This window comes from Chlorocebus sabaeus, chromosome 20 (assembly GCF_047675955.1).
Source record: "Chlorocebus sabaeus isolate Y175 chromosome 20, mChlSab1.0.hap1, whole genome shotgun sequence".
In the NCBI taxonomy this organism is placed as follows: domain Eukaryota; kingdom Metazoa; phylum Chordata; class Mammalia; order Primates; family Cercopithecidae; genus Chlorocebus; species Chlorocebus sabaeus.
The window spans coordinates 133926917-133996982 of NC_132923.1; the positions used below are offsets into that span (position 1 = coordinate 133926917).

General features: G+C 60.0%; 1 long non-coding RNA gene across 6 annotated transcripts; it reads right to left on the bottom strand.

Moving 5' to 3' along the window:
- Window positions 1-22732: 22732 nt before the first annotated feature.
- LOC103225746 (uncharacterized) lies at window positions 22733-34977 on the bottom strand. Of its 6 annotated transcripts, none has more exons than XR_012089820.1 (6): window positions 34017-34977; window positions 33456-33604; window positions 27255-27395; window positions 25358-26705; window positions 23608-24849; window positions 22733-23156 (listed from the first exon to the last, which is right to left on the bottom strand). It is a non-coding gene; the product is annotated as an uncharacterized lncRNA (long non-coding RNA). The 6 variants fall into 6 exon arrangements; XR_005235761.2 differs by having other exon boundaries at window positions 25358-25714; window positions 26251-27395; XR_012089823.1 differs by having other exon boundaries at window positions 23608-23713; window positions 24637-24849; window positions 25358-27395.
- Window positions 34978-70066: the final 35089 nt, after the last annotated feature.

A 70066-nucleotide genomic window follows, 5' to 3' on the forward strand; every position in this document is an offset into this window, starting at 1 on the left:
CCTGAGCCTCTGGGCCCATCCCTGGGTGGGCAGCCTGGCCTGTTCTCTGCATCTGGTCCCAAGTCCTGGCCCCTGGGTGCCTGCTCACAAAGTCACATGAGGCCAGGTGGCAGGAGGCTTGGGGGAGGGGCCGCCATCGTGCCGACACCCCTCGTTCATTCCTGCGCGGTGGCTTCCATCCGCCTCATCCTCCCGTGCGGCACGGCCAACCCCAGCCCTGGATCTGCAGTCATGAGGGTGGAGTGACCTCGAAACAAGACTTCGTCCTGGAGTCTTTGTCAGTGGCCACCAAATCTGCCCTCAGACCACTGGAGTCAGAGGCGGTGCCTGCAGCTTGGTGCGGTCACTGAAGGTCCTGGGGGCCTCGGGCAAGGCAGGAGATGGATGATGAGACAGCTGGCCCACGCCTGCTCCTTCTGCAGCTCCCTGGCCCCAAGAGGTGCCGTCCCATGGCACAGAGACGTGGGGACCCAGCATTGACTTACCTGAGACTGTTAGCAGAGCCCAGGTGTGATTTGGTCCCGGGAGAGTAGAGTCAACCCTGCCCCAAAGCCCCATGAGCATTCTGGAGTCTTGAACTCATCTGGAAAGCTGCTCACACTCCAGGTAAACTCCTTCAGGTCCGGGCCTTGGAACTCCGGAGAAAAGTGCCCCTTGAAGATTCCCCGGCTCTGCAGCCTCTGTGCAAACCTGGGAAAGAAAACTCAGAGCCGTGGCGAGGCAGCGGCGGGAACCCCACTGAGAGGCACCCCAGGTCCCTGGGCTTCCTGGGGAAGGGTGAAAGGAGTGGAGGGGCCCAGGGTAGGGGCAGGGGGTCAAAGCAGGGGCGGGTGAGAATCACAGCAACCCATGAAAGGCCAGGCGCATGCATTCACGGCCACACAAGTTCACAATTGCCAAAAGGTGAAGGCGCCACAGATGCCCCTGGGTGGACAAATGGCTCCGTAGATGCGGTGAACGCGTGCAGGGGGTCACGGTCATCCCGGAGGAGGACAGCGGCACCCACACACGTGCATGCCATAGATGTGGTGAACGCATGGAGGGGGCTCAGCCCGGAGAAGGACAGCAGCACCCACACACGTGCATGGGCGGGCTGACCAAGAGTGCAAGGAGGAGGGAGAGAAGTTGGGCACAGGGTGCCCTGTGCACGGTGACATGTATCTGAAATGTGTGGACCAAGGGGTCCCTAGAGACAGAGCATGGGCCAGAGGTGACTAGGGCCCGCCAGGGCTGGGGGAGGCTCACAGGGTCCCTAGAGACAGACTGTGGGCTAGAGTTGACCAGGGCCTAGCAGGGCTGGGGGAGGCTCACGCCCATAGTTTAAGGGTATGGGGTTCCTTTTGGAGATGATGAAAATGTTCTCATACTGTTTGCGGTCATGGTTGTGCACTCACGTGAATTTGCTAAAAACCATTGGATCGTGCGCTTCAAATTGGTGAATTGTACGGCATGTGGATTACAGGTCGATAACGGTGTTTTTGATGACGATAGTGTCTGAGCCCTGAGGGGTGTGGCTGAGTCCAGGCCTCTCCAGGGCTGCAGCTTCGGTGATGGAATCCACCCTGGGCTCTGGCTCCTTAGTTTCCCGTGCGGTTCCAGACTCTTTATTTTCCATACACATTCACTGCTAGCGGTGCCAGAAAAAATACCACGTTCCCAGTTATCTCTGAATTTCACATCAACAGCGATTAAACTGTTAGTGAAAATATGTCCTCAATGTTTCATGGGCTGTACCTAGACCCAAACTTCATTGATCTGACCCCTCTGACCCATCGTTGATCTGACCAAAACATCGTTGATTCAGATTGTTGATCTGAATTCAAATTTAATTGTGCTTCCTTAATTTTTAGATGCTCAACTTGGCCACCCTGCATGGACCCCCATGGGGGGGGCCACATACTCAGATCCCCAGTCCCAGTCTCAGTGTTTGTAGGACCCCAGGGAAGGCGGACCCCAGAGGGACAGGTGGGGACGAAGCTGGGCTGGCAGCCCTGGCCAGGACAGAGAGGGCGGCCGCGGGGGCAGCCACTCACCACCAGGGGCTTGGCACCATGGCTTCCTGGGCGTCCAGCTCGCCCCCAGAGCCCAGACAGACGGACAGGGGTGGCTACCCTTCCACAAAGATGGACAGATGGATGGACAGAGGCAATCGCCCTCCTGCAGAGCTGGATGGACAGACAAGGGTGCCCGACTTGGCCCCAGAGCCCAGATGGATGGACAAAGGCAGCCGCTCTCCTGCAGAGCTGGATGGACAGATGGACAAAGGCAGCCACCCCCTGCAGAGCTGGCTCTGCCCATGCTTCTCCCCGAGACACTGCAGCTGGGAGCTCCACATCCGCAAGGAGCCAGGGACACAGGTCACTCAGCTGTGAGGGGAGAGGGGATGCGGGTCACTCAACTGTAGGGGAGAGGGGATGCGGGTCCTGGCCTCCGCAGGGATGGCAGGGGTCAGGGAGTGCAGCTCAGGGTGCAGGTGGGGAGCAGGCAAGGGTCTGTCAGAGGTGGGGGGCGTGAGGGGCTGCCATGGGTGAGATGATTTCCCTCGTGTGGAGCTGAGTGAGGGCTGAGCAGTGGGGCAGCAATGGGGGCTGGATCGCAGGTTTCCATTGCCGGAGCCTCCAGAGCAGCCAGATGCAGCCACCAAAGTTCTAAGCCCCAGGCCGAGACCACCAGCCACAATCAGGGGTGGGTGCATGTCTTGGGTCTGCCCCAGGAGCCTCAGGGGATGTCAGAGAGGACAGCAGGGCCCAGTGGAGTGACAGCTGGGGGTCATTTGCCAATAATAGGGACCTCGGGGACCTTAGGGCTCTGGAGCCGGCAGCCCAGGTTCAAATCCCCACTGCCTCATTCACTGGCTGTGTGAGCTGGGCAAGCGGTTTGATGTCTCTGTGCCTGCCTCCCATGCAGGCCTGCGAGTTCAGATGTGTGACGCACTGGGAGCGGGCCTGGCGGGGACGCAGGATGCCAGGGCAAAGGCTTCCTTGTCCCTCACGGTCCTGGCTCATGTGAGGATCCCAGGCTCTGGGCAGGAGCCTGTGAGTGAACCAACAGGGCCTGGGGGATGAGCCCTGCCACCCGGGTCCCCCACGATATTAGGGCTTGGTGGAGATGGCTGGGCTGGGGGAGCTGGCTGGGCTGGGGGACCTGGCGTTCGAAGCCCCATGAGCAGAGGCCTGACAGGACCTCAGCCAGTGGGCTCCAGGAGCTCAGGGTCCTCCTCCCCAGATCCTGAGCACGGTTCCCCGCAGGTGGGCTTGGGGCTGGGCACAGCCTCGTCACTGAACACAGCCTCTCGGAAGAGCCCAGGCTGGGTGGGCAGGGGTCCCGTGCCCCCCAGTGGCTCTCCCTGCCCCCATCTGCAGTGAGTGGAGGGGAGCGGTGCTGCTCCCTGCTGCCCCCACCCACGGCGAAGCCCCCACTGCAGCCGCTGGGCTGAGCCCGGCCATCACACAGCCTTCGCTGTGGGTTTTCCCCGCCCGACTTTTGAGATTTTGAAGCCCACTTTTCTATTTTAATGCATGTTTTTATGGAAATATTTATGGTGCACATGTAGCACGTAAAACACCATTGTAAAGCCGTTTCTCCCCAGTGCTGCTGAAATAAATGATGTTACTGTTCTGATTTCACAGGGCTCGCAGGGGTCCAGCTGGCCGTAATGAGAATGGTCTGGGCCTGCTGCGGCCGCCGTCCCGAGGGCTTTGGCCTCCTCCTGCGCGCGGGACCTCGCAGTGCTGTAGAGACACTCCACGGCAGCCTGTCTGCCTGGGGGAGGGTCAGGCCTGTGGTCAAGGGTGCTGGGGAGGGACCTCCAGGGACAGGACGGGCCTCTGCAAAGACCCCCCTCCCGGACACCCAGGAGACTTTTTAAAGAAAGCCACTTCGAGGAGAGAACTCTGTCTGGGCTTGACTCAGTTTCCCCAGCTATGAACTGACAACTTCTTAGTCTGCCTGCTCCCGCCTGGCCTCTGGGGGATCAGGCACACGTGTGATCATCCCGGCAGGACACTCCCTGCCCTGGCCGCCCGGCCTGGATGGATCCCCACTCTGACTGACCCAGGAGCCTGACTCCTGCTGTCCAAGGACGCTCCTGAACCATCTTCAGTCACAAAGACTCAAAAACCAAACTCATTTTGTCATCACCAACCTGGTGGCTTAAAAGGGGCAGAACTCAGGGCTGGCCACCAAAGTGGCAGAGTTTAAAAATTAATACACCAGCATCAGAAAGCCCTCTCCCGACCGGTCCACTGCCTCTCATCCCAAGGCCATGAGGCGGTGAATAATTGAGCAGTCCCTGTGTGAAAGCTCTGAGGGGGTGAGCTCAGGAACCCGTGTTCAAAGCAGCCCCGGATTTCCATGGTTCCCGGCAATGAAGCAGAGGAGACGGCTCAGGGAAGCAGGCACCGGGTGACCCCGGAGACAGCAAGGGCTGTCCCTGGCCACGGGCCTGCCCAGCTGCAGGGGAGCCGGCTCTCCCGCTGGTTCTGCCTCTCTGAGGCTTCCCCACCTGCCTGATGGGGGGACCACTGGGGTCTCATGCAGGCGCTGTGGGAATCAAGCAAGATGAAGAAGACGGCATTTGCGCAGAAATAGCCTGTTGGGTGGTGGAGACGATGATCCCCTCAGCAGCACAGAGGCCTACAGAGGTTCCCTCCGGCAGGGGAATAACACCGCCAGGGGCTCTCAGTTCCTGTTTCTGGCTGGGCCAGGGAAGCCCCCTCCTCATCCCTCTTTTCCACTTATCACTAGCAACACAGACCAAAAACCATGGCTTCAGGCTGCTACAAGCCTGAAACAAAACAAAAAAACAAAACAACAACAACAAAATAAGGCAGGTTGGACAACTTGGGGCCTTGGAAAAGACCACATCCTTCTTAAGCCTTTCTAGAAAGTTCTAGAAAACCCCTGCAGAGGACCTGGCAAAGGCCCCATTAATTCCAGAAAATGGCTTCTGTTTGCCAAGGACTTGTGCATGGGTGTACTCGCTGCCCGTGACTGCGCGGAGGCGGGCGGGGTGGGCGCCGCGTGACACCCACTTTCAGATGAGAAAAGGCGATCAGAGGCTCGTGACTCCCCAAGGCCACCAGTGGGGAAGGCACGAGAGCACAGCGCAGGCCTCACCATCGTCTGGCTCAGCTCACACTCCTCCTTCTCGCCCCCCGCCGGTCCTCAAGTGTCACAGAGGACAAAGTCTTCAGAACAGAAACGTATTCCATCCGCCTGCCTTGGATAGCAAAGAGATCACCAGATGCCAGGAACAGGGAGAGCCAAACGCAAGGAAACCGTATCTCTACACTTCACAAAAATAACAGAGGCACCAAAATACATGGCGAGGTTCTAAAAATTGTTTCCCCAAATCTCACAAAATCTCATGACTTCTTTCCCTGGACTCTGAAATTCAGGGTTCCAAGTGTGGAAAGAGATAAAAAAGATGCGTTAACTCAAGACCCCTCCCACCACCCGCTACCATGAGTCCGGGTGCTGGAGGAAGGGGGTCCCAGGTTCAGGCCACTCTCCTGCCTGCCGGCTCGGCGCTCCGGGAAGCCCCTCAGGCCAACTGAATATCCCTGGGTAGTCACTTGGTCCTGCTTGGCCTTAGGCTCCCCATCCTTCAGAGGACCCCAGTTGGCTTCTGGTTTATTGTCGTAGGTTGAATTGTACCCCCAAAAAGAAACATTGAGGTCCTAACTCTGAGGACCTGTGAACGGACGGGCCCTTATTCAGAAATAGGGTCTTTGCAGATGCTGTCACGTTAACCTGAGGTCGTGACACTCAGGGAGAAGTTAGCCGTGTGACAGGACGCAGAGCGTGGGGCTCTGCAGCCGGGAGTCAAGGAAAGCCAGAGCCTGCAGAAGCTGGAAGGCCAAGGAGGACCCTCCCAGAGCACCTGTGGCCCCTGGATTTCAAACCCCATCCTCCAGACCTGGGGAGAAGGAATTCCCGTGGCTCTCAGCCGCCTGGTTCATGGACCTTTGTTCCGGCACCCGTGTACGAATGCCTTGCGCTGAAGACACACCGCAGCACTAAATAAATGACGGGCGTCCAGGTGCTCCTGAAATAAGCAGTGATGGAAGAGAGAGGCAGGATAGGAGCATGGTTGGGGCTTTTAAAATCTGCAAACAGTAAATAAGCAGCCAACAGGAAGGCAGAGGGCGCCTGGGCTGCCCTGCCGGGACCCTGCACCCCTCCCCGCCTCGCCACAAGGCTTCGGGGTGGTTGGCCCACAAGTCCGTTCACCCACAGCCTCTTAGAGCCGCCACGTTAAATATGCATGGCCTCTGCCTTCCCTGCCTCCACGTCCTGTCTCCGGCCGTGCACCTTCGCCTTATTTATTTATTTCAGGGGTTAAATATGTGTGTTCCTTTTGTTCCCAGCAAATGCATCTCCCACATGTTTGCATGTTTTAAATATTCACGCATGTAAAAGAGCCACAACACACGTCGTCAATTTATTATTTAGGGCACTTTTTCTCCGATAAAACAGAAGCACCTCCATTTGAAGAGGAATTTTACGTTTTATTTCCATTAAAGCCTCTTGTTAAAGTTTAAAACCTGCTTTGTCCCTGTACCTAAGGATTGATATTTCCGTCTGTCAGGAAACCCGTGGTGCTTGTCGACGTGCCGGGGCGGGGGAAACGCCAGGCGGGAGGGAAATGCCAGCCTGTCAGCCGGTGTGATGGGGCTGAGGGAACGCAAGGCTGGCCTACCGGGGTCAGGACCCGCCTGGGGACGAGGCCTCAGAGCTCGGGTTCTGGGGCAGCCGGATCCGAGCCCAGAGGAGGAGAAGCCCCAAAATCCCCACGGTGACTCAGAAGAGCTCTGACAGCGGTGGTGGGGCAGACACAGGCCCAGGAGCCCCTGCGAGCTGCCCTGCCTTGGCCCCACGTTCCAGCACCTGAGCAAAAGTGCAGACAAGGACATATGTGAGCATGTGCAGACGTGGCTGTGTGGGGACACAGCCGTGTGTACATGCAGAAGCAGGCACACAGGCAGGCTGGGGTGGCTCCTGGTCACAGGCCACGCTCACGTGTGTGCACACAGCTACAATTTCCCACACCCATGCACAGACTGTGGCTGGCACAGCTGGGAGTGCCCTTTGCTGGCAGAGCCCCGGATGCCGGCCATTGAGAATCCCGGTCCCATGACACAGAATGTGTCTGAAGCTGGAGGGGGCCTTGGGCGGGCCCTGGGTCCTGGGTGAGGCCATTGGGAGAGTGTGTACACGTATGTCATGTGTGGGTGCACGTGTAGGTGGATGTGTGGGTGCACATCTGCATGGGTGTGTCCATGTGCATATGTGTCCATGTGTATTTTCATGCGCAAACACGTGCATGTGTACATGTGGATATTGCACACATGGGCATGGCTGTACATGTGCACACGTGGGCAAACATTTGGGTGTGCACATGATTGTGTGAATACATGTGCTTGTGTGCAGATGTGCATGTACGTTTGTGTGTGCATGAGTGTACGTGTGCATGTGTGTATATGTGTACGTGTGTGCAGTGCAAGTGTGTGTGCATTGTGTACATATGTTCATTGTGTTGTATGTATGCACGTGTGTACATGTGTGCCTGTGTGTGCTGTGTGTATTGTGTTTGTATGTATATGTGTGTGCTGTGCAAGTATGTATGTGTGAATTTGTGTGTGTGTGTATGTGTGGGCATGTGTGCATTGTGTGTTGTGTGTGTGTGTGCACGTGTGTACAATGCAAGCATGGGTGTGTGCATGTGTGCACATGTGTGTATGTCTGTGCTGTGTGAGTGCATTCATGTGTGCGTGTATGTGCTGTGTGGGTGTATATGTGTGCGTGTGTGTGCTGTGCAAGTGTGTATGTGCATGTGTGGACACATGTGTGTGTGCCGTGGGAGTGTGTATGTGTTCCTGTGTGTGCATGTATGTGCTGCATGGATGTGTACATGCATGTGTGTGTTGTGCAAATATGTATATGTCAACGTTTGTACATGTGTGCATGTGTGTGCTCTACAAGTGTGTATGTGTGCATGTGTGTATGTGTGTGCATGTGTGCTATGCGAGTGTGTATGTGTGCACATGTGGACACGTGTGTGCTGTAGGAGTGTGTATGTGTGCACATGTGAACATATGTGTGTGCTGTGGGAGTGTGTATGTGTGCATGTGTGGACACGTGTGTGCTGTAGGAGTGTGTATGTGTGCACATGTGGACGTGTGTGTGCTGTGGGAGTGTGTATGTGTGCATGTGTGGACACGTGTGTGCTGTAGGAGTGTGTATGTGTGCATGTGTGGACACGTGTGTGTGCTGTGGGAGTGTGTATGTGTGCACATGTGGACATGTGTGTGTGCTGTGGGAGTGTGTATGTGTGCATGTGTGGACACGTGTGTGCTGTAGGAGTGTGTATGTGTGCACATGTGGACGTGTGTGTGCTGTGGGAGTGTGTATGTGTGCATGTGTGGACACGTGTGTGTGCTGTAGGAGTGTGTATGTGTGCATGTGTGGACACGTGTGTGCTGTAGGAGTGTGTATGTGTGCACATGTGGACGTGTGTGTGCTGTGGGAGTGTGTATGTGTGCATGTGTGGACACGTGTGTGTGCTGTAGGAGTGTGTATGTGTGCACATGTGGACGTGTGTGTGCTGTGGGAGTGTGTATGTGTGCATGTGTGGACACGTGTGTGTGCTGTAGGAGTGTGTATGTGTGCATGTGTGGACACGTGTGTGTGCTGTAGGAGTGTGTATGTGTGCACATGTGGACGTGTGTGTGCTGTGGGAGTGTGTATGTGTGCATGTGTGGACACGTGTGTGTGCTGTAGGAGTGTGTATGTGTGCATGTGTGCACACACTGGCCCAGCCTTCTGCAGCTTTTGTCCCTCAGGAATTGTCAGCATGATGGGAAGAGGTGGCCCCACACCGGAAGGTTTCCAGAGTCATGGAGAGCTTCAGGCAGTGGCAGCCCAAACTCAGGTTGGCCCGCAAGTCCCTCAGGCCAGAGGGATTGGGGCCAAGTAAATTTCATGTACCCAGTGTGGGAGGTGATCACCTTCCAGCACCCTGGCACAATTCCTGAACTGTCAAGCCAGGAACTCAAAAGGGCTCTGTCCTCCCCGACTGCCCCTCCTTGGACTCTTAAGGCAGACTCAGCAGAAATGCATAGGGTGGGGTTTATGTCCCTCCCTCAGGGTTCAAGTTGGCAATTCAGGTGTTTAGGCAACAAAGCCAGCCTAAATGGGGACAAATTTATCTCATGTTTGCACCACAGCCTCAGCCCTATGGACAGCACTTCCCATCCCTCTGTGGATCTACCATGGGGCAGGTTCCCACACCCTCACCCACCCCTGCAGGACTCAGTGGCTGGCCATTCTCTCCCGCCTGGAGCTAAGCCAGCCATGGGTCCTTCCTGGTGGAGATAAGGGTCTAGGGCCCACGCTTGGATCTTTCTCAGGAGGCCTTTCTGGAGAAACAGCTTTCTGCCTCCCTCTAGAGCTCTCTGGAAGCTCCTGCAAGCCAGGCCACTGTGTACACAGGGTTGAGGCAGGCAGATGCATGTACAGGATCCAACGCCCCTGGGTCCGTGTGGCTTCTGCCAACAACATCGGGAGTCGCTGGTCCAGTCTCCCTCGTCCTGCTCTGAGCCTGGCCCAGCCTCCCTCGTCCTGCTCTGAGCCTGGCCCAGCCTCCCTCACCCTGCTCTGAGCCTGGCCCAGCCTCCCTCGTCCTGCTCTGAGCCTGGCCCAGCCTCCCTCGTCCTGCTCTGAGCCTGGCCCAGCCTCCCTCGTCCTGCTCTGAGCCTGGCCCAGCCTCCCTCGTCCTGCTCTGAGCCTGGCCCAGCCTCCCTCGTCCTGCTCTGAGCCTGGCCCAGCCTCCCTCGTCCTGCTCTGAGCCTGGCCCAGCCTCCCTCGTCCTGCTCTGAGCCTGGCCCAGCCTCCCTCGTCCTGCTCTGAGCCTGGCCCAGCCTCCCTCACCCTGCTCTGAGCCTGGCCTCGCATCACCATCACCATCATCGTCACTGTCGTTTGCACAAACCCACACAGAAAGGAGTCCGAATTCCCTGCTGCCCAGCCAGCTGGGCCCTGCAGGAAAAGATCCTTTGATACAGGAATCAACACAGGAAGTTTCTCAGGTAGGCCCAACAGGTGGAGGTCCTGGGACAAGGAGCAGGACAGGGGGCTCAGCAGGCCCTGAAGGAAAAGGTCCCCCACGCTCCCGGAGCAGACAGGGAGCCCGGCCCTCTGTGAAAGATGCTCCCCAGGGAGAGCACACGCAGGGCTCCAGGCTGGCCTGCACCTCTCCCACCAGCTTGCCCAGGGAAGCCCTGCCAGGGCAGATGGAGAGCGCCTTGGGCACAGAAAGGCTAAATCACAGTCTGTTATCAGAGATCGGGGCATGGGCACTGGGAGCCCACCTGGTCAGAGGTCCCTTTCTGCCCCATCTGGTGCACAGGGGCCAGTGGCACCTGTGTCCTCTGGCCTCATCCAGTGGGAGCCTGTGTAGGTGGCGGTGAGGAGGGAAACACACCCATTCCCTGGTGGGGGTGGCCAAGCTCCACTGGAAGTCTCAGCTCTGCTGATGGCTACCCAGACCCCTTCGCCTTCTGTCTCATCCTAACCCCCCAGGCCGGGGGCTACCAAGTCCTCTCTGCCTTCAGGTTTGCCAGCAGCCCTGCATTAAATGCCCCCTAGAATCACTGACTCCAGGGATCCCCTCTGGGCCCCCTGGGACCCTGCAGCCCCAGCACCCATGTTCCTGAGGGTGGAGTCTGCTAAGCACCTTTCTGAGCAGGGCAGGATCCCAGGAAGCTGGGAGGTTGGTCCCTGAGAGCTGGTCCTAAAACCAGGGGCTGGGGGCTGGCAGACATCACTAATCAAAGGCAGCACTGCTTTCTTTGGGCAATATGGTGCCTGCCCCAGGGCAATTGGTCAGGTCCTATGAAGGGTAGGCAAGACCTCAAGGGCTGAGCTGGGCACACAACCACATGTGCCGCTGAGTGCCCTGGGCAAGGCACTGTCTCCTCTGGGGTGAGAGTTCATGCCTCCAGGGGTGGTGGGAGGGAGGCAGTGGTGCCCCTGTGATGCAGGTGCTGATGTCGCTGGACCAAGACATGGTAGGGACACACAAGATGCCAGCCCAGGTCTGGGGTTTGATGGGGCAGTGCACCTGCCCAGTAGGGACCCCAGCCTGGTGGGGCACGTGCTGCAGAGAGGAGCACAAGTCCTTTCAAGGCACGGAGCTGTCCTTCAAAGAAATTAGTGCCACCTTTGACTAGTGATGTCTGCCTGGATTTGGGCAGGGTGGCAACAGTACAAGCACCACCCTGAATGGGACAACATTGCGGAGGATCACTTTTTCTGTGTTGTGTCCCCACTGGGCTGTGACCACACTCAGGCCGCCCCCTGTGGAGGCCCCAGCACAGGCAGCACTAGGAAGAAGCCTGCAGAACAGACAAACAAGGCAGCCTGGGAACCACATGCAGTGGGGCAGCCGCATCCTCCTCTTCCCAGGTGGTTTCTACCACGCAGAGATCAGCAGGGAGGCAGAGTGATGGGGGAACAGGGACGGTGATCCCCGGTCTGAGCCCCTGAATGAATGGGATGAAGCTGGCACCGGGAGGGCAGGGCCACCGCAGCTTCACCAGGGCAGACAGAAGGCTGAAGAAGTCATGACAGGCCGGGGTGGATTCTGAGGCCTGGGCTGGAGCCACTGGGATGCGGCGACCCGAGCAGGGATGCTGATGCTGATGCTGAGGCAACGGACGCTTCCTCCCATACCCAGCAGCCATGTCAGATGCCGGCACCAGCATCTTCCCGACTGAGCTCGCTGACAGCCAGAACCTTCTAGAAGCATGGCCTCTAATGACTGTCTCTCGCACAATCTTTTTTACAGAGAGACTTGGTAATGGTGACAAGGATCCGAAGGGGAAGTTGGTCAGCCCCCCTTGCTAGGTCCTCTGTGACTCAGGCCTGGCTCACTGTCCTGGGGACCCCTTCCCTCCCCTCCCCCGCCTGGAGGGGAAGCACGGTATTCAGACTCAGACACCTGGGAAGATCAACCTGCGGGGAGGCTCTGGCTGCTGGGGGTGGGGGTTACAGCCCGCTGATGAACCAGTCCTGAGCCAAGCTGGGCTGGGGTGCAGCTTCTGGGATGGCCCCCTAGGGAGGGCTGCGAGTGATTGCATGGGTCCCCGACCACCCTGGGAAAAAGCAGCTGGTGGGGCCACATCAGTCACATTAGAAAAGAGCTCTGGGTGGATGGACGGACGGATGGACGGATGGATGGATGGACGGGTGGATGGATGGGTGGATGGATGGACGGATGGATGGATGGACAGGTGGATGGATGGGTGGATGGATGGGTGGATGGATGGACAGATGGATGGATGGACAGGTGGATGGGAGTGGATGGACGGGTGGATGGATGGGTAGGTGGATGGATGGATGGATGGGTGGATGGACGGGTGGATGGATGGGTGGATGGATGGAGGATGGATGGGTTGGTGGATGGATGGATGGATGGACGGGTGGATGGACGGGTGGATGGATGGACAGGTGGATGGATGGACGGATGGATGGATGGGTGGATGGATGGAGGATGGATGGGTTGGTGGATGGATGGATGGATGGACGGGTGGATGGACGGGTGGATGGATGGACAGGTGGATGGATGGACGGATGGATGGACGGGTGGATGGATGGATGGACTGATGGATGGATGGATGGACGGGTGGATGGACAGGTGGATGGGGGTGGATGGACGGGTGGATGGACAGGTGGATGGGGGTGGATGGACGGGTGGATGGATGGAGGATGGATGGGTGGGTGGATGGATGGATGGATGGACAGGTGGATGGATGGACGGATGGATGGACGGGTGGATGGATGGAGGATGGATGGGTTGGTGGATGGATGGATGGATGGACGGGTGGATGGACGGGTGGATGGATGGACAGGTGGATGGATGGACGGACGGATGGATGGACAGATGGATGGATGGACTGATGGATGGATGGATGGATGGATGGACGGGTGGATGGACAGGTGGATGGATGGACAGGTGGATGGATGGACGGATGGATGGACGGGTGGATGGATGGATGGACTGATGGATGGATGAATGGATGGACGGGTGGATGGGTGGATGTCTGGATGGATGGGTGCAGTGACTCACACCTGCCATCCCAGCATTTTGGGAGGCCAGGGAGGGAGAATTGCCTGAGTCCAGGCGTTTGAGGCTGCAATGGGCCATGATTGCACCATTGCACTCCAGCCTGGGTGGCAGAGAGAAACCCTTTCTCTAAAATTAATTAATTAATTAAAATAAAAGAGCTTCCTCCACATGGGGTGTACCAGCTGCCTCTGGGAAGAGCTGCCCGGAGCAGCTGGACTCCCCAAGATCACCATCCTGGAACCTGAGGTCTGCTCTGGGTTCTGCCTGCCTTGCCCAGGAGCCACCTGACCTCTCTCCCAATGAGGTGGGAGAGAGCTCCACCTCCCATGCCCCTGGGTCGTGGATCCCCTGACACTTTTCCGCTTTTCTGGGAGCAGGCCGGGTAAGCGCTGCTCTCCACATCCTGCAGAGAAAAATGGAAAAGAGGTGATTTCCTCCAGCTGGGAGAGGAGGCCTGAGAGGCATGCAAAGCCTGTGCCCCGACATGGGTTCTCAGTCCCCATACGTGTGCACCCACAAGGTCACTCACACTCACACATACATGCACACACCCACATGCTTACACATACACACATTCACAGGCACCCTACATACACCCACACACTCCAAAATGCACATGCATCCTGCACACACACACACGCCTGTGCTCATGTGCCCACCACCCCCACCCTCCCCCATCCTCCCCTCGGACCCTGAGATCCCCCACAGCCCCCATGCCTAGAAACAGGCAAGTCCAGGCCCAGCATTGATCGCAGCAGCCGCTGTGCCTCTGGGCTCCGAGACAGCCTCTAAATGCCGCAGGCCCTCGGAGTCCCCCGGGGCGGCCTCCTGACAGTGGGTGAGAAACGCTGGCGCGGGATTTATTGAACGGCGCTGGCGGATGGGATGGTGGCGGCTGCTTCTCCCATGCTGAATTATCTCTGGCAGAAATAAAAATCAGCTGAGCGCTGGGTTTCGATAGGCCACAATCTGTTAGCAGAAAATTGGACTGTCACCAGTATGCCATGTTCATTTTGGCTGATTAAAGAGATATTAATCTACTGTCACGGTTACGGCTCTGTCAGCGCAGTTAACAGGCCAGCAGAGACAGGGCTGCCGCTCAGGGACAGCAGCGCTGCGGCGGCTGCAGCACAGGGACTCAGCATGGGATCTGGGGCCATGCGCACGCCTGGGCAGGGGCCGCCATCCACTCTGGGCCATGTCGGGTCCCACTGGGACAGTGGAGGGCCCATCTGTGTTGGCCTTGAAGATGGGAGACGAATCGCATGGGTCCCACACCTCCAGCGTCCTGGAGCCTGGGCTCTGTGAAAGCATCTCCAAGGGGCAACGCCCAGACCTCTGGATGCCACCTTGGCCCAGGAGCTCACCCACCTCTCCTCTGTACACAGAGAAAGACTCAGGAACCTCGCGGGCAACACGCTCTGCGCCTCCCATCTACACTGGCCACAGGGAGCAAGGGGCACCCAGCACGCAGCAGGGTGGCTCAGCAAGACTGGCTTGGTGGGCCTGGCCCTGGGGGCTCAGAACTGCCACGGGGACCCCGGCCCACCACCCCCCAACCCCTCAGGCCTCCGGACGAGATGCCTGGAGACCCACGTCAGAGGCTCTGGGTAGGCACGGCCCCTGCAGCTGCCACACACTGCCACTGCCTAGAACACTGGCCCCCAGGTGGGTGGGAACCAGAGTACCCCAGGTCCAGAACTCTCTGGAGGAGACAGCGACGTGGCCTACTGAATACCTCACCAACTCAACTCACCGAGAGTGCCCCTGGGGCGAGGGTCCATACGACGCAGGGAGGACACTCCCAACCCGAGGGTTTTCTGAGACTCCTTGAAGGATTAACCGGGCCCAACACAGGGCTTGGGTGGCCTGGGGGCTGTCTCTCCCTGACCTGGGCTGATGCTCCTGCACCCCCATGTCCCAGTGAGGGGCACAGCCTTGCTCGCCGGACAACAGTGACCCCTGCTGAGCCGCGGCTCACAAACCCGCACAGATCAATGGGCGGCATCTCGTGGCTTCTCCGTCCTGCGGAAGCCACCTGAGGCCAAGCTGGGCAGGTGCATCAGGCCAAGCTATACTCTGCTCCCCAGAGGCCCCCCTCCCTGTGACCTCATCCTCCTATTTAGCCAGCTGGTGGGGGGCAGGTCGTGAGGCCACTCAGCTGGAGGGGCAGGGCCTGACGCACGCAGGAGAGGCAGGGCTCAGGGCCAGAGCTGTGCCCTGGACATTGCCAGCCCTTAGGGCAGAGCTGTTGGAGCCAGGAAGGTGTCATGGGCTGTTTCTTGGCCTCTGCTTTGCGCCACTGGCTGAGGTCCCAACACAGGGAGGCCGGCTGACGGACGTCACAAACCCCCATTGTGCCCCATCCTACTGTAGCCCTGGGGAGGTCCCTGCACTCACGGGCCCCCCGCACTCACGGGCCCCCCGCACTCACGGGCCCTGTCCTCCAAAGCCTTTCCAAGGGTTTTGCCCGCAGACAGAACCATTGACCTCGACCCCATGCTAGGACCATACCGGACTCTTCCGGTTACAACTGTAGAGCACAGCTCAGAGCAGCTCACACAGAAAAGTCGCCACACGGCCAGATGGGACACCCAGGGATGCAGCTGGCTTCAGGCTCCCCAGGAACCAGGGCCCTGAGCATAGGAGGGCACGGTCTCCGCCTGTGCCCAGCTCCGTCTTTCCCTCTGCTTGACTCCAGCCTCAGGAAGCGCCTGGGAGCCAGGATGGAGCCGCCGCACTGCAGGCTCGCCACATTTTGAGTGCGCATGTCTGGGCGGCAAAGCACCCAGGACTCAGTAACATGAAAGAGCAGCAGCATCACTTCTCACAAGGAAGGTGGAGAACACCCCAGGGGGACTCTGATGGGCCAAATTCAAGCTGTGTGACCACTTTCCACCCTCGCTGAGGTCTGGGGAGGCTGGACTGGGCCTGAGTGAGTGCCCACCCTTGGAGGTGGGGTTCTGGTCAAGCCCCACTTGGCCCGTTGGGCAAAGGATGGGGGTGATTTGCTGCCAGAGACATTGATGATAAGAAACTGACCCCTGGTGCCATCCACAGGTGTAGATCCTGGGCAGGGTTGCCCAGCCCACGAGCGCCTGGATTCCACACGCCCTTGATACTGCGATATCCCCATGCACCAGCCTGCCCTCGTGGGACCCCCAGCTTAATGGAGATGCAGGCCATAAATAAGTGAATGTGTGAACAAACAAATAAGAACCAAGTTGCAGGGGTCCCCGTATCCCAGCCAGCGCCACACCTGGCTCTATGGCACTCAAAGGGCGTGGTCAGGAAACTCCCCTCTGAGCCTCCCCTTGGAAGCCAGAGCTGGGTGGGTGAGTGGAGCCCCACCTGCCTCAGGTCCTCTGACCTAGAAAATTCCCGAGCTCAACCTAACTCCACGACCTGAGCCTTGACTTCCAGGTGCCAGACCACGTGGCACGCCAAGGTCCCCTGACAGTGGCAGGACCCTCTTCTGAACAAAGCCAGGATCTGGCAGGGCCCAGGCTCAGAGGACCCAGTTGGCACCAGGACTTGCCAAGGGGGATTTTCAGGCCAGAACCGCGTGCTGGATCTGTGGGCCGGGCCCCAGGCAGGCGCACATGGGCCCCGGTGGTGCAGCTGGACTCTGCTCCTCCTGGTTGATGCCCACTCCTAGGCCAGGGTCCAGGCAGGAGACCCTCAGGGCAACGGAGACAGCAGAAGAAACCTCAGGGCCACGTGGCAACCTCACTGCGACAAGCATGGAGCCACACGTGGCATAGACACATACAGAGGAGTGGACTGAGGTCAGAGGTGTCCCCAAGCCACAAGGCTTATGGGGGAAGGGGGCGCTGTCCGACCCAGACCTGCTGGAGACAGCGCTGGTTTTCTGAGCTGTGCCACTTGCTCTGCCACCGTGTGCTCACACATGGCCCTTCTCTAGGTCAGACGGTTCAGGAACAGCGCAGGGCAAGTGACAGGATCCTGGACGCAGGCTGTGCCGGCCAGCGTCTCTCCCAAACGCCCGGAGACAACATGCTGGGTGCAGCGGGCGATCGTGGCAGTGAGGTCCCCTCTGCTTGGCTTGGCCCAGGACTTCCGCTGGGTCTCCCAGGCACTGCTTCCTGTGGCTTCTCAGAGCACACCGCAGGGACTCTCGGGCCTGGCCCGCTGCTGACCCCAGAGTGGGACACAGCAGGGCGGGGAGGAAGCTAGTGGCAGGAATTTGCTCTTAGGGTCCTGCAGACTGAAGCCCAAGGTCACGGTGACAGCAGAGCTGGTTCTTCCCCAGGCCTCTCTCATGGGCTTGTGGACACCGTCTCCTCCCTGTGTCCCACAGGGCCATCGCTCTGTGCGTCTGGGTCTGAATCTCCTCTCCTTAGAAGGGCACCAGTGACACCGGATGAGGACCCACCCTAACCTTGCTCACCGGAGGGCCCACCCTAACCTCGCACACCGGAGGGCCCACCCTAACCTCACACACCGGAGAGCCCACTCTAACATCACACACCGGAGGGCCCACCCTAACCTCGCTCACTGTTTTAAAGGCCCTATCTCCAAACAGAGTCACAATCTGAGGTCCGGAGGACTTTAACATAGGAATTTGCAGCCAACACTTTATTCTCCTGAAACCTCCATCTCCCCTCTGAGCTTCTGGCATTTAATCAGGGGTGAGGCGTCCTGTGTGGTCCCAGGTGAGTGGAGAGCTGAGACAGTGAGGGCCCAGCCTGTAACATGGACTCTGAGCCGAGCCCATGACCGTGCTCATAGGAGGTGGGGGGTTTGACTCTAATTCCTCTGCCACTTCATCAACATCTATGCAGAACGTCGCAGTGCGCGGGCAGCATGAAATATTCAAAAGAGTTCTATTATTGAATTAACTATTTATCGATTTATAATTTAAAAGATGTATGCCCAGCTGTTAACAAAGATTCCAAACCGACTTTCGCTTCCCGGAAACGCCAAGCGCCACCGGCCCCCAGGGACATCTCTCTGCCGGCTCTCACCCTGGTGCAGAGTGCAGAGGCACTCGGGGTGACCTGGGGGACACAGGCGCACTACAGCCCCTGCTGCTCACTGATGCCAGCCCGCAGGGGTCCGCAGTGCCCCCAGCCCCATCCCACCGGCTTCCAGCTCTCCTAGGCTGGCTCCGCCGGGAGCAAGGACATCTCCGTCACTCTCCCTCAGTTCAGAGCAGGTGCAGAGCCGAGGTCTGAGCCAAGCTGACCACAGGGGCGGCATCTTGAGCCGCGCTGTGACTATGAGCTGGGTACAGCTTCTCCTTCAGGGCGCACTGTCCCCGATGAGGTGGGCTTTTTTTTCCCACTAGACTTTATTACTTAGAGCAGTTTTAGGCTCATTGCAAAATTGTGTGGAAGGCACAGAGTCCCCATGTGAGCACAGCCACCCCCATCAGCCACACACTGCCAGCACGCTGCACTTGCCACCGTGGCTGAGCCGGCATTTACACAGCCTCACCCCGTGCCCAGAGGTACCGCCGGGCTCGCCCTCTACCCTGTGCGTCCCGTGGGTGTGGACAGGCGTGTGATGGCGTGGATCCACCACTGTGGGGTCCTGCGGAGGGGCCCACGCCCTGGAGACCTCCCGTGCTCCACCTGTGCCTCCCTCCCTCCCTCCCTCCCCTGAGTCCCTGGCACCCTCTCATCTTTCGGCTGCCTCCGTAGTTCCGCCTTCTCCAGAATGCCCTTGAGCTGGAATCTCACGGCGTGCGGCGTTTTCAGACTGGCTCCTTTCACTGAGGAATATGCATTTTAGTTTCGAGGTAGGTCTTTTTACTGTGCCCGTTTTACAGACTGAGGCAAGAAAAGCAGCTCAGCGGAGGTCACACACCAGGCCCCTGGTGCGACAGGAATGGAAACCCTGCTCCTGATGCCCCTGCTGTCCAGAGGCCCCTGAGAGACGCTGGCGGGAACTGCACACAGGCGGCCCTGGGGACTGGGGACAAGGCCTGGCTGGACACAGCTCCGTCCCCGAGCAGCTGGGACTGGAGGCTGCAGCTCTCACAGCTGAGGTCTGACCCCTGATTCCATCTTGGCCGCACATCAAAGCACAAGTAGTAGTTAGCAAAGCTGCCGTGAAGAGGCCGCCTGAGCGCCCGAGAGCCCCACCCTCGCTCCCGGAAGCAGCGGAACGCGGTCAGGATTGCTCTGAGCTGAAGGCACGCACGATAAATAATCACTGTTTTAAGACTCCCATGTCGAGTCCCTAATGGCATTATGAGGGCACGGGGATTAAGCCCAGGAAGATAATTACCAGAATATCAGACTCCAAACCATAATCACATCTATTAAAAATGACACGCAAGGAAAATCTCCAGAATTACAGTGTGAGGGGGCTGTCGCCCAGGAGAGCCCGTCTGCAGAGATAAACGTACACACACAGCCGGGCCCCTCCCTCCCCGCAGCCAGGTAAGCCTCTCAGGGAGGGGGAGTTTGCCCCAGGAGCAGACGGCAGACAGCATCTGAGTCAGGCACTCCCATCCCTGCTGTGGGTTCAGGGCCACGGCTTTTCAGAGGCAGGAGTGTCCTCATCCTCCAGCACCGTGGCTCCCAGGAAGGTGGGGGTGCCCAGCGCCAGGCAGGTGGCACTGCCCTGCCCTGCCCCATTGAAAGTCCTCTGTGGGCACTGGGGGCAGCCTCCTCCACACCTTGTCAGGGAGCTGCCATCAGGAGGAAAGAGCACTGGCCCTGGCAGGTCAGCTGGGCCCTGGATACATCTGCAAACCCCCCATGAGGGGCCACAGCCCTGGAGGGGAAGCAGCACCTTGTGCGGAGGCGCAGGAGGGGCGGAGGAGCTGGTGGGGAACAAGGTTCTCGAAGCCCCAGCCACAGCATTCCTTACGATGTCCTGACCACTGGGCCTGGAGGGCTGGAGCACAGAGGGTCCCCAGTGGCCACAAGGGAGGGCCACCCTCCGTGGGGAGCTGGGCCTTCCTGGGAGGCGTCAGCCCAGCCCTCCTGCTTCTGAGTGGGAAAGGAGGTGAGGGGTAAACCCAACCCTCCAACACTGCTGATCTGTGAGGGCGAAACTGCAGAGAGAAGCCCCGAGGTCAGCGGCCCAGGGATGCGGGGCCAGGTGCAGCTGGAGTCCCGAGGGTCTGAGGCACCGAGGAGCAGGCCTGGCACTCACTAGCTTCCACAGCCCTGCTGCCCACCTGCCCGCCCACCGCCCTTGGTGTGGAGCTTACGGGTGCCTGGCCAGTGGGTGAGGAGCAGGGTGGGCTGCAGCCCTGGCTTGCATCAAATCCCAAGTGGACACTCCCGGCTGGCCAGGCGGGGCTGCCCTGTTTCCCACCGTCGTGGGCTGAATATTCATGCCCAGCCAGGGCCGTGGCTGACTTGTCAGAAAGCCAGAGCCTCCTGGGAGCACTCAGGGCCCTTGCCTGTCAAGGGGTCCTCGACATCGGCCACCAGAGGGGAAGATGGGCATTGCCCAGCGCCACCCACCTCCCATTGTACAGGTGAGAAAGCCAGGCCCCGGGCCACCTCCTGACCTGACAAAGGGAGAAAGGAAGGAGCAAGGAAGGAAGAATGGGAGGGAGGGAAGGAGGACGGGAGGGGTGGAGGATGCTGGGAGTTCTGTTAACAGAGCCCCGACATGGATCCCCCTTCTTGGTCCCCAAGGCTCTGATCAGGGATAATGGCTTGGAAATGAGCTGGTCCAGCATGGAGACTGCTGCCTTATGTGTCCCCAGCCAGCCACAGGGAGATACCAAGTCCTTTTAGGTCCAAAGCACAGCTCACTGCCGGGAGGTCAGAGGAGGCCGAGGGGTCTCTTGCTTGTCGCAGGCACGGCCATCCTGGGGAAAGACCACCACCAGCCTGACTTCCCAAGGAGGGATCTGTGGCGTTTCCACCCGTGAACAAACAGAAGAGCTTCCGCCATGCACGTGCGGGTGTAACTGACCTCATCCTCACAGCACCTGGAAGTCCCGAGTGTGCATCTCTGCTCTGGGAGCTCAGCCCTCCCTCCCCAGGGCATCCCCTTCACTGCTTATCAGGAGCATGAGGCACTGCAGGCACCAAGGCTAGGTGGCCAGGGTGTGGGGTGGGCAGGGCCTCGGCATCTGTGCCCACCCCTCTCTCTCTGGACAATGTGGACAGGAGGCGGGGGCGAGGCCATCTCCTCTGCCTCCCTGGGTGTCCGCACTATCCTCACGGTGCCCCCGCCTCTGTCTGCATCTCCACCCTGCAGCCCCTCCCTGAGCCTCTGGACCTGGGCAACCTCACCTCCACCACCCTCCCAGCCCTGAGTGGAGGCTGCTTCTTGCATTCACCCTCCAAGACCCAGGCAGCCGTTCTGGGGTTGGACTCCCTCTGTGAAAGCACCCAGGGTGGTTCTAGTCCCTGGCTGGATGTTGGCTGATACTCATCCTGGGAACAGTCCCCAGAACCAGCCATCGCAGCGGGAATTCCGGGACGGTGGACGCTGCTGTTACCCTGAAAACAGCGCTGTGCTTTCTACCAAGGAAAACCGGACACTGGCTGTCGGAGCCGTGCAGGGACATCACAGTCAACAGGACTGTCACTGTGTGGATCGTGATTGAGTTTCCTTTGAAGTAAGTTCCTTGGGGACCCCGTGGGGGCTGCACTTGACCGGGACTGTATTTTGCAATGGCAGCTGCAGAGAACAGGGCCGGCCGACTTCCGCTGCCCCGAGAACTCGCAGGGAGGCGTGACTCGCTCCAGCTACAGTCAAAGCAGAGACCTACGGTGGTGGCCCTGAAATAATCTCATTTCTTTTAGCCTCAGGGATGACTTCACCGAAAACGAACCCTGCATGTAATTGAGCCGACGACGAAGCGCAAAGCGGAGGCCCCTCACGTGTCAAGGCTCTTCGCGGGACGTCGGGCGTCCTTCCGGAAGGGCCAGGGCCTTGGACCTTGGGGCGGGGACACAGGAATGAAAGTCTTCACCTCCTGTGCCTCTCCGCGGCTCGCTTGCCAGGGGAGAGTCCACTGCCCGGGTCTGGGAACCCAGGCTTCGCTCCGGGACACCCCGAAGCAGCCTGGTCCGGGCGCTTGCTCTGCCGCCTGGAGGGCCTCCTGCCCTTCTTGAGATCCAGACGCACCACCTGCTTCCTCGGCGCCCATGAGGAGTCAGCGTGTGCTCTAGAGTCAGAGGTGTCTAGCCCAGGAGAAGGTAACTTGGAGGCCAAAAGCCATGTTAGGCTTTGCTGCAAACATCTTGGGCAAATCATTTGAGGGGTGATGTTTGGGGTCTCGTACCAGGGATCAGATGCGAGGCTGATCTGGGCTAAGTCCCTGCTAAGGGTTCACCTTCCAGAGACAGTGGACTTGCTGTGTCAGCTGAAGGAGCCGGGGTGCTCGCCAGGTCTGGCTGGTCAGTGACAGACTCCGACTCACAGTGACTATCAGTCACGTTTATTGTGACGCCAGAACGTCCCTGACCCAACAGAGAAGAGGCCACCGGAGGTTCAGGGAGGAGCCAATGGGCTCATTTACCGTGGGCTTCTCACTCCGCACTGCCCCCAGGAGAGGGCCCGACTCCGCACTGCTCCCAGGAGAGGGCCCGACCCCCCGCTGCCCCCAGGACAGGGCCCGACCCCCCGCTGCCCCCAGGAGAGGGCCCAGACACGCTTTTCCCTGGGCTCAGAGGGTGAATCTGTCCGTGACAGAGGCCTGGCCTCTCACAAGCTCCACTGAGGCTGTCTGTGCTCCAGAGGCTGAGACGAGGCAGGGAGAGGCCTCGCTCGGATTCGTTTCCTGGGGATGCCAAGACAAATCACCACAGACCAGGGGGCATAAAACAACACATGTTTACTCTCTCACACTCACGAAAGCATGAAGTCCCAAGTTAGCCTCACTGGGTGGAAATGAGGGCGCTCCCTCTGGAGGCTCCAGTACGGAATCCTTCCCAGCCTCTCCCGGCTTCCAGGGGCCACCGACGTTCCTGGGTTTGTAGCTGCCTCGCTCCGGTCTCCAAGACTGGCATCTTCCAATCCCCACCCCGTCCCACATGGCCGTCTCCGCAGGGTGTGGTCACGTCTCCTCTGCGACTCTCTGATGAGGACACTTGTGATGGAATTTAGGGCCCTCCAGGGTCGTCCGGATATCCCCCCATCTCAGGATCCTGCACCTTATATCACCCCTGCATGGACCTCGCGGTACCAGGCAACTCGCAGGGCTCCAGGGCTTAGGAGGGGTATCTCGGCGAGGGGCGAGGTGGAGGCATTTGCAGCTGACCGCACTCCCTGGGGTGGGCCCCTGGGTCTAGTGAGAATGACAGGTTGGGGAGTGGCAGTGGCCGGGTGGGGTTTCACTGCTGCTGGCCAGTCCAGGACACGAGCTGTCAGCTGTCTTGGGCGGTGAGGACAGAATGATCATTGGGAGGTTTAGCTCGGCATGTGCTTTCATCATGGCTGATTGATCAGGATCTCTGGGATCAATCAGATGGAAGGCCTAGTGAAGTGGAGCTCGACCTGCAGGGCAGGTGTCCTCCGTGTCTACCCACCAGAAGCTTCACTGTGGCGTCCCCATGAGGAGTCCCAGCCGCTTGCTCAGCTTCGGCACCAGCCAGGCCGCTCTCCCCAGGGTCCTGGAGCCTTCAGGAAGGTCCCCTACACACTCACAAGGAGGAACTTGGACGCTTCCCCTGCACTGGCCCCAACCAGGTCTGCAGCAGGCTGTGCTCCACAGCAGGGACCCAGCCGGGCTGTCTGGGAGCAGGCTCTGTGCCGATCTGCTTCCTGGGGACCCTGAGCCCCGTGCAGCCTGCAGTCCAGAGGAAAGTGACACCTGTGGTCACGTCCACTTCCATGTGAGCTCCATGGCCTGAGTCACGTCCACAGTCCCGGAATGCATGATTGGACTGGACACAGTTGGCCATTGGGAGAATCCCCACGTTGGCCCCAAACCCACAGAATGACGCCTGTTGGGGTGGGGAGAGACAGCAGACACCCCTGGGGCTTCTCTCTACCCAGGAGAGGAAAGCCAGCACCCTGTGGTGAGGCTGAGGCTGGGCCTGGAGCGGCAGGTGCAGGGATTCCTGGCACCATGGCCTGTGCGGGAGGCAGATGGATCTCAGAAAGTAACCCTGGATGAGGGTTGCACAATCTCAACACTTAAGACTTTGGGGACAGGTGACCCTTTGTAGTGGGGCTGACTTGGTCTTCACAAGGTGTTGGCAGCTTCCCTGGCCCTCCCCTACTGGAAGCCTGTGACATCCCCCGAATGTAACAACCACAAATGTCTCTGGGCACTGCCCAATGTCCACCCACCCCCACCCCAACTGAGAACCACTGCTGGGGGTTAATCATGACTTCACCCAGGGGACCCAGCTGCTGACACTTTTCCAACCATGGAATCTCCACTGAGGGAGCGGGTGCCCCGGGAGAAGACACAGGACTGGCCACTGGAAACGTGGCTTCCTGCGATCCCGGAGCATGAGCTTCCACCTGGCACAGGTGACGGTTCATCTTCACAGCCCTGCCCAGGGCCCACTTCACCCTCCTGATCACCCCTCTACAGGGATCTTGCTCACCGGGAGGTCCTGGGGCCACCGCTCTGGTCTCCCTGCTGATGACATCACATCAGTTGTTCCTGATGGTCAGACAGCAGCAAGCATCTTGCTTGACTTCGTAGAATACACACGCGTCGGAGACCAGGCAATAAGTCCTTGAAATGTAGGACCCAGCATGTGGCTGAGGGTCCTGCCGCCCTGGCCTGACGTTACCGTGCTATCTGCTGCCTGAGCCTGGAAAGAGAAACAGCATCTGGGGGCCTCCTCGGATCTCAGACCCTGAGATGCTTTGCTGGCCTCTGCAATGTCAGAGGTCTTCATGGCAGATAGGGCTACTGTGTGGAACCTCAGAAAAGCTACAGAGGGAAGAATGAGGTATAGACGCCCAGGGCCAAGAACAGAGCTCTCCCCCGAGGCCCCGTGCTGTCTTTCTGAGAAAAGCCCAGACCCAATGGCTGACCATAAGACATCCAACCTTGAGGGCTCCTCGTCGGCCAGGCACTGTCTGAGCCAGGAGGCCGCAAGGATGAGCCTAGTGCCAGCAACCCATGGTCCCGAGGGACGGCCCATGAGGGCTGAGGGAGGCAGAAGCAAGAGGAGTGGCGAGGCGGCTGGCACTGCCCCACACCCCCCTTCATGCACACCTCCTCATCATCCCACACAGTGGCGAGGCGGCTGGCACTGCCCCACACCCCCCTCACGTACGCCTCCTCCTCATCCCACACAATACAGCTTCGCCCACCTTGGACCGAAGACGAAAACTCGGGCTTGGTTCACAGCTGGTCCTGACTGTTTTCTGTTGACGGAAGTTGGCTGTGGCAGAATCGCGGCTCTAACCCAGAATCCTGAGAAGGCAGCGGGAGGGAAGCGATGGAGGAGGCGAAGCTCCCGGCCACGGTCTGTTGTCTACCTTGTCCCGATGGAGAAACAGGCAGAGGTGGAGATATCCTGAGAAGGCAGCGGGAGGAAAGCGATGGAGGAGGCGAAGCTCCCGGCCACGGTCTGTTGTCCACGTTGTCCCGATGGAGAAACAGGCAGAGGTGGAGATACACATCTCCCAGCTCAGGAGACCTGTTGATGGCCCCGGCACGAGTGGGGCCTGGAAAGAGGGGGATTGGAGGACGGTAGACAGGGAGGCTGAGGGCAGGGTGTGCGGATGGCCCTTTGGGAGGGCACGGGGTGGCAGACATGAGGGCACCGAGGCCGTCCGCTGCAGGGAATGCTGTCGGAATCCAGGCAGAGCCACACTCTGGGGAGGTCCCTTGTCCTCTCTCTGGGGCCTGCTACTCCATGCTTGCTCAGAGGTCCCACCCAAAGTGGCCAGGATGGCAGGGATGGGGTTTGTCATGGGTTGAGTTGTGACCCCAGAAAGATATGTTCATGCCCCAACTCCCAGTACCTGTGAACGGGACCTTATTTGGAAATAGGGTCTTTTTTTTTTTTTTTTGCAGTGGGGAATGGACTCTTGCTCTGTTGGCCAGGCTGGAGTGCAATGGTGCAATCTCAGCTCACTGCAATCTCTGCCTCCTGGGTTCAAGGGATTCTCCTGCCTCAGCCTCCTGAGTAGCTGGGATTACAGGCACCCACCACCACACCCCATTAATTTTTGTATTTTTAGTAGCGATGAGGTTTCACCTTGTTGGTCAGGCTGGTCTCAAACTCTTGACCTCCAATGATCCACACACTTCAGCCTCCCACAATGTTGGGATTACAGGTGTGAGCCATGGCACCCAGCCTGGAAATACAGTCTTTGCAGATCTAATCAAGTTAAGCTGAGGCCCTTGGGGTGGTTTCTAAGCCAGTGTGACTGGGAAAATGCTGCGTGGAGACAGACACGTGGGCAGAGTGTCCCGTGATGACAGAGGCTGAGGTCGGGTGAGGCAGCCACAGGCCAAGGAAGCCGATAAGGAGCCACCGGGGACAGGGAGGGTCTTTAGAGGGAGAAGGCCCTGCCCATACCTTGATTTTGCACTTCTGGCTTCCAGACCAGAGACATTCCTGCAGTCAGTTCTAAGCCACCTGGTTTGTGGTGCTTTGTGGTGGCAGCCCATACTCTAGAGACCACAAACAGCTCAGCAACATGGTCTGTCCTGGACAAGGTGAGCCGGGCGACCAGCACAGTCGTGGGACCCGCATACCGCACGTGCCCAAGCAGAAACCACCACTGGGGCCCCTGGTGGCAGCTTTTCCTGGGACTTTGTGCCACTCACAGGTACCTGGTGGATGACCTTGGGCCCCTGAAGTCATGGGGGCACCGTGCAGGGGGCTTCAGGGAGTCCTCTCTGGGCTAGACTTGCCTCCCTGCTCCAATGGCTCCACCCCGCACACCTGCCTCTTGCCTCTCTTGCCATCGAGGCACTCAGCTCTGTACTGTTTCCGGCCATGGAAGTCAACTCACAGAGCTTCTCAGCAATGGCCGGCAGGTGCCCTTGCAAATCTTTGGTCCATGGCATTCCCCACCCCCCTGCTGGCCTAGTGAAGACCTAGTTGTGGTGCCCATTGGACAAGCACTCCCTGAAAGGCTGAGCTTCTATCTTCAGGTGCAATTTATGTTTTAAACAAGCCATGGGGCCATTCTGCAGCCAACATACCCAGGTCCCAACATACCCATGTCCCAACATACCCAGGTCCCAACATACCCAGGTTCCAACATTGGTTGGATGCAGAAGGAGCTCCTTTCGCTCACACCTGCAGACCCACTCCTGGAACACTGATTTCCTGTCCCTGGGACGTTGGACTCTGCTGGTTTAGATGTCTTGGTCCTTGGCAGAATGCTTCCCCTGGTGACACAACAGCAGGTCCGCAGAGGTGGAAGTCAGTGTGGGCACTGAGCTGCTGGACTCTGTGTGCTCCAAATCCACAGGTAAGCCACAAGCTCCTGTGCCAGCCAAGGTGACAAAGCCCCTGCTGAGGGGGACCCTGGGATGCTGCCGTAGAGAACGAGCAGCAACCCAGGGCATCTCCGGGCGCCTCTGGGTACTGCCATATGGAATTGTGAGAATTAGTAGGCTGCAGCCACCAAAACAGAGAAGTAAAGGAACGAGCAGGGCCACTGAGGACTCAGCCCCTTTGGTGACAGTAACTCAGTTTCCCTCACCAGGGAGCACACCTTGACCAGATGAGAGGCTGAGAGAGGGCAAACGAAACAGAGAATGTGGGTAAAAGAAATATGGTCCCATAAATATGCACTGCAGCACATGACCAGCTGCAGAAACCGAGACCACATAGAAACATGCATGTGCGTACTTACACAGGTGTGTGTACGTGTGCGCACACGTGTAATGTGTGTACCTGTGTGCATGAGTGCATGTGTGTGCATGTGTCTGCATGTGTGCATGTGTAATGTGTACATGTGTGCATGTATGTGTGTGCATTGTAATGTGTGCATGTGTAATGTGAGTGCATGTGCACATGTGTGTGCATGTGTAATGTGTGTAGGTGTGTGCATGTTTGTACATCTGTGTGCATGTGTATTGTGTACATGTGTGTTCGTGTAGCATATGTGCATATGTGTGTACATGTGCACATAAGTGCATGTGTGTTTGCATGTGGTGTGTGTACATGTGTGTGCATGTGTAATGTGTGTATGTGCATGCATGTACGTGTGTGCGTGTGTGCATGTGTGTGCATGTGTAATGTGTGTGAGTGCATGTGTGCATGTGTAATGTGTGTAGGTGTGTGCATGATTGTATGTCTGTGTGCATGTGTATTGTGTACATGTGTGTTCATGTAGGTGCATGTGTGCATATGTGTGTACATGTGCACATGAGTGTGTGTTTGCATGTGGTGTGTGTGTAATGTGTATGCATGTGTAATCTGTGTGTGCATGCATGTACGTGTGTGCATGTGTGTGTGTGTGTGCATGTGTAATGTGTGTACGTGTGTGCATGTATGTGTGTATGTGTGTGCATGTATGTGTGTGTGCCAATTCCCTTCTTCCTCCCCTTCTCTCTCCCATTATTGTTTCATAAATGGACGGTTAGCAGTGGTCAGCTTAACAATGTATTGTATGTGCTACAGAACAGCCAGATGATCTCACACTGACCTGAAAGAGCAGCTTACCCTACCCGAGACGTATTCCACACCTGTGACCAGGCAGTGGCTCTCATGGCTGTGGGGCCTCTCCTCCTTTTACAGGAGGGTGGCGTGTGTTTCTTTTCACAACAGGCCAACCAGGCTTGTCCAGCAGCAGCATCCCCAGGCCGCCGCTGTCACTGTCTGGAAACTGCCACGCGTGTAACCAGCATGCACTGATGCAGGCTCCCTGAAGGGTGACTGTGCCCAGCATTTTGCTGGGGCCCCTCAGCTCCCAGCCTGCCTGGCCACACTTCGAGATGTGGGCAAGGACCCAACAGACTCTTTCTCCCTTGCCCACTGGCTTCCTGTCAGGTTCTGCCCATGGGCCCCTGACCAGCTGGGAAGCGAGCGCTGAGGAGGACTTGGCCTGGCCACCCCTGCCAGCTCTTCACCAAGCGGTGGTGCTCAGTCCTGGTGGTGGCAGCTGGTTCTGGCCTCCAGCCTCTCTGGGGACCCCATTGAGCTGGTCCCACTGTGCCCTCTCTAGCAGCACCCCAGCTCTGAAGGGGGACCCCTGTGCTGTGGGGCTCTCCTCTGAGTGTCTGGAACCTATGGCCCCAGCCTGCTCCCAGCTTCCCTCACTCACCAGCCCTGGGCTACCCTCAGGTGTTCTTGTGCCCTGCAGACGGCCACAGCTCCTGAACCCGACGCCTTCATCAGGTCCCTCTGTGGAAACACTCAGTGTGACCAGGGCTCCTGCTGGACCCTGGCCAGGTCAGAGTTCTGGGGACTCGACAGGCTGCACAGACAGCAGCTCTGTGGGGCACCGACAGGCCACGGCAAGTGCCTCCCAGAAGCAGCCAGATTTTCCCAGACATTGCCGTCAGGAGCCAAAATGATGCCTGCCGAGGCAGAACTGTCCATCACTAAGCAGGATGCAGCCGTGACCCCGTGCCAGCCACAGCCCCAGCCCCTCGCCCCCGACACGTCAGCTCCCTCAGCCTATGGAGGACTCATGTGGGCTGAACGGTGTCCCACAAAATTCATAAGGTTGCAGTTCTCAGCCCAGGACCTCGGAGGGTGACCTGACTTGGGAATAAACATTCATTTGACAGAACAATGGAGGTGAGGGGCCCACTGGAGTGAGGGGACCCTCGTCCACCATGAGGGGTGTCCTCACACAAAGGGAGGGTGTGGACACAGACACACAGGCAGAGAGGCGCCCCGTGAAGCTGGAGCCAGAGCCTGGGCAGCGCTCCCGGGAGCGCAGGAGCAGCGAGGAGTGTGCCACACAGCCGCGGGTGGCACAGGCCTGGGTGGATTTGCCCTCTGAGCCTCTGGAAGGAACCAGCCCTGCTCTTGCCTTGATCTCAGACCTCCAGCCTCCAGAGCCGTGAGGGAATAAACATCCGTGGTTCAAGCCCCCGCGCCCGTGGTACTCGGTGGCGGTGGCCCCAGGACGTCCTCACTGCAGCCGTGCCAGGCTGAGCACAGCCCAGGAAGGCCAGCAGCACCACCACACTCTGTGGTTTTCAGTCTGTCTGCAAGTCACCAGCTGTGGCTCCAACATTCATCGCTATATGTACCCTCACAGCTGGTGCACAGGCGCCCCAGGAAGGAAGTCAGGGTGCGGAGGCAGCTGCTGGAGGACAGAGAAGGAAGATTCGCCACCCCGGCTGACCAAGATTAGATCCTGGGAGCCAGCATCTCAAGGCAGCCGGCACACGTGTAAAGGAAGCAGCCCTGTGAGGACAGCGCCCACGTCACTCACCCAGCACTCACTCGGACGAGACGCCCTCCGGAGGGTGGCACACTCAAGTTGGGGCCCTCCCTAGCAGGCAAAGCAGCAGAGACACCTCCAGCCAAGCCAGGACCTTTGACCTGGGGAGGCCTGGGCCCCCTCTAGAAAGAAGGTCCCTTCCACAGAGGCCGCATCTCCTGAAAACAACCCTGGCTGGGGCCCCGGGGTCCTGAGATGTAGCGATCTGTCCTGTTGCTACCTGGGTCCTCTGAGCAAGTTTTGAACCTCCTGACACCTGAAAGGGACAGACAGTGGCAAACCCATGGGTTGTACTACTGATAAGGGTGTCTTTGAGAAGAGAGAAGTTGTCCCTGTGTGGCACTGGGTATGAGCCAAGGCCCAGGCAAGCTCAGGGTGGAGCAGCTGCTGGGGCTGGATTCACAGGCCCTGCCAGGGCCAGGCTAGCCTGGGACCAAGAGGCCACCACCCCATGGCTGGGAACCACCCCTTCCCATGGCCAGCACAGGGCCGAGACCCAGGGCATGGCGGGGCTGGAGTCTCCTGCTGGGCCGCAAACCACCGAGAGCTAGGGGAGCAGCACGAAGGGGTCCTCGCTGCCCAGGGTGGGAAAGCCAGAGTTGGGCAGGTCCCGGCCACCCAGCCCAGGCCTTGCCACAGTGACTTTATCATGGAGCCTCCTTGCAACAGGGCCGGCCTGGGTCAGGGGAGGGGTCTTTGGGTGGTGGACAGTGTGGAGAGAGAGCCATCAAGGTCAGGCTGGCACCCAGGCCACGCCAGACCAGAAGAGTGAACGACCGCTGAGCCCATGAGGTCCCCAGGCGCGTGGAGGTGCACGTGTGTACATGCAGGTGCATCATGTGTAAACGTGTGCACATGTGCATGCAGGTGTGTGCATGTGTGTGCACATGTGTGTCATGTATATTGTGTGGGCATGCATGTGTGGGTTTGTGCTTGTGTGTCCATGGGTCATGTCCGTGCATCTGTGTGTGGGTGTACCTGTGCACGTGTGTGGATGTGGCACGTGTATGTATGTGTGCACGCCTGCTGGGGTGTGTGGTATGTATGTTTTGTATGTATCTGTGCATGTGTGTATATCTGCATGTGTACACTGCCAAGTGCCGTGTGTGTCACATGTCACGTGCATGCCTATGTAGGTACTTGTCTGTGTGTCTGTGAGCTGCAACTCTCAGATGAGAAAGGAGAGGTTCTCCTGCTCTCTCCTGCATGAAACTGGCCCCTCAACCACTGCCCCATAGAAGATTGCTCTCCCAAGGACAGGCCTGGGGTTTCCTGACAGGGTGGGGACCCTAACCCTCCAGTCCTGAGGCAAACCACACTATCTCCAGGAGTCCAGGCCCTGGAGCAGGGTGGAGTGGAGTGGAGTGCGTGGGGTGGGGTGGAGTGTGCAGGGTGGGATGGAGTGGGTGGCGTGGGGTGGGGTTGGCTGTGTCCTCTCCCCTCTCCTCTGCCCCTCGGCCCGGGGAGATGTTCAAGACCGCTGGCTGGAGCCCCCTGTGCCCCCAACACTTCCCCCAGAGACCTGCTGATGGCCAGGGCCTACACACCCAGGCGGAGCAGATGACACCCCACAGATGAGAACTGATAAGGGCCAGGCAGCAAAGCTGCTGGACAGGGAGGCTATCGCTCTGCACAGGCACTTCCTGAGTGACCACGGGCAAGGCCAGCCCCTCCCTCTGTGCCTCAGTTTCCCCTCTTTAACAGAAGCATGGGCTGGACTGTTCCCGCCCTTCCAGAGTGAAGATCCATGTCTCATGTGTGTCCCTGTGGCCAAAATTCATCAGAGACCGTTAGGGCAGAGGGGCAGTTCCCCAGCGAGGGGACTCTGCGGGCGGGACCCCTGCAGCCCTTGTGTGGGCAGATGCGGATGTGGACATGTCCACCTCCGGCCAAGCCCCCATTCCTTGAGCCTGGGGTCTGCATGGGACAGGGCCCTGCTGCCCGCCTGCCCCGAGGGGTCCCCTCCCCACCCGCTCCTGGAGCGGTGCCGTCTCTCCACTTTCTTGGGCTGCAGCTCTCGGCCTAATTATCCATAACCTTCTGTTCGAAGACCGCTGTCCTTGCCTGATAAAAACCAGTAACTTTGAAAGCAAACTGGGTCTTAATTTTCCTTGACAGCCCTGCTTGAAGCATGCGGGCCGAGCTGGGGTTTAATTAAATGCACATTCGTATTCCAAACAAATTAAGTACAATTAAGGACTCTGAGTTATGGGTATCTATCACTCCGTGATGTTTTTGTAAAAATTACCCCATCAAGATCAAAGTCGGAGGATCCCTGCCTTAATTGCTTCATTAGGGCGCCGTGCACCAGGCTTCGCGAGCACCGGCCCTGGTGTCTCTCTGGGAATTACTCAAACGACGGCCCTCACAATAATTGCTTCCATATTTCTCTCCCGGAGACGTTCTGGGCTCCATGGATCAAATGCAATGGCTTCAGGAACCCACCTCGGCTCAGGTCCCCGCGGCAACGGCCGAGGCGTTTTTACGGCGCCTGCTCTGAGGCCCCATGAGCCAGCTGGTGGGTGGGCTGTGCCCTGCCCCGCCCAGGCTTGGCCTCTGAGCCAGGGCAGCTGGTGGCCCAGGGAGGGGGGCCCGGGCCAGCTCACAGGTCCACCAGACAAGTGACCCCCGCCAGGCCTGCCCTCTGCTGGCTTGACAGCCATCCCGGGGCCCTCTGCACTGCCCAGCCTTTCCCTCCTCACTTCTTGCTTTAAGCCGTGCGGTGAGGAGAGGCATCCCCACCCAAAGTCCTAGGTCTATAGGAAAAGCCACTTGCAAATGGCTGCCAGGGCTGAGACCATGCAGGGGCAGGGACCCTGGCTGGCTTTGGTTCTGAGCCCCTGAGGCCACTGGGCCAGGTGCAGAACCTCCCAGCCCCCGGGGCCTGGCCCCACACCACCAGACCCTTCCCTGAAACCCACTTCCCAGCTCTGGAGCAGAAAGGAAATGCAGCTGCTGCCCCTGACCCTCCCTGACCCTCCCGGGAAGGGGTGCAGAGCCGTAGACACCAGGTGCCCTCATCCTGGGCCCCAGCTTCTCTCACCCCTGAGTGGACGAACAGCGGCCAGAACGGAGTCACCAGGGATCCAAGCAGCATTGCCGATGAAACAGAGGGTGCAGGCACCAGAGAACCTGGAGCCACAGGAACCACTTCCTCGAGCTGAGTATGCCCCGTGCAGGATCTAGAACATCCTTACCCCGAATAGGAGTCCTTGTTGATCTGAAGCTCACGTTTAACTGAGTGCCTGCACTTTTCTTGGCTTAATCTGGTCACTCCAGTGGGAGAAGAGGGAGAACTCACTCTCACGGAGGCTCACCCTTGCCACAGATGCCCCGGGGTGTGAGGGCACCGGCACCCAGCCCTGGGGACCCTGCCTCCTGTCTGGCCCCAGGGCCGGGCCCGTGAGCCTCCTCAGGCACTCTCTGCCTCCACAGCCCTGCCTCCTGCGGCTTCCCCTTTGTGGAGGGGGTTGGGGGATACCTTGGGACCCATGTGGAGGCCGCCTAGGCCAGGGGTGTGCCCCATGGGGGTTTGGGGGTTGAATAATGTCCCCAAAAGATGTGTTGGAGTCCTAACCCTCAGGACCTGGGGATGCGGCCTTACCTGGAAGCTGGGTCATTGCAGACATCACTGGTTCAGATGAGGTTGTGTCGGAGTAGGGTGGGCCCTACTAGTGTGACTGGTGTCCTTAAAAGAAGAAAACAGAGGCACAGAGACCCCCCCAGAGGGAAGACAGCCCAGTGATGGTGGAGGAAGAGGTGGGAGAGAGGCGGCCACAGCCAAGAGCTGTCTGAAGCTCCCAGGGCCTGGAAAAGGCAGGAGTATCCTCTCCCAGAGCCTTCCCAGGGAGCCTGGCCCTGAACACCTGGATTTTAGGCTTCCAGCCCCCAGACCATGAGAGAATCAATGTGTATTGCTTTAAGCTGCAACAACTCAATGTGTGTTATTTTAAGCCACAATAACTCAATGTGTGTTATTTTAAGCCACGATAAATCAGTATGTGTTATTTTAAGCCACAATGCTTGTCTTTGTTGCAGCATCAACAGGAAACTCATCCACACCCCTGGGAGGATGAGGCTCAGCGGGGGTGACAGGCACGCCCCTCAGCCTCAAGGCTCCAGAAGGGAAACAGGGGAGTGAGGGTGGGTCGGGCCACCTGCTCAGTCTGCGTCCTCCAGGGTGGGCCATCCATCTGGTCTTTGCTGGTGACAACACATTTCAGATGCCAGGCAGCAACCTCACCATAGCCATCCTCTGCCCCAGCCCCCCGTGGGTTCAGCCTGCCCTTCCCGTGGGACCCACAGGCAGGAAGCCAGGACCCCAGCCCCAGGCCCTGACCCATCTTGTGTCAGACAGCTCCCTTCCAGGGCAGCAGGTGCACTGGTGTCCTGACTTCCATCACAGGCACCCTCTGGTTCGTACAACTGTGGGAAGCACTCCCCAGTGTGAGGGGTCACTGTGCCCAGAGCCACATGTGCTGGCCAGAGGGTGGAGGCAGAGAGAAGAGACTGGGTCTTAGGGACCCTCTGGAGTGGAGCGGGTCTGCAGAATGGAGGCCAGTGCCCCTCCAGCCCCTGCCATGGGCTCCTCATCCCCCAGGCCCAGGTGCCTCCCATCCCCTCACACACAGGGTCTCCCCACCCTCCTCTACCCCGCTCCACCCGCCTCCACTTCCCCCCACCTCCCCCCACGTCCCTCCACCTCCCTCTGCCACCCTCCACCTCCCTCCACCTCCCTCCACCACCCCCACCTCCCTCCACCACCCTCCACCTCCCTCCACCTCCCTCCACCTCCCTCCACCTCCCTCCACCACCCTCCACCTCCCTCCACCTCCCTCCACCACCCTCCACCACCCTCCACCCCAGAAATGCCCCACCAGGAAATGCTCCTCCCTGGAACTGCGATGCAGGGTCAGGGGCCTCCCTCCGAAATCTCCAGGCCATTCTCTATCTGCTGCTTGGTCACCCTCACCAAGCATGGGACACAGGCCCCAGCTCCCCACAGCTCGGCCCCCACCCTTGGCTTCGGGGCCCCCACTTCCCCACCTTCCTCAGCCCCAGGCCACCCCTTCCTGGTCCTCCCATCACTTGTCCCCCTGAGCCCCAACAGCCTACCTGGCCTCAGCCCTCAGGGTGTCTGCTGAACCAGCAATGTCCACACTCAGCCAGAGTTGACCCCGACAGTCCTCAGGGCAGGGACAGAGACAGAAGGGGCCCCAGTACCTGAATCAAGGCCCCAAGTCACCGTCCCCCACCCATATAGATGAAGTTCCTGCTATGTCCTCGGGGCCCTGGGAGCCAGGGGGGGCCCTTCTGTGTCCATCCCATGGCCACTTCAGTCCTGCCCCCACCCTGTAACCACGCTCCCCACTAACACAGCACTGGCGGCTGCCTCCCAGATCCTAGCATCGTTTCCCAAAGCTTGATGTCTGGGGGTGCTCCTGGGAGTGGCAGGCACATCCCAAGGTGACCCCAAGTCACCCCCTTGTGTGACCACCTGCCCTGAGATTTGCATCCGGCCAGCAGCGTATGGTACAGGTGGTAAGCAAGTCACTCCCTTGCTCACACGTTACGAAGACATGTCTCCTGCTGCCTGGAGGAAGTGAGCTGCCCAGCAGAGAGGCCCCCAGGGCAGAGGATGGTGGGGCCCTAGGAGCTGAGAGTGGCTCTGGGTTTACGGCCCCAAGAACATGGGAGCTCAGTCCCGTAACAAGGAAATATTTCTGCCCGCTGCCGGGATGAGCCTGGAAGTGGGTCCCTCCCTAGTGGAGCCCGCAGATGAGAACGCAGCCGGCTCCGGGCCGGGAACCCGTGCAGTGACGAGTGGGTGTCTGCCATCCCCCTGCGCTGTGCGGTGTGTGTTGGTGCCGCACGCAGCATAGATCACTAACACGCTGTGCCTCAGAATGCAAGGGCCAGGCAGGGGGCCGGCTTTGTGGGGAACCGTGTTTCAGCAAAACGAAACAGGTTTCCTTCCCCTTCCCTGACACAGGGCACGTGTCCTGTCACCTCCCAGGGGTCCACAGCAGCCACCTCTGCTCACCCAACCTGCCCCTTGCACAGGCCCAGCACAGCACCGCTGGCCAAGCAGCCCTGGAGGGTGAAGGCCCCGTGCATGATGCCTGGGAAGCCACGCCCCCCATGCCAGGCCCTTCCCACTCCCCAGTCCGGCTGTGTGGCCCCGCCCCTGCTTCTTTGCCCCCCACCCCCTGTCCCTCCCGAGGGACACTCTTCCTCTTGCTTCTTCCTCAGTTTCCCCCTAAACGCCGCCTGGTCTCCAGAGCCTTCTCTGGCCTGCCCAGAAAACGGGGGATCCTCTGCCCGGGACCCTGCGCCTCCTTCACACACTGAAGGGCCCTCAGCTCCCCTTGCTGTGGGGCATGCGACAGCCCAGAACACAGGCACCTGGTGCCAGACCACAGATTGCACGTGCAGTAGCTCTTAATACACGCCTGCTGGTGCGTGCACGCGTGGGATGGGGCCAACCGTGGTAGGGGGCACCTTCTCCCTCTCCATCAGCCGTTCCACACCCGACATCACCAAGTCCGTCACCCAGCGCTGGGCCGGCTGGTCTGGAGCACAGACAGTGGGGACAAGCTGTCCACCAGCTTCCCGAGACCTCAGCGAGAGCCGGGCCTCAGCCAGCCCTACAGCCCAAGGGAGCAGGCAGGGCTCTCCTGGAGGGTGAGTACCCTCCCTAGGGACACACAGGGGCTAGGGTCACCACCGACCTCTAGGGGCCACAGAAGCAAGCTCCAAAGAGGGGCCAGCCCTGCTCCCCTCCCACACAGGGGGCTCTGCCCTCAGCACTGTCCTCTCCAAGCTGGGGCTGGAGTGGCAGATTAGGGGAGGGGCTGCCCACACGCTTCCTCTGACCCAGAGCTGCACCCACAGGGGTGCACATTTGACGGGCCACCTAGTGTGGCCCCAAGCATGGCGTGGGCATTTGTGGGAGTGTGAGATCGTGGGATGAGGGGCTCCTGAGTGGGGGATGCACTGGCCGAGTGTGAGGGTGGACAATGGGTCTCATCTGGGAAACAGCCTAAAGGGGGATGAGTTGGAACCAGAAATTCTGTACCCAGAGCCCTCTTCTTCCCCGCTCCCCACCCCTCCTCACCCTCTCCTTCCCCCACCCCCATCCTCAGCCCACAGCACAGAAGGTCCCACACCAGCGTCACCTGAGCCGGGAAGTCGTGTCTGGCCGAAGAGGCGCTGGGTGGGGTCCGCAGGGCCAGCCACAGGGGAATGGAGCACAGGGTGCTTCCCCGGCAGATCTTCAGGAAGCTGCTGGGCAGGGCCCGGTGGCGTCCAGTGCGGCCACAGATCCTGGGCCTGGGAGTGGAGCCGTCCTTGTAGCTGTGGACACAGACGATGGGGAGGGGACCAGCTGGGTCAGTGTTGTTCACTCAGAAAATGAGTCCCTGTGGCGGTAATAAATGTGTCAGGAAAACCGAGGTCTCGGGAAGCCCTGGTCGGAGGCACGTCCTGCCCACAAACAATGATGTGCATTGAAACAGTGGCTCTGCTGGGGCGCTGGGAGCCTGGGAGGCTGGGAGGCCGGGAGTCTGGGAGGCTGGGAGGCTGGGAGGCTGGGAGGCCGGGACACTAGGAGACTGGGAGGCTGGGAGGCTGGGAGGCTGGGAAGCTGGGAAGCTGGGAGGTTGGGAGGCTGGGGCCCTGGAAGGCTGGGAGGCTGGGAGGCTGGGGTGCTGGGGTGCTGGGAGGCTGGGAGCAGGGGAGCCTAACCTCAGGAGTCCAGGCAGCCAGGCCCAGCCCACTCCTGAGATGGCCACAGAGGTTATCTCTACCCAGATGTACAAATGCCCCTACCCAGGCAGCTCCCTCCCACCCCCGGCTCACAGACACAGCAGCCCCAGCCTCAGCTCCCGGAAGGGTGGGGGCTGTGGGTGATGCTCTGGCGGGAGGCAGACTCCTGCGTGTTGAAATGCACATCCCTCCCCATGCCCACAAAGACGCCCCGGCACGGCCAGCAGAAGCCATAAAAATGCAAAAACCTCGGTGAGTGTTTGCAAAGTTCACCTGCCCACCGTCTCCAAGCGGGCGTCTGGAATAATGAGATCAAAGGCCACTGGGGCAGGGGTGGGGGAGGCAGGTCGTTACCATGGTTATTTATTAGTTTGTTCATTCACCCCCTGCTTGGTTCAGCCAAGATTTAAAAGAGTGGTTACTGTTCGTGCGTGTGTATCAATAATGGATTCACAGGGCACTCTGCCAGCAGCCGCCACTGCTGCACTTGACCCCACAGCCTCCATCCAGGCCAGATGCATGGCTCTTGTCCCTGGAGCCCTGGCTCCAGCCTGGTACTGCAGTGCTCAGCTCAGAAAGGGGTGGGGGAGAAGCCTGCCAGGCCTCCGACGCCCTGCTGACGTCCTCCCGGCGTTCACATGCCATCCTCGGCATCCTGGTGTGAACACAGAATAGGCCACTGCTCCACCTGGCCATCAGACGGATTCCCATTCCTTACACACTTTCTATTACAAACCAGGAGGCCACCTCCCACAGTGTCGTGCATTGCATAGAGTCCCCCAGATTCAGGCCCATCCAACCCTCAGAATGTGGCCATGTTGGGGAATGTAATTAGTTAAGGAAGTTGAGATGAAATCGGCCTGGATTTGGGGTGGGCTCTAATCCAACGACTGGCATCTCTGTAAGAGAGAGGAGGACGCATAGACACACACACACACACACACACACACGAGGACAGAGACACACAGGGAGAAGACCGCATGAAGGAGGCAGGGCTGGGAGCAATTCAGCCACAAGCCAAAGACCGCCTGGGACCACCAGGCGCTGGAAGGGGGCCAGGAGGATCCTCTCCTGGAGACGTCGTGGGGAACGTGGTCCTGCCGACACCTTGATTTCCAAATCCCGCCCTCCGGAACAGGGAGAGGATGGATATTTGTTGTTCTGAGTCACCAAGTTTGTGGTCCTTTGTCCCTGTGTGGGCAGAAAGCTGGCCAACAGGTTGGTCAGGACGCAGCTCCAGGTCCCCTGTGCAGCCGCCCGGCAGACTTGGCTCTGTCTCTCCTCTGGGAGTTCCCTCCAGCATCAGCAGCCTCTCCGAACCCCTTCCCACCACGGGCCTCGTGGCAAACCCTGCCCACAGCTACAGAGAAGTCAGCAGGACCCACAGAAACATGTTCACCGAAGTCATCTGACCGGGGCAGAAAAGCGCGGCTCCACCCCCTCCTGTTTCTTGGGCCCAGGGCTTGCGCCCCAGAAAACAGGGGCGCCCCCTCACTAAACACCAGCTTGTTGCTGTGCCTCCCGGGAGGTCCCCATGTGAAAATGGCCCAGCTCGAATGGGGGTGTCGGGGCTCCGGTGACCACTGTGGGCGTGTGTGTTGATTCTGTCCTGGAGATACAAGAGGAGACGGATGGGGAAAGGGCGCGGTCAGCGTCCGAGACAGGGAAATACACGGAGCCATCCATTTCCAACCTGGGCAGAGAGCATTCGGTGGGGAGGAGGACATTGTCCTTTCGAAAACTCATGTCCCATCTGCCAGTTGAACGCACAGCAGACAGGCGTGGTGGGATTTCGCTGGACAGGCCAGGTAGGCGGCGAGAAAGGGGCCCGAACGTCAGCTTCCACAGCAACCCTGCTTCCTGGGAGCCCAGCCCAGGGCTCAGGGAGTCAGGCTGCCATCCGTGAAGGCCAAGGGGCCTGACGGTTGTTCTTTCTCCTGCAGGTGAACACGAAGCCGTTCACCTCCCTGAGCCTGTGACACCTTCCTTTGTCCTTTCCCTCCACCGGGGACATTGATTGCAAGTGAAAAGCCACGAGTCTAAGCTTGACCGCTATTTGTTTTCCATAATGGTATCTTCTCAACCTTGAAACTACTTTCTGTTTTGAAAATTATCCGGCATCTGAAAAAAGCCGCATTTGAGGACGTGTACTGGCCAGGGTCACTGAGACTAGGAGCCAGGAGCAAATAAATGAGTTCTGGGTCTGCCGGTGCAGCCAACAGGGAAGCAGACAGGGGTTCCTCCTGGGCACTCACCCACCGGCCCCTCTCAAAAGCCCACAGCTCCAGCTGCCCCCACACCGAGGGTCCCAAGCTTTGCTGCTCCACCAGCAAACCAAATCCAGCAGGTGCTGACCTCTGGGCTCAGAGATGGACTCACACCCACGAACAGACACAGACCTGGAACCATGTGGGACGGATGGGGCTGGGGAGAGATTAAGAGGGGCTTGAGGTCAACATGAGGTCAACATGAATTACCCAGGACGGGTGTCCACAGTGGGTACCCAAAGGCCAACACGTGCACGTGTGGGACACACAGGCACACCCACAGGCAATCATGTATGAAGGTCATACACACGCACAGGCATACGCACATGCACGCGTGTACAGGGCTCCCAGGGCACACACACCCAGGGACACATGTGTGTCCCCCCCGCCCCCCACACACACACACAGTCCCAGCGCTGAGGTCTGGACAGGGCCTAGCAAGCGCCGCCCCCACTGTGGGCCGGAAAGTGGATGAAAATGCTCGCAGAGGGGCCAGCATCGGCCGAGCCCAGCCCAGCCCTGGAGCTGACGCTGAAAGGGGCCACAGAGATTCACCTGGGCACAAGCTGGGCCCTGCAGGTCAGCAGCCCCCTCTGTAGCATGTGCCTGCTGTTCCCAGGATGGGTCCTCCCCCGGCCACAGGCCCTGCTCACAAGGCTAGCTGTGAGGACCTCCACCCTGCCCCTCAAGCAGGGGGCTCTACCATCTGGGCAGGCCTGGCCCCTGCCCAAGAGGGCCCCTCAGAGGCTCTGCAGATGGGTGAGACCCTGACAACAGCCCAGGGGGCAGGACACGCTGGCCGCACCCAGCCCCAACCCCCAGCCCGAAAGCTCGGGGCTCTGTGCTGTGCCCCCAGCCCGGGTGTTGGGGGAGACAGGCCCCAGCCAGGTGCATCATGCATGGAAATGCACAGAGGGCTCCACGATGGCCCAGAACGGCCGCTCCCCCAAGAGCCAGGGACACTGGAAAAGGGGGACGGGCCTGGGGTGCAGCTGTGTGCTGCCCAAACGGCCAGGGCAGGGTCCCAGCAGGGCCAGGCAGCCTCAGCCCCACGGGCGGCTCGCCATGTCCGCCTGGCCGAGCACAGGCTGGCGGCCCATTTGCTATTTTGAGGCAATGGGCGCAGCGGCTGAACCACTCAATGCCACCAGGAGCCGGGTGGGGGGGAGGAGGGCAGAACCTTCAGAACTAATGTCAATTTTCTGCATCAAATATTTTGATAATTAAACAAAGCTGATCAAGAGAGGCAAGCAGCACGGCTCCGGAGCTCAGGAAGCAGAGCCCATTAAATAGAGGGGCCAGAAAGTGCCCGAGGCGGCAGCCTCAGATTAATGACTTGGCGGTAATAGATTTTCCCAAGCTCAGCCGCACGGGGCAGCGGGGGCAGGGCGTGATCGGAGCCGGCGCCCAGAGACGCCGTTAAAGGAGCAGGGATGGTAAATCAAGGTGCCCACGCAGACAGTGGGGCCGGCCTCAGGCTGAGACCCACCCACCCATGTCTGACCCCAGGTGACTGCTCCTGGGGTGATGAGAAGCTAAGGTCCAGGTGTCCCGGACGCCCCCGGACCAGCGGGAAGTGTGCTTCCGACACGAGGGGCAGCGCAGAGAGGCGGAGGGGACAATCCCGCCCTCTGACCTCTGTCCTTTGGCTGCACCGATGCACGTCTGGGTCCTGGGGCAAGGACCCGTGCCCCTGAGGGTGCCCTCTGTGCTGCCCACAGACGGAAGGTCAGGCTGATGGGGCTGGCCGAATTCATGCCCCAGACCTCGCCCACCTGATGCCCGCTCACATCCCCACGGCTGTGAAGTGTGGAAACCAGATGAAGGAAGCACGTTCCCGCCCGGCAGAGGCCTGACAGGCTCACACTGCAGAGATGGGTGAGATGTGGGATGTTTTCCAGGACTGGGGGCATCGTAGGGTAATAAAACCCAGGGCTCCTGGCCGGCCCAGTCCTACGCCCGTGCCTGCAGCTGACCTGGGGAGGGCGGGCCTGCACGTTTGGGGAAGGCGCCCCCGGGACCCTGGTACTATGGGGAAGCTGGACTATGCAGGAGGAGGCCCTGTGTGCAGAGGAGGCCAGTGGGCTCCACCAAGCCCCTCACAGATTCTTGGGGCCTCTCTGTGAGATTCGAGTGTGGGAACTACCTGTCATGTGGTCCTCCGAGAAGCAGCACGGCCATCCCTCGAGAGAGCTGGCCTGGGTCCAGAACCTCCTATGTGAGGATTCCCTGGGCTCCATCGGCCTTCGAGGTCTAGGGCACGCAAGGAGTGAGGGTGCGGGCACCATTCTTTCCGGCTTTCAACAGATGCATACTGGGGGCTGTGGTGGGCCAGGCTCAGGAAGACAGCTGTGGCCTAGTTGGGTGAAGCTCCCAGAGGGGCCAAGGGGCCATCCCTGTCTACACAGCAATGGTTGTGCAGCCAGCAGTCCCCTAAGAGGGGCTAGCCCGTCCCCAGGTGCGGGATCACGGCCTGTGTGCTACCTGCTCCTCTACACCACCCTGACAGTAAAAAGCATGGAGGGTGCTCTCCAAGCTGTGCTGACGGAGGCCTCCCAGGGCCAGCAGCGATGTAGTTGCCTCCCGATGCCTCCTGCCTGCGGGGCCTGCACGCAGCTCTCGGGTAGAGAGGCCTCCTGGAGCTCACAGCAGGGAGTGAGCTGCGAGTCCTTCACCCATGCCCAATCGTGGGGTCTGGGAGCTCCATGCCAGGGAGGACTTCGTGCTCTCTCGGCCACCCTCCCTTCTCATGGGCAGAGGGCCCCCAGCAGTGGGACTGGCCAGAGGGTGCCTGGGACCCTTGGAGCTCTCGGCTGCCCTGTTGATCATTTCCCACCTCATGCCCCAGTGTGGAAGGGGAGGCACCTGTGTGTCCTTCGAAGGCCACGAAGGGTAACACAGGGCTTAGTCCTGGGTCAACTTGGCCCCGATCACCACTCCCTGCCCTGGCCCCAGAGCCCACGGAGGCAGGCTGGGCCCAGGGTCCTCCTCCAGTCCCAGCAGCCCCGCCGGCTGCAGCCCCCAAACCCTGTGCCCGCCCCCACCCCTCCAGACAGGCGTCCAGGCGCCACCACCCCACCCAGGTTCTTACAACTAAACTCACCCCATCTCTTCTGCTTTACATCATTAGGAAGCGGAACCTTTCCATAACTGCCTGGTCGCCCTCTGGATACAATTTTTTCTCCGTATGGACATAGGTTGTTCTAATTAGAATCACGTATCCTGAGTATGCCCCAGTTTTTAACTCGCACACACCGGCCGGAGCCTGGACAGGCAGGAGTGTGGGTTCAGGGCCAGGTATGCTGGCAGGGAGGGCTGGGCGGTGCTGGCCGCATGTGCCAGGGTCTCCCTGTGCTTGTAGAGTGTGTGTGCATGAGTGTGTGCTCACGTGTGTGTGTGCTTGCGGTGTGCATGTGTGCACACCTGTTTGCTTGCCAAGTGTGTGTCCATGCACGAGTGTGTGTGTGTGTATGCTCACACGCGTGTGCACCCTGCCCAGCACCACACACTCAGGAGACCACCGTGTTTCAGGAGCCCAAGTGGGGTAGAGAGCAGGTGGCACGGCCCCAGGCAGCGGCCTCCCCCATAGTCATTTGTGAACTCGGCAAACACTTGTCTGGCACCTGCCATGTCCCGGGTCCCCATCCCGGCCCCCACTGGGTTCCCACTCTAGTGTCTCGTCAGCAGGGCGGGGGCGTGGTCACCAATAGGTGCCTGGGGCTGACCGTCCAGCTCGAGGGGCAGGATCCAAGCTCGTGGACCAGCGCCCCCATCCACCACGAGCCCCACTCTCCAGCACTCCCTGCCTTAGCCTCGGAGCCACAGTGAGGTGCAAGGCCGCTCTCACCCCCACGCCTTTGCAGAGGATGTTCCCTCTGCAATGTTGCCCTTTCCTGCCTCACCCACCAGCAACAACCACCCTGTTCTCACAGGACCTATGGAGGCCACGCTCCAGGTGGAGCCCCCGCCCCAGACACCCAGCCCTCTGTTCCTGCTGCCCTGGGGGCTTCACTGTAGCCCCCACCCGGTGGGTGCTGCCACCCCTCACCCACCCAGCAGGTATCCAGGGCCAATCCCTAGCTGCCCCAGCAGGCCCTTCCACTCAGGTCTGGACCTGGGCCCCAAAGCCCCACCGCCACCTCCCTGAGCCTCCTCATCTGCCCAGTGGGCAGGAAACACCTGTAGGGTGGGGGTCCTGGCTGTGAAGCAGGGGCTGCCTGCCCCCAGGCCACAGCAGGTTCTCCCACCCCCGAGTCCTGCAGGGGGTGCAGAGGGCAGAGCGGGGTCCCTGGAAGCACCCCCAGGCACAGCAGCGTCTCAGCCCTAGGCAGCCCGGCTCAGCCCCGTTCTCAGAGCAGATGGTGCCACTCCGGGTTTGATTTTCCAGGAAGTGAATCCGTGCAGCACCACGCCGGTGTTGCTGGGATTGGTGTGCGGCAAGGAGCCTAGAAACTTCCTTGAGAGGACTGTGGGTTAGGGACCTGCTGCTGCACCTACATGGCACGGCCGACACGGTGCACACACCTGGGCCAGTGTCCACCATCCCCAGCTGAGCGGGAGACAAAAGAGCAGCCCAGGGATCTTCCCACAGGCGGGCCTCCGCGCAGCATGCCGGGATTCAAGGGCCCCTCCTGGCCCTCGGTGGGTGACCAGGACCCTTGTGTGTCTGCTTCTCCATCCAGGTGCTCCTGAGCCAAATGCTCAGGATGGGGCTCATGGTGACCCAGCCCTGAAGGCCCCAGGGCTCTGAATGAACCGTGGCTGATGATGTCTAGGCAGGGGCTCGGTGGGCCGCTGAGCAAGAAGGCGTCAGGGAAACCGCCCGGAGAGGACAGCGGGAGAGCCAGGCCCCTAGCTGAAGCCGCAACCCAGTGGGGGCCAGTCAGGACGCCTGTGGCCAAAAATAACTTGGGCCAGAGGAAGGGGGTGTCCTGGATAAAGGGTCAGGATCTCGGGGAGCCTCCCGCCTTGGCTCAGGCCTTGACAACCAGGAATTCAGGGACCCAGCTGTCCCTTGAGCCAGGCGCCCATGTCCCCAGCTGAGCCACATCCTGCCCCTGAGTCCAGGCTGCCTCCTGGAGACCCTGTGCCCACGCCAGCCCGGGCCTGGGTGCCCTCGGGCCCACCGAGAGTGGCCCCAGCTGCACTGGGGGACCTGACTCACGGCACTCCCCTGCACACTCATGAGGGTCCCTGCTGCGGCCCAGAACCCCACTGCAGGTCAGCAGCGGCCTCGGGATCTGCTCTCGGGAACCTGCATGCAGGGGCCGCATCGCAGTGTCAGGATCAGACCCACCAGGTGCAGCAGGACCCATAAATCATGCGTGTGCCCAGTGCCGGCTCGGTCACTGCAACTACACGGTGGCTCAGGCGGCCCCGTATTTCTATTGGCTGTGACAGTCCAGATAAATCTGTCCTAGCCAATCCACTGTGGGCAGCAGGGCGTAGCGAGGATGGGGTGGCCAATCCAGGTGTGTGCTGTCTGGAAGCCCCATGGCCGTGGGACGGTGGGGAGGCCGTGACCTTGTGGCCACCCTCGCTGAAGAGGCCCAGGGGCTACCGGAGGTGGGAAGTGAGGCCACTTCCTCCCTGTCCCCCTGGGGGCAGAACGGCACAGCCCTGGCACAGAAACGCTGCTGCCTTCCCAGCCTCGGTGGCCACGCCTGTGTGCGAGAGGCCAGAGGGACTTGGAGCCGCTGACGGTGGCACCTGACCCCTGGGATCCTGCCTGGCACCTCCCTGTGGTTCCCAGCCTTGTACCTGCCCCTTCTGGCTGTGTGACCCTGGGTCAGCCCCTCATCCTCTTTAAACCTCCCTTTTCTCACCTGCAGACTGGGGACACGGCTCCCACTCCAGTGCAGTCAGAACCGAATGGGGGCCTGCTGAGAGCTGTCACAACACAGGGGACTTTGGCTGTCCTCAGATCACGCTGCCATGCCAAAGAACCAGTCATGAGCTCAAAAAATCCCTCTAAAGGGCACTGACATGACAGAAGCCAGACCCAGGACAGCTGCCCCCGAAGGACCTCGCTGCGCCTTCCCAGCCTGCTTCCCCCCCACTACAGGGTCCCCGCCTTCCCAGCCTGCTTCCCCCCACTACAGGGTCCCCACCTTCCCAGCCTGCATGCTCCCCCCACTACAGGGTCCCCGCCTTCCCAGCCTGCACAATTCCCCTACTACAGGGTCTCCGCCTTCCCAGCCTACACGCTTCCCTCACTACAGGGTCCCCGCCTTCCCAGCCTGCTTCCCCCCCCCACTACAGGGTCCCCGCCTTCCCAGCCTGCTTCCCCCACAACTACAGGGTCCCCACCTTCCCAGCCTGCACGCTTCCCCTCCACTACAGGGTCCCCACCTTCCCAGCCTGCACGCTCCCCCCACTACAGGGTTCTCTCTGCCCTCCTCGGCCCACCTCCTTTCCTGGACAGCCCAACCCTCACCGGTCTCCTGAGAGCCATGCATTGGCCACCCCGGCCCACTCCCACAGCAGCCAGCACCCAGGGCCAGCCTGCCCTGCCTGGAGAAGGTGGGTGACACAGATGGGCCCGGCTGCCAGGAGCTGTCCCCAGACATCAGATGACCAGTGCTGGCTCTGTCTGTGTCTCTGAGGCTCCCCCAAGCTCAGGTCTCTGCACCCCACAAAGGTTTGTTGAGTGACGAGGGCAAAGATGGTGGCAGCCAACCCTCCTGGGGAGCCACACACCCTGTTCCCTGCCAGCCCTGGAGGTAGGAGCTCTCCCTGAACCCCATTCCTGCCCAGGCAGTGCCCAGCCCAGAGGTCTCGAGGCCCAGTGGGTGGACATGGTCACGTGCCTCCCTCTGTCTCACGACAGGCCACAGAACCTGCAACAAGGCCTGGGGATTTGCAGATTCCTGTGGAATTGCGGCAGAGCCGGCCCCAGGCCCAGTTCCCAGCGAGCTCAGTGGGCACCCGCCACTCATCCTCCTGGGCTCTGTCCATGCTGCGTTACCTGTCCTCAGAACCTGGCCCCTGGCTTTGCCTGGTCACCATCAGCACGGCACCTCCTTTGCCCATGTCTCGGGATGCTGTCCTCTCATATCCACTCCACCTCTGTCCTCCTGATGGTCCCCAATGCCGCCTGCTCCAGGCCACTCCGCCTCTGTCCTCCTGATGGTCCCCAACGCCGCCTGCTCCAGGCCACTCCACTTCTGTGCTCCTGATGGTTCCCAATGCCGCCTGCTCCAGGCCACTCCACTTCTGTCCTCCTGACAGTCCCCAACGCCGCCTGCTCCAGGCCACTCCACCTCTGTCCTCCTGACGGTTCCCAACGCCGCCTGCTCCAGGACACTCCACTTCTGTCCTCCTGACAGTCCCCAACGCCGCCTGCTCCAGGCCACTCCACCTCTGTCCTCCTGACGGTCCCCAACGCCGCCTGCTCCAGGCCACTCCACCTCTGTCCTCCTGACGGTCCCCAACGCCGCCTGCTCCAGGCCACTCCGCCTCTGTCCTCCTGACGGTTCCCAATGCCGCCTGCTCCAGGCCACTCTGCCTCTGTCCTCCTAAAGGTCCCCAACGCCGCCTGCTCCAGGCCACTCCGCCTCTGTCCTCCTAAAGGTCCCCAACGCCGCCTGCTCCAGGCCACTCCGCCTCTGTCCTCCTGACGGTCCCCAACGCCGCCTGCTCCAGGCCACTCTGCCTCAGTCCTCCTAAAGGTCCCCAACGCCGCCTGCTCCAGGCCACTCCACCTCTGTCCTCCTGACGGTCCCCAACGCCGCCTGCTCCAGGCCACTCCACCTCTGTCCTCCTAAAGGTCCCCAACGCCGCCTGCTCCAGGCCACTCTGCCTCTGTCCGTGGGCCTGGTCAGCCTGGCTATCTTCTCAACACCATCTCTGGTTCCAGCTCGGGAAACCCCTGGGGTCACACCAGCCCCCAGCTTCTTGGAAGATGGAGCAAGGGGTGCCACGGCTGAGGAATGGGTGCTGCTCACACTGGACAGGGTTTATCTGCAGTGTGTCCAGGTGGAGGAACTCCAGGAGGACTCTGGTCAGCTGACCAAAGGCATGTTCACAGAGCGAAAGGGCGTCACTTACCAAAAATGCTGCCGGAATAGGGCGGCGATGACTGAATCCCACTCCAAGGAGGCTCCAGACTCAAAGCACAGAACAGTTCAAACACCCCTGTGGGTGGGGACGGGTCATCTTCCACGCTCCCGTAGCTCCTCCTGTTTCCAGCAGGCCAGGAGCCGGGCACAGAGTGGGCAGCAGAGGCTTATGCCAGTCCATGGAGTGGGTCCCGGCCCACAGCTGTAGAGATGTGTCTACAACCCCAGGAAGGGCCCCAGGCCCCTGGACCGAGTGCTGGTCAACCGACAGGCCCATCCGCAGAACCCACACACGAGGCTGTGGCCAGAGACAAAGCATTTGGTCCACTTCAGCCCAGCACCCCTGGGACTGCCCCTCCACCGAGTCACTGCGTGGCAGGGCCATGTGAGGCACCTTTGAAATCCTGGAACCCTTCTTGAAAGACGAGCCCAGGGATGGCTGACGGAGTTAAAGGCCCTGAACTGGGAACCCGGCTCTGTTCAAAAGCTAAGGTCAAGGGAGAGGGGACTTTGAGGAGAGGGATGCCAAGGAGCCCCTGAGCACAGCCAGGTCCACACCTTCTCCTGTGGCTTTCGGGACCCCTGCCCTGGGACCAGCAACCCCAGCCTGGTCAGCTCCTGCAGCTCTCCCCTCCCACTCTGATAGGGAGCCTCCGTTCCAGGGCCAGTAAGCAGCCAGGCCAGTGAGCCTTAAGCCCTTCCTCCAGCATGGAAAGTGTCGCCTCTCCACTGGCAGCAGCCGGCACAGGGTGGATGGGACAGGCGGTGGGCACCTGGTTCCCTCCTTCATCCCCTGGGAGTGACATGCCAGCGGCCCAGGCCCCCAACCCTTCCATCAGCCAAGAGACAGAGGCCGCATCCCTTCCATCTGCGCCCGATCCCCGTCCACTCTCGACACCCACCCCCATCCTTGATAGATAATGGTTTAATAAGTGATCTGTTTTTTATTTAAAGGGTCGGCAGTAAAACCCAGATCACATTTCTCACTTGGTGGGTTAAAAAACCGCTTACGCTCATTTCTGCAATGTAAAGCGACACTATATCAAATCAAACATTTCCAGATGTGCCCAGCTTGTGCGGAGGTGCAGGCGGCCGCCGGCAGACCAGCAAGCGGGAAAGGCAGGCCTGGCGCTGGAAAGCAGGCCAGAGACACCACCTACTGGCCGGCCAGGCGGCACCGGGCCCAGCTCCCTCTGCCGATGCAGCAGATTCCTGTGGGGTGCGAGGGTCTGAGGACCCTTCCCATGAGCGGGACCTGGAGCAGGGCAGGGGTCAGGGCCCTGGAGCAGGGCTTCCAGGCCAGGCCAGCCACTCTGCCCAGGCTTCTCTGACCGTGTTCTGTCCCCCAGCGGCCACCTCTGCCCACGGCAGCTGGAAGTGTGCCTGGAGAGCCCCGGGGAGAGAGGGCTCCTGCATGGAGCACTGACACAGTGTCCAGGACCCACTGGAAGGCCCAGAACGTGGGGAGGACCTGAGAGAGACTGATGGGGTTCCTGAGCTTCCTCGGCCCCTCCTCGGCTGAGCACACTAACCCAGGGCCCGGCCCTGCGCCGGGAAACGGGAGTGGGTTTGTGACATCATCTTATGGATGGGACCCCAGGCCTCAAGGAGCCCCTCGCCCTCCAGACCACAGCACCAAGAGCACCCCAGGCCAGGCCACCGGGCGGCTTCATTTGAACAGAAAGAGGAGGCAGGGTCTCGGGTCCTGCAAAAGTCCCCAAAATCTGCAGCGATGAGACGGATGCTGGCCCATAACCCGCACGGCTGCACAGAGGTGACAGGCACTGGTGTGAGGAACCTGCCGGAGCACCTTGGGGCAGAGAGTTCTAGAAGCCGGTCCTCCAGGGGCTTCTGGACCCACCCGGGCCATCTCTAGGGGTGGGGAGCCCTGGAAACACATTTGCTGGCAATCGCCCTAAAACGCATTCCCGGGATTCCCCCCACAGTATGTGGTTTGCCCTTGGAATTAAAACCAAGGCCAACTTTCAATTTAGCGATCGAGTTGTAAACTCTCGAGGTGTGTGGAGCGCTGACCCACCCCAGAGAGGAGCCACACTCTATCAACAGAGGTCCTAGGAAGCAAATTTGGGGATTTGGTCCAAAGCCTGTGGAATGACCTTTCATGAGACCTGCCATGTGTCTGTGTGGGTCACGGTTGGGGCTGGGTGATAGGAGCCCCGTGAGCCCCACCCTGCCCCTCCTTCTAGAGGGTCTTCACCCCAGACACAGCACCACGAAGCCCAGCGCCTGCTCTACTTTCTGGGCCATGATGAGGGGCGGAGGGAGGGAAACCGAGGATGGACAGGAGCCAGCTGGCCCGGGAGGTGCCGTCCTGCCTGGGTGGCCCAGCCAGGGACGATCTGGCAGAGCCAGCCGGACGCGCCCTCCCCCAGGCTTCCTGCAAGGCCAGCCCTTCCCCTCCACCCTGCAAACAGGAGTGATAGAGAGTCCTCGGGGGTCTCTGAAATGCCAGAACTCCCCCTTCCCCCTCTCTCTGATGTTGTGTCTGCAGGATGCGGACATCTGCCAGCCGATGCCTGCAGCCCAGTGGTCACTCCAAGCCCAGCTGGCAGAGCCGAAACCATGACATCACCCAACAGAGAACTAAGGGCTCTGGGCCTCTCTCTGCCCCGCCCAGCACCCACATGGCTCACACGCACACCCACAGGGGCCATGTCCTGTAGACTCTGACATGGAGGCTGACTATCCTCCCCCAGACCTGTCTGAATTCTGCCCACCAGGATAGAGAAGGGTCCACCCACCTTACACTGGGGTTTTATATTTCCCAGGGAAAGGAAATTACACCTGTGATGGTAGGAGGGAAATGCTAGGCTGCTCTTGAGCGAAATGCCGCCTCTTCCAAGAAGTCCCCCTGGCTTAACAGCCCTTCAACCCTGGCCCCTCCCTCCTACTCCAAGATACTCTGGGACAGGACCTGTGTTTTTTCCTTTTATTTTCTTCAGGACCTCACCACCATCACTCCCAGCCCTCCCTAGTTCCTGGCACAGACTATACTTCTGCCAGAGGGTGTGGGGCAGAGGCTGACCAGTGGGTGGGTTGTTCTCCATACAAAAGCACTGGTTGCATTTTTAATAATAGCACTGGGTGAAACATGCTGCTGCCTCTGTCTCATGAGGAAGCTTTCGTTTAACGAGCATCCGGGTGCCCCCTTTCCACACGCACCCCCGATCCTGCATCCCGCCAGCTCAGAGCCACTGTTGCCCCCCACCAAGCCACTCGGGGAGGCCACGTAATGCTGGGATGGGCCCCCGCCTGCCCTGGATGGCCGCTCCTAACTCTGAGACTTAAGCAAACCCAGGCACTGGAGCCACCTTGCTGTTCACATTTTGTGTTTTCGCCAGGCCTCCTTCTGCCCCACGGCCACCCCTGCCCGACCTTCCAGCACCGCCTGCAGCTAGACTTTCCAGGAGCTGAACAGACAGAGGCGCCTCCCAGCACCTCTGCGTCCTTGTCTGAGAACACAGGGTGAGGAGAGAGAACCCGTGCCCAGCAGCCACTACGGGATTAAACAGGGAGAGGCAGGCATGGGGCCGCCGTGGGCACCCAAGGGGAGCAGTTCCTGTCACCGTCACTGTCGTCACCATCATCGCCATCATTGCCGTCGTCGTGGTTTGGCCTAGTAGCTGCCCATGAGCCATCACAGTCTCACCTCTCTCCCCAGTGGCTGCCTGTCCCAGGCCTGAGCAGAAGCCGGGGGACCTGGGGAGTGGCCGTCTCTGTCTTCCAGGCCCGGACAGCCTCAGAGGGCAAGTGGAAGGGGTCGACTCTCACCCAGGGGAGAACTCGGAAATCCCCCGGGATCCACCCAGGGACTTAGAGAGGAGGAGGGTCTGGTGGAGCCACAGGGTCTTCAGGAGGGCTTCCTGGAGGGGGCAGAACTTTTAAGATTAAACCCACCCTGACAAGACAATCGCCCTAGGACAAAGGAATCTTAAAAGCCTCAGGGCACCTCCAGGAGAGAGAGAGACTCCAACCCCAGGACAGCAGCACAGGCCTCCTGGGATGAACAGTGGCAGCTGACAGAGGAATCCAGGCCCACGGAGTTGGGGAGGAGGAAGGGTCTCCTGAGCTGATACCCAGGACAGAGCCATAGCCTGGAAGTCACGTTCCTTAGTTTCACTTCATCTTGTAAATAAAGCTGCAGTTTAGGGCTCCACATTTTTTAGGCAAAGAAAGAAAGAAAGAAAAGAAAGAAAAGAAAAGAAAAGAAAAGAAAAGAAAAGAAAGAAAGAAAGAAAGAAAGAAAGAAAGAAAGAAAGAAAGAAAGAAAGAAAGAAAGAAAGAAAGAAAGAAAGAAAGAAAGAGAGAGAAAGAAAGAGAAAGGAAGGAAGGAAGGAAGGAAGGAAGGAAGGAAGGAAGGAAGGAAGGAAGGAAGGAAGGAAGGAAGGAAGGAAGGAAGGAAATCCGACCAGGTGCAGTGGCTCTTCCTTTAATCCCAACACTTTGGGAGGCCAAGGTGGGTGCATCACCTGAGGTCAGGAGTTCAAGACCAGCTTGACCAACATGGTGAAACCCCATCTCTACTAAAAATGCAAAAAATTAGCTGGGCATGGTGGTGCATGCCTGTAATCCCAGCTACTCGGGAGGGTGAGGCAGGATAATCACTTCAACTCGGAAGGCAGAGGTTGCAGTGAGCCAAGATTGCACCACTGCACTCCAGCCTGGGTGACAGAGCAAAACTCTGTAAAAAAAAAAAAAAAAAAAAAATCCTCAGCTTGGCAGGCTGGGGAGAGCTTGCAGCTATAATAAATGGAGCTTGTACCAATAAGGTGTGGGCAGGTAACAGGTGCCTTTTCCTAGGCTATGAGGAGCACCTGGAAAAGCAGAGGGTCAGCCCCGGTGCCTGGGGGCCAGGGAACACAGGAGCCCTCCTACAGCAAATGTGCAGACAGGCCAGGCTTGGCAGGCTCGGCCCCTCCGCATGCTGTCGTCCCTGGCTGAAGGTGGACATTTGGCTCATGCTGCCCTCCCGCACCCCCGCAAGAGGGATAAGCTGCAATTAGGAAAGTGGGAAGCAGTGGCTGGCACCCCTCAACCCAGAGAGAGAGAGAGCGGCTGGGGACAGTCATGCCCTGGCCCAAGGGAAGCCATGCTGGGGGCAAAGGTCCTAGTCCCTGACTTGGAGCTCAGGGGCAGGGATGAGTCTTGGAGGTGCCTGGTCAGTGCCAGCTTCACCCAAGGCCTCATGAGGATGACCCACTGGAAAATGCTCTGCTGTCACCCCACCTCTGCCTGGCTCCCCAGTCCTCATCCCCAGAATGCCCCTGGGACACACAGAGAAGAAAGAGGGGTTCCTACCCAGCTGCCTAGGCCAGTCCTCCCAGCCCCCTCCAAGCTGCACAGAGAAGTCCTGGAGAGTGACCAAACTGAGGAACTCCCTCTGGAAAAGCATCTTTAGGACAGGAGGCTTCTGAGAGCTGCTGCAGAGGCCCAGCCCTGACCAGCCAAGCTGCCCGGCTGGTACCCAAAGCCCTTGGGGACTTTGTTTGTCAGGGATGAGTCACAAAGTGGTAAATTGAGGGCTCTTTCTCATATCAGCTCACCCCCCAGGTCCGTTCACCATCCTTTAGAAGGAATGTTCTAGCAGTCCCTTCCAGCTTTGGAGCGTTTAGTGTAGTGAGAGGAAAATACGAAGAGGCTGTGAGAGGTGGGAAGCCAAGTGCAAAAGAGGAAGTGTGCTCCAAACGCTTCCAGGCCTGACCTCAGCCTGAGCTTTCCTCTATGCGGGGAGGAAGTGCAGCCAGAGGAGCTGGACCATCCAAGGCTGCACCATGAGGCGGAAGGATAGCTGGGCTGTCCAAGGCTGCACCATGAGGCAGAAGGATAGCTGGGCTGTCCAAAGCTGCACCACAAGGTGGAAGGATAGCTGGGCTGTCCAAGGCTGCACCATGAGGTGGAGGAATAGTTGGGCTGGGGCTGGGCCAGTGCCCTGGGATGAAACTCAGTCTGAATTTGCCCTTCCTGTCTAAGTTCACCTCCCTACTAGGCCATGGAGGGAATTCCAGCCCAGGGCCAGGTGCCTGCCTTTGAATCCAGCCCTGACATTGTTGGCTGGCAGGGTGACCCTGGCCCAGCCACCTAGCTTCGTGAAGTCTCAGTTTCCTTGCCTAGCTTTCACTTCACAAACTTCATTCTCACCAAGTCCTTGCCCCAGAACTTTGGCTCAGAGCACAGTAATCAATCACTAGGGGAGGTTGCTGGACTCAATTTTGTTAGAGCTCTCTGAGGTTCACCACCTTGGGGCCCCTGTTGGGGTCTCCAGTCAGACCCTGGAAGTGGGGCCATTTGACCCCTCAAGGTTCTGCAACCCATGATGTCTAGAACAGCCTCAGAAGGCCAGAATTCCTGGGCCCCCAGGGAGTCTGGGGAGGCCCAGTCTCCAGGCAGCCTGCTAAGACAGGCTCTGGCCAGCAGGACGGAGTCAGGGTTGGCTGACCAACCAGCCCACTGGTTGGATGCCAGCTGGGCTCAGGACTCTGGGCTTTCTGGGTAGGGCTGGATCATGGAGGTGGTGATGATACCAGGTGATGCCAGGCAGGCTCCTCCCACTCACCCCAGCCTAACACATACCCCAGGGAGCCTGTCCACTTCCAGGCAAGGGGCTATCCTCTCCTCCACATACCCCTGCCTCGCCTGGTCCTCGCCCAGCTCCCCTCACACCCTGTCTAATGCCCCTGTCCATCTCCATCCACCTGACAAGGGGCCCTGACCTCTCAGCACCCACAGCCCTCAGGGGGGACTGTGAGATGTGACATCATCCAGTGGCCATGCAGGGCCAGGTGCCTTGATGGGGAGTGACAGTGTGGGGGGGGGTCAAACTCAGCCATGGGGATCAGGGAAGGCTTCCTGGAGGAAGAGGCATTTAAGTGGAGGCAAAAGAGTGGGGAGGTAGGGAGGAGGACAGTCAGCATCTGGAAGACCCAAATACCCAGGGAGGGCTGGCCCCGGGGGCTGCACTGGGTGGAGATGCCAGGAGTTGAACTGCCTCCCAACAAGTGAGGGCAGGAGCCTGGCTTTACCTTCTATGGGGGCCACAGCGAGGATGTCCCAGGAGGGGACAGAGCTGGAGCCTGGTGCACAGTGGATGCACAGAGGGTATCTTTTGAAATGAAGCAGTGAACACTCCTCACCAGAGAACCTGAGGCTTCGCACACTCTGAGGAAGGCTCGGGATCCCTGTCTGCCCAGCCCTGTTCCCAAGGCCCCTCGTCCCCCTCTTCCCTCTGGGGTCTGCACACTGGCAGGGCAGGGGCCAGCTCTCCTCCTGGTGCCGGGCACGCAGCAGGCACAAGGGAGGGACCCCAGTTGCCCCTCATGGGCCAGGCCTGGATACAAATCTCAGGAACAAGAAGACCCCACACCCCCCACAGCTCCTCAGAGCCCCCACCTGACTGAGGACCCTCGCCTGGTGCAAGAGCCTTGGGGCGGGGGTCGCAGGCTGCCTGCTTCTGTAGGGAGAGCTGGATGGTTCTGGACCAACACCAATGAGGGGACGGGCGTGGAGGGTGAGGTCCCGGCTGGTAGCCCCTCCTCGGGCCCCTGAGCAGTGGAGATAGCACTGCATCCTTGGGGCCTGTGGAAAGCCCTGGGAGCTCAGGACGCTGTGGGGGGTCACCCCAACTCCCAGGAAACTGAGCTGGTTTAGGGCCAGAGGGAGGGCTCCAGGGCACATGTGGACCCACATTCCCCCAGGTGTGAGCTCTTGAGCTCTGCCTGTGCCAGGCCGGGCTCCGGGAGCCAGGGACCAGCTGCAGCCAAGCCCGACTCTCGGGGAGCTGACCACCCTGGAGTGGGTCAGAAGGTGGCATAGTCCTAAGAAGAGGGCTCGGGGGTCTGGGCCCTTTCCTCTCCCCTCAGTGCTCCCACTCCGGCCTCATGGCCACGCCGGGCCTGTTGCAACAGCCCCCGCTCGCCCCACGCCATCCTGCTCTCCGGGGGCCTTGTCCCGTCACATCTTCCTCCACAGCCTTCAGTGGGTCCCTATGGCTCAGGACAAGAGCCCCACTCCACCTGCAGCCAGGCACCCCAGGGAACAGCCTCTGTGGCCTGTTCTCTCCCTGCCTAGAGACCCTCTGAGCTCACAGATGTCCTCTGCCCACACACAGAGTCCCCCACCTCGACGGCCCCCAGACACCAGTGTTCCTCAGCCCCCTGCCTTCCTGCATCCCAAGCCCCTGCCTGGGCCACCCCCTTCCTCAACCACTGGAGAGAAGCCCCAGCTCCTGACTCTAAAACCCCCTCCCCCGCCTTCACATTGCCGCCACTCCTGGCTGACAAGAGGAAGCCACCAAGGCGGGTGACAGCAGTGCCAGCCCCCATCTGACCCCAGGAGTCAGGTGGCTTCGTGGACAGCTCCAGGGACTATGACTGCCCACCTTGTGCACAAAGACTCAGAGGAAGAGGCCAGCAACAATGGACTCTCTGCCCGTAGGCGCGGCCACGCCCTCCTGCCTCCCGCGGGGTGGACGCCCTCAACTTTCCGCCCTACAGGGCGATGCTTCTCCCCCGAGGGGGCCGGCACCTGCCGCTGGGCTGTCAGGGCAGCCTGGGTGGAGGTCCAGCTGGCAGGGCCGGCCCATGGAGGGATGCTAGGTGGAGCCTTTGCCAACGGCAGCCCTGCACACCAGGCATGCTCAGCAAAATATGTGTAGCATTTGCTCTGTTTAAAAAACCCTGAGGTATTAGAGTGCACTAATCTTTAAAAAGGTTAATTTATTCATAGAGATTTTGACAGAGACGTATGGCCCAGCGAGGCCATGGCCCGTCCCGGGAGGCAGTATGCAGAAGAGCTGGCGCTGCAGACGGACGACAGCGTCCCCCCCGGGCCGGCCCACCCTCCCACTGACCCCTGGTGTCTGCCCGCCTGGCCCAGCCTGGCTCCACCTCCCCTCCCCTCGCCGCCCCTGCCCCACATCAGGGAATGGCTCGCTCACATTCCTGGGTAGGAAGAGACAGAGGCTCCTGAACCCCTGGCCTCCGCACGATGCCCAGGCAGGCAGCAGCCCTAGGTGACCCTGGGGCTGCAGGCCAGGATGGTGGAGGCCTCCCTCTTGGGATCTGAGAGGCACTGAGGCACTCCCACCTCCAAACCAGCCCCCAGGGCCGGGGCCACAGGCCCTAGCTCGGAGTGAGCCCTGCCCCTCGCTGCACCCAGGGTGTGAGGAAGAGGAGACCACCTTGCCCCTGGCCAGGCTATTGGAGCTCAGGGCAGTGAGGGGCTGGAGGGAGGCCAGGGGACTCCACGGGCAGGCAGGGCCCCCTCCCGCTGCAGGTTACCAACCACTGCAGAGCAACCACCCCATCAGGCCATGGATCCAGGGCAGAGGGGAGCAGCAACTCTAGCGTTTGTGTGTTGTTAACATTTCGGGGAAAAGAAAATGTCCCGCGGGCACTTCGATGGTGTGGAAATCTAATTTACAATCGCCTGTAACCCCAGCACCCTGAACAGGACGATGATGACATCACTGATGTGCTTCCTCCCTGCTGGGCTTGGGGGACACTGGGAGAGCTGGGCCGGTCCATGTTGCCCCAGCTCTGTGAGCACCAGGCCCTCATGGCCTCACCTCCCACCAGCCTTGGAGCTCTGGCCACTCCAGTCACCCACGCTCAGGATCAGCTCCACCCCAGGACCTTTGCACAGGCTCCCCTCTGCCCAGGACTCCTGCCCAGACCTCCTCAGCCCCAATGTCACCTCCTCCAGGAATCCCTTCCTGACTGCCCATGGAACACCCTCCATCTGGGCCCCTGTATTTCAGTTTTGTTTTCTCCAGCCTCCTCTGAAAGGTGTTTGTTCCTTTGTCTTTTGCAAGTTTGTGGTTCGCCTGGCCAGGCAGCTCCCATGCAGCTGGGGCAGGGCTTTCCTCGGTGGTTACACTCTCAGACTGGGACTGGCACCAGCACAAGGCCCGTTCTCAGAGGTGTTTGTCAAACACTGAGCCATCACCCAGTCCACGCAGCAGCAGGGCCTCTGGGTGGCCCCTGGAATCCTGCCTGGTGCCCGAGCCCTGGACACGCCAGGCTCAGTAAGCGTTTCCCTCAGGTGAGCATGCAGCCGTTTCTGCTTCTCCGTCAGGATTAACAGCCAAAACCATCCGTGTGCGTGGTCTCTGCCTGTTGAGTTGTTTCTAGGACAGAAGGTGCGGCCTTCTCTTGGCTGGGTTGTGGGTTCTCTCACTGGGCCAGGGTGTTCTCCGCCTCCAGCAGCCTCAGCCCTGTCCCGGGGGTAACTTGTCCAGCCTGTCTGGCCCATGCCCTGAGCCTGGGCAGCGTGACCCCGGGAGCAGCCGGGCCTTCCTGATGGGGACTGGGTGATTGATTCCGGGTTCAGGTCTTTCCTTTCTGCAAAATGGGTCAGTGGCTCTGTCCAGGCCACCATCGAGCACAAGGGAGGCTGATAGACAGCATGTGCCTTCCTGGGATCGTAGTGGCCCTCCTTGCTGGACTGGCGCCAGCAGCTCCTCCTCCTGCCAGGTGAGACCAGAACTCCTGTGCAGGGGCAAGGCCCCCTCCGATCACTCACCCTAAGGCCTCACCCAGCCTGTGGGCACCTACTCCACACCCCGACTCCACACCCTGAGTCCCAAAGGCCCCGGGTGCCGCCCAGCTGTCATCGAGCCCAGCCTGCCCGTGGACTCCCCCGTTCAGAAACATCTCTGCCATCCTTGAGAGGCTGGGCAGCAGCCTCGGGCTGTGGGGGACAGATGCGCTGTCCTGGGCCACGGTAAACAGGCGGTGAGGGGTGGGGATTGGGTTACGCCGGTGAAATATCATAAAATAAATAGAGGGACGGTTGGTGTACTTCAGGTAAATTAGCCTGATTCAAGCTGTCAGCTTGAGGGAGTCTAAATAAACACAGCTTTGCCGCCTCTTCCCGGCGTAGGAAGGGGCGAGGACGCTGGCCGGGCAGGGCTGCTGAGCTAATCCGTCAAACTTCGGGCAGGCGGCCTTGGCCAAGAGGACAGGGGGGTGCTCCAAGCCCCCCATGGAGCGGCCCCCACTCGGCCAGAACCAACCCCTGGCATGTGGCTGGTGTCCCTGAGCTGCTGTCTTCCCTCTGCGCAGGGCCGCCCGCCCATCTCTCTGGGTGCCAGGCTGCAGGGTGGGAATAGGTGTGAGTGAGCACTGGATATCGGGGCCCCTGCAGGTCTGGGAGCATGTCCAGCCAGCGCACAGGGCCCTCCACGTCACCATGAGGTGGGATAGGGTGCGGACGCTCGGTGGCTGCCCAGCTGGGGCGGGGGCTTCAGGAGGTGCTTCACCTTCCGGAACCCAAGTATCCTATGCAGTGAGATGCAGGGTCCCTCAGAACGCGTGGGCCTGAAATCAGATGATCCCAGAGCCCCTGACACACCCCGGCTTGCAGGGAGCCCTGGATTCCACCAGAGGCTGCCCCGTGGCCGGCGCAATGATCACTGTTTCAGAACCAGCCTCATCCTGCACAGCACCAGACGGCTGGACTGAGGCCCTGGAGGGACGGACAGGATGCGGTCTCTGGACAGTCACCCACGCACCTCACCTCCCAGGCTCCTGGGCAGCCAGATTTTGGGGAGTTCACCTTTCTGCAGTAGCCGCCTCTCTAGGCCAACCTCGTCCGGGATCTCAGACCCAGAGCTGCAAGGAGAACCCCAGGGCCTAGGCCAATGCCCTGAGTGAGATCTCAGAACCTCCCTACAGCATCCTCCCCTCCCTCCCTTCATCTCTCTGTCCCTGTCTCTGGGTCTCTTTCATCCTTGCTCATCCTCAGAGCACAGTCGCACCTTCACCTCCCTTGCTTGGGAAGTGCAGCCAGCGCGGGGCAGGCACAGCTGGCTTGAAGGTTTGGTTGGCACTGGCCCCGGGTCCTGGGCCATCACCTGTCCTCGAGGCCTCGGCTCTCTCGGGGCTCGGGCTGGGCTGTGAGAGATCCTCCCTTGAAGGCTTCTATGGATACAGCTGCTCACCAGGGCTGGTCAGCGGCGAGTCCACAGTCCCTGTTCTTCCTGATCCTCAGTCAGGGACCCCTCAACCCTGCCAGCCCAGAGCCTCTCGGAGGGGAGCTGCAAGACCCCCACCTGTGTGACAGTGTGGACCCAGGAGCACCCTGCCCTCTGAACACAAGTCCTAGGGGTGTCTGAACCACATAATGCCCCCCGCACCCCATCCTGGGAGTTGGATCTGGCTCTGCCTCCGGGAGCCCCAGCCACAGGCACAGGCAGAGGAAACTTTGTGGGGGTCTCTTGGCCCGTGGAGTCCACCGGCCCAGCTCGGGTATGTTACTCCAGCCGGGCTTCCCAGGAGGTCCACACTTCTCCCGCTGTGTCCTCCCTACAGTCTCATGGGGCTCTGAGTCTGGAGGGGAGCGGCCATCAGAGAGGACCCATGGAGGATCTGTCCTGCCAGGCACTGGCACCTCCCCAGGGAGCCCTAAGAGAAGGTGCAACTGGGCGCACATCAGCCCCAACACCGGCCCCGCCCTCCAGGATACCCCATCAGCGCCCTTGCTGGTGCCCTCACTCCGGCTGCCTGGGGAGCCCCTCAACAGCAGTCGTCTCTGAAAAGTGGCTGGTAGCAGTTTACAGGCTGGGTGGGTGCTGGGTCTTCCCCATGCCACAGTCTCTGGCTTTTTTGAAGTGCCCTTGGCCGAGGACACTAACTGCTCTGAGAGCTGGTGGCTCCCCCCAAGGTGAGGGGCAATGGGGGAGGCTGCCAGTCACGCGGTGGCCCACCCGCTCACTGCCGGCCGCTCACAGCCAGCCCGGGAGGTCATGTCACCCGGGGCTAATGCCAATCCCAACAAGACCATCGGCTCCTGAGGACAGGAGCTCGGAATTCCAGTCCCTCCTGGCCAGGCGTTTCCTGGGGAGGGATTTTCAGATGCCCCTGATGGAAACGGCCTTGACCTGGTGCACTGGGAAGCCATGGCAGGGGCTCCCCCGGGGCTCCTCTGCTGCTCGCCGGGAGCCCACTGACTCTAATGATATTTGAAAGTGCAGAGTGGCCCCTTGGCCCTGCTCTGGCCAGCCCAGCTTGCCTCACATGCACCCCCACCACCCCTCCTGAGGTCCCCTGAGCCGGCACACGGGGCCAGGGAAGGCCAGCAGGACTGGTGGGGGCTGGGCGAGGGGGGCAGCACAGGAGGTGCTTGGGGAGGGTGGGAGGAAGCGGTTTGATCTCCGGGATGGAAGTTTGTTGATATACATTTCCTTTCCTAGAGAAGCTGCCGTCTGTCTTAATTCAGGGAAGCAGGCTGGAGTCAGCCGCCCCCAGAGCCGGCCCCGCCCTGAGGGAGTTGGGGGTGGGGGGTCAGAAAGAGACCCCAGGGGCTTTGCCCACCTGAGTGGAGCCCAACTAAGCTGTCGAGGGGCCGTCCCACTGGCGCCAGGGCACCATGGGGTGGCCCCGGACCTATAGCTCCTAATACTTGTGCCCTTCAAAGTCAGCGTTTTCTTCTCAGACCCCCACAGGGACCAGGGTCTCAGCGTTTTCTTCTCAGACCCCTGCAGGGACTGGGACCTCTGCCTCGGCCGGCGTGTGGTGCAGCCTTCTTCAATCCCATCCAGCCTGAGGGGACCCCCCCACACCCACAGCTGGGCCTGGCTTCCCCAGGGACCCCTCCCCCAAGGCTGAGGGACTGAAGGAAGCAGCGTCCTCACTCAGGAATGCCTCACAGCACCTCCTCGTGGGATGTGGGTTTTGAGGTGAATGTGGCCTGGCTGGGGCCTTGGCTTGCCCTTTTGGCCAGTGCCTCTACCATGGCCAGCACCCCCTGTGGCCACCACAACCCCGTGGCCAGCACTCCCCACGGCCAGGAACCCCCATGGCCAGCACTCCCCATGGCGAAGACCCCCGTGGTCAGGACACCCCATGGCCAGTAGCCCTCTCGTGTCCAGCACCCCCCCAAGGCCAGCAGCCCCTATGACCAGCACCCCCCAAGGCCAGCAGCCCCAGATCACATGTGCTCTGTCCTCTCCTGTCCCTCCCTGGAGCAGGCTGCAGAGACCCCTCCGGGGGGGTTCCGGCCTCTCTGCTGCTTTCGAGGCTTCATTTTCCAGCAATACTGAGGGCCACAGAGAGGCTGGGAGGTTGGAGTTGCCCCAGGGACAGGCCCACAGCTCACCCCAGTGTGGCATATCTGGGCTGGGCTCCCGATGACGGGGAGGTACCCTCTCCTAGTTGGAAGCCAGCATCTCAGGCTCCCCTTAAATCTCTGTGTCTAGGGGTGGGTGAGCGCTCTCTGGGGCTCCCTGGAAGAGGTTGACTGAGTGTTTCCCGCTGCCAGGGGTCAGCCTGCTGTTCCCCCAGAGAAGTGCTGGCGGCTTTACCTCCAGAGACTTCTGGAGCCCAGCGGCCCCTTTATTGGTCACCCCTTCTTGTGACGCAAAAAGGCTCAGTGGGCCCGAGTCTGACATAAAACCACCCCCGAGAGCCTTGGTCTCCCCATCTCCTGGGAAGTACCTTGCGGGGCTGTGGATGGAAGCCGATCCCCATTACCCTATCCAGGGAGCACAGCAGGTGTGAGGAGGCAGGGCCCCGCCCAGCAACAGCTCCCACCAAGGGCAATTCGCTAACGTCAGTGCACTCGGAGCTGTCTCGGAAGCTGTCCAGTCAGATGGGGAATCGGGTATTTATGGCGGCTATCGCTAACACATTGATCACGGCCTGAGTGCACCTCTGAGAGTTTGCAGCTCAGCCTGACGGTTGGTTCAGCCCCCGGTGAGCAGAATCTCTGAAACCCTGAGCAGCCTCCCTGGGAGGCTCACACTAAATTTAACAGATGACACAGGCTTCCAGTCCAGCTCACTCAGAGGCAGCGCTGCCACCTCCTGTGCGCCAGTGCTTGCCGGGCACTGGGACCCGAACGGACACTCAGACGCCTCCAGGTGTGTGAATCCAGAGGGGGACTCTCACTTCCACCTCATAAAGAAATCAGCGCCATCGCCCATCAGAGACTGGGCTGCGTTCACAGTCGGATCACTGCCAGCCTCGGAGGGCAGACGGAGTCCATATGCACCAGCTACTGCGGCCAGGGAGCGGTTCTGTCTGCAGGCTGGGTCGTCCCATCCTTGGGCTCAGTGCATAGATGCCAGCGGCATCCTGGGTCCACGCTCCAGGTCCGGGCACCTCCCAAGCAAGGAGCTCCTCCTGGGGGTCGCAGGCAGGAGGCTCAGTTCCCCTTCCTGGATCTGAGGTTTTAATTGGAAAAAAACCGTCCTCCAAGCAGCGAGGAAGGGTCTGGTTTGGCATGGGTGGGTTTTCATCTGGGGCCACCCTCTCTGCCACCCTCCCCAGCTCCAACAAGCTGGGCTTTTCACAGGGAGAGTGGTGGGGGGGAGTCTGAGGGCAGCGCCTGACTGCAGGGCAGAGGTGCTGGCCTCTGGTTGACCAGGTGAGCTGCTCCCTTGCAGAGGCTATGCCAAGGGCTCTGGAATGTCCCAGGGCTGGATGGACAGGCTCTCCACGACCGCACCAAAGCGGGAGGCTTGTCTGACCCCAGAGGTTCCCTTCCACCAGCTCCCTTGGGGGACGGGACAGTTCCTAACTTGGCCTGGCTCTGGCGGTGCTGACTTTAGGAAAAAACCAGATGTGTTTGGCCCAAAGAGGGCCCCCCAGAGACAGAACCCTCAGCAAGTGACAGTCTCTGCCCTGGGAAGGCGCCTGCCGGGGCCTGGGCACGGCTCACGGAAGAGCGGGCTTTCTCAATGCCAAGGCACTGCCCATGAGTGCAAGGCTGCGACCACGTGGGCCAGTCTCGCTGGAAACCCCTCCAAGGAGACTCTGCCTGGGACTGAAGGGCTCCCCTGGTGAGTGCTCCCCGTGCCCCATGCCCTGTGTCCATCCTGGCTCGCAACCCTCAGCGAGTTCTGCCAAGGGGTGGGTTCTCATTGCAACTCCTGTGCCTCCCACCAGCCCCCCACGCCCTGCTGACCACTCCTCAATGAAACCACAGAGCCAGCCCCACCAAAGCAGGAAGGAGGCTTCTCTGACCCCAGAGACTCCCTTCTGCCAGCTCCCTGGGGAGACGGAGCCCTGGGCCCAGCCTCTAAATCCACCTGTTCCCAAGTGTCCTGGAGGGGTGGGAAACAGCCCAGGTGACAAGCACGGCCACCCCCAGGTCTTCAGGCCAGAGGGAAGCAGCACAGAGGCAAAGGGAAGCCAGGTCTGCTGACAGCCCAGGGACGGGGCGAGAACTCGGCTGTCGGGAGTGTCCCCAGCACTGGGAAAGCCCCAGTCACGTGTTGCTGTGTTTGATTTTGTTTAATTTTTAGAAGATCAGTGAGGAAGAAGCAAAACCCTCAGAACACACTCTTTGGTCACCAACAAGGGGAAGGTGGTGGCCTCTCCTGGGATGTCGCCGAGAGGAGGCTCATCCACCATGGACGGTCACACACCGGGGTGTTCACACGGATGCTGAGCCAGGCGCCCGGCCTTGGTGGGGCTCACCAGGAACAAATGGTTGCCAATGGCAAGAGCCCTTCAGTCACCTCCTCCCCACTGTCCCGGCCTGACCGCCAGGAAGAGGAGTTCCGGGACAGTGCCAACCAGGCGGCTTTAGCGGAGGGTGTCCTGCCGGCCCCGTGGGGTCCCCTGAAGTTTGCAGACCTCTCTGTGTGTGGCATGGTCTCCCCCTTGGCCCCTGGCTAGGGCTGGGGCAGAGACGGGGGAGCAGTCAGGTGCCTTTGCGGAGGCCCAAAGACCCCCATCTCTAGTGTGTGGGTGAGGGTCAGAGAGGCGTGGACACCACTTCTTAGGGGCCTTCCTGGGCAAGGTGGTGTGGGCGGCAGAAATCAGCCTCGTGGAGGTCCCAGTAGCAGAGGTGGCAAAAGTCTTCACTGCATTCACACTGAGCTGGTTATCGTGACGTGAAGCATGAGAAAGTTTCGTCACCCCTGCTCACGGCCCTGATACCCAGGACCCCGTGCTCTGCCGATCCCCGGCCCCCGACAACCCCGTAATGTCTCGGGGCAAGGGCTCTGTCATTCCACCTTATGGATGAGGAGACAGAGGCAGAGACCTCCAGCGGCTGTCAAAGGTCACCCGGGAGCAGGGGCTGAGCCAGGACCCTGCATAGGGCCCCCGACTCTGGGCCGTCCTGTCCTCCGAGTCTAGGCCATTCGTGACTCCAGGGGGCACCAACCATGACTCCAGAGGCAGCTGGAGTCTAGAGGCAGCGGCCCCACCACAGGGAACTTCCAGGTCACAGACCCTTAGAGTCAAGGTTTTAATGGGAAAAAACTGTCCTCCAAGCCATGAGGCCAGAGCCCAGGGGTCAAAAATGGCTTCATGACTCCAGGCAGACCACCTGTCTCGGGACTGCCTGAGCTGTCCTGTCTGTGATGTGGGTGGGAGCAGCACCCACCTGAGGAGACAGCCACAGTGAGCAGGCCTGGCTAAGGTGGAGTCGGCTGGGGGTCACCTCTGGAGTGACTGGGGGCAGGTGGTGGGGGCTAAGGTACACTTTCACGGGGAACACCTGCACCTGTGGGCTCAACAAGAAACATCTGTGCCTTCTGCCTCCTACCCCCGCTTCCTTCTTTCCAACCTCCGTCCTCCTTCCCTCCTTCCTTCGTCTTCCTCCCTCCTTCCTCCCTCCTTCCTTCCTCTTCCTCCCTCCTTCCTCTCTTTTCCCTTCCTCCTTCCTTCCTCCTTTCCCCTCCTTCCTTTCTCCTTCCTTCTTTTTTCCTTTTTTCCTTCCTTCCTTCCTCTTCCTGCCTTCATCTTCCCTCCTTCCTCCCTCCTTCCTCCCTTCTTCCTTCCTCTCTAGCCCTAGAATCCACCCCTTCTCCACAGATCTCCAGCCCCTTCACTGGGGACGGTGTTAGAAACGGGATCTGGGTGCAACGCGTGTGCGTGGCCACTGAGGTGTCCCCGCTGGGCCTCTCAGCAGATACAGTGACATAAAACATGGATGTGTATCAACCGGGGTGTGCATACGTGTGTACACTACCCTGTATACCAACAGGTCAGCATGCATGTGTACACAAACATACCAACGTGTGTGTGCATGGGCTGGTACAACATATATGTGTGCCCAGGTTACACGTGCGTACATGTCTGTGCATACCTGTGCACATGTGCGTAGGTACATGTACCTATGCACATAGCCATGTGTATACCAGCCTGTGTAGGCACACATATCCATAGTTGGCAGGGTGATTTTTAACAGGGGTGTGGGAGAGACTTGTTCACGCCCTGAGAGAGTTGGGGACAAAAGCACACATTTGGGTGCTAAGGGGGTGTGGAGGGAAACGAGACTCGGGTCAGTGAGCCAGTGGGGCGCTGCGGGTGGGGGTTTAAACTGAACCTTCAGGGATGGATGGGGTGACAGAGGCCAGTGTGATGGGGGATTCTGCGGGGCAGGCCAGCCAGGACTGGGAGCAAACCCCGGTTTGTGGAACTAGAAGGGTGGGGGCCCGGGTAGGGGGCGACCACACCAGGCACAGACACAGCCTGTGTCCTCCGAGGCAGTTCCTGATGGTTGATGTGGAAACTGGTGAATTCAGGAAGCGCCTGGGGCAGAGGGCGTGAAGCATGCCCTGGTGGCTTCTCCACCCGTGGGCACAGCGTGTGAGCAAAGGGAGCCTGGGCGCGGGCAGGAGGACTGTCTTCGGGAGGAGGCCGGGGTCCTGGAGAAGCCACCAGCCTGGGTTTGTCTGATGTGTTCCTCGTGTCTAGCCTGGGACTGTGGGGTTTTGGAAAAACTCCTAAAAAGAGGGGCTATGGGAACTCTCTATACTACTCCTTTATTGCTTCTCTGTTCATCTAAAATTATTCCAAAATAAAAATTTACGTTAAAAATCACTTTAATGCAGCCAAGGCTCAAAATCTAGGTACTCACTGGGGTCCCAACGGCTCCCCAGGCACTCCCTTGCATCTGGGAGCACCCATGGTGTGCACGGCACTGGGTGCTCTCGGGAACCAAGGCTCAGAAATGCACAAGGTTGGGACCTCAGGGACTGAGGCAGCCCCCAGTTCACAGAGGACACCCAGCTCCCGGCTACATGCCCAGTGAGCAGCTCCAGTGGACACCAGGACAGTGAGGGCCTCCCATCCCTACCACGACCAAGCCAGCCCCACGATGCCACCAGGATGGCATCCCCTGCCCCTGATACAAAGGGGCCCTTGGCTGTGGGTGGGTCCCTGAAAAGCAGAGGCTCCACCCGAGCACAGGGTGGGGGTTGCAGTGACCACCAGGGGCCCAGCACTGAGCTCAGCCCTGGGCCCCAGGCAAGGAGGCATCCCTTGGTGGGAAGCACGGCGTGAAGGGAAATGATCGGCTCCATTTCCAGAGAACCCCACTAATGACTGTTCAGCACGTCCGTGACTTTACCAACAAAACTCCGCCTGCAAATCCCCGACGAGCCTGGCTCCTTGATTAATGCTAATGGTTTTTCTCACCAGCTGTGAAAATGCATTTTCCATAATTTAGCTGTCATTACAATGGGAAGGATTGATAAAACACACACACACACATACACACACACACACACCCCTCGTGCTTGGAGAGCCCGGAGGGAAGCAGCCCAGGAGGCCGGGAGGCAGCTGGTTCTGCCTGTGAAACATGGGCACAGGTGCTCAGCCACACCCGGGCACTGGCCTCTAGCTCCCAAACCAGGACTCAGTGCTGCCTCCCGACCTCGTGCATGGGGTCCACTGCAGCACGCAGACCTCCCTGGGGCTCTGAGCTTCGGCCTGGGTGCAGGACAAGACAGTGGCCCACAAGCGGGGACCAGCCCACCCTCCTCTCTGAGGTACAGCATCCAATGGGCAGCTCCAGGCTCCACCTCCACTTCACAGATGAGGAATTCGAGGCCCAAGGACCCGGCAGCTCCTGCAGCGTCAGCTGCAGCTGGGGAGCTAAGCAGGAAGTCAGGCTGGTGTGTCGGGCTCCACGCACTTCTCTGTGCCCCCGCCTCCCCTAGACTGGGCTAGGGATCTCACTCCCTGACCTCCCAGGGAAATGGAAAGAGACGAAGGGAGGTTCTGAGACTGAGGCCCCTGACCCCAGCCCAGTCTTCGTAGAAGGAAGAAAAGAAGGAGAAAAGGGGAGGCGGAGGGAGGGAGGGACTGGCCTCTGCGTGAGACCCCTGACTGAGGACTGTGGCCCACCCAGCTCCCATGCCCAGCCCTTAGCTCTGGTATTTAAGCTACTTCTGACCTCCAAGCGGTGCCGGCCATCAGCTCAACCCAGAAATTCAGAGGCAACTGCCCACTCATGGAAACATCCAACTTGCAGGCATTGTCTTCACAGTTTTTGCTTAAGAAAACTATTCTCAAAGCCACAGAGGCCAGAGTCCAGGAAGGAAGGAAGGAAGGAAGGAGGGAAGGAGGAAAGGAGGGAGGGAGTGAAGGAGGGAAGGAGGGAGGGAGGGAAGACACAGGCTGGGCCCCAGGAAGGGGTGGGGTGACACCCAGACCTGTAATTTGAAAGCCCCTTTGAAGATCCGAGCAAAGCCTCCCAAGGTCACGGGCTGCACAGGACCGGCCAAGGCTGCAGAAATCTCAGCACTGCAGTCTGGGTCCCACCATGGCCCACAGCCAAGAATGGGAATCCAAGTGTCCGGGCCAGTGTCTGGTGAGGGCAGCCCACTGGCAGCCCCCACCCCGCCCAGCTCTCCCCTGACCTGCAGGCACAGCAGGGGCAGGGACCCCCCACTCCCAAAGTGGTTTCAAGCACAAATGAGTATCTGAAAAGTGCATCGGGGCGGGGGTGAGCAGGGGAAGACGAAGCAAAGCCAGCGTCGAATCAATTAGCGCGAGTTTTCCGAACGCCGGCACGCTCTGCCTTCCATTAGCAGGTCCTGCCGGCCGCTGCTGCCGGCCCGGAGCCTGCGCCGCGGAAACGTTCTCCTTCTTGTTTTAATCTTTCGCCGAGCCGGCCTTTCGCCTCCAGCCCGTCTAATTGAAACTAATCTTCGCGGGCAAGGCCTGTCTCTCCTCCTAATCCTCCTCCAAGGAAGTTCACATGGTCCTAATTACAGCCACACCGGCCCTTTCATTCCCGCCCTCGCCTCCCTCTGCCAGCCTCGGGTTTTGAAAGTCTGCATTATTAACTCCATGCTTGCGAGTTCCTGCCTGTCACGGGGCCGCGAGATGCTATCGCGGGCTGCCCAGGGATAAGGTTACCATGAAGGCATTTTGTGGATTACGTTTCGCACAAGGCGACAGAGGGCAAGATAGCGCAGAACCCGTGAGCTCCCTGGGTGGAGGGGGAGCCGGAGGAGGGTTGGCCCGGGGCCCGGCTCCCCTGTTTCCAACCTGCAGGGCAGAGAGTTGAGGAGGACTCTGGAAGCTTCCTGGAGGGGCAGAGAGGAAGAGCAGGGAAGCAGGGCAGCCCCACCGAGCACAGCACCCACTGCCAAGCCCGCCTGGCTCTCCCAGCTCCCCATGGGAGCCTGCCAAGAGGGAGACAGCGTCCCTGGAGCTGGACTCAGCGTTACAACAAGCCAGACGGAAATCCTACATTTCCAGGCTGTCAAGAATGTCAAGTTTCCGTGCTCCGGGCTGGAATCCCACCGCCGCCATGTGGGCACACTGGTGACCGTGGCTGATCAGACCTCAGAT